This window comes from Eschrichtius robustus, chromosome 4 (genome assembly GCF_028021215.1).
Source record: "Eschrichtius robustus isolate mEscRob2 chromosome 4, mEscRob2.pri, whole genome shotgun sequence".
Lineage (NCBI taxonomy): Eukaryota > Metazoa > Chordata > Mammalia > Artiodactyla > Eschrichtiidae > Eschrichtius > Eschrichtius robustus.
Window position 1 is genome coordinate 88,139,548 of NC_090827.1, and position 60,289 is coordinate 88,199,836.

Genomic DNA, 60,289 nt, shown 5'->3' on the forward strand with positions numbered 1-60,289 from the left:
TGTGCATTTAAATACGCTTCTTTTTTTATTTTTTATTTTTTTTATTTTTTTTTTTAATTGAAACACCTGATCCTTGGGTCATTTGCATTCTTAATTAATTTATTTATTTATTTTTTGGCTGTGTAGGGTCTTCGTTTCTGTGCGAGGGCTTTCTCTAGTTGCGGCGAGCGGGGGCCACTCTTCATCGCGGTGCGCGGGCCTCTCACTATCGCGGCCTCTCTTGTTGCGGAGCACAGGCTCCAGACGCGCAGGCTCAGTAGTTGTGGCTCACGGGCCCAGTTGCTCCGCGGCATGTGGGATTTTCCCAGACCAGGGCTCGAACCCGTGTCCCCTGCATTGGCAGGCGGATTCTCAACCACTGCGCCACCAGGGAAGCCCTAAATACGCTTCTTTTTAATGCATCATTGTTTAGGAAGGTCAAAGCTCTGCCCTGGCCTTTTAAAATTCAAGCCTGTCTGTTCTTGTACATTTATGCAAGGGACTACACCTCTACAGCACCCACTCTCTACACTCAAATGTCCAGCAAGATCCAGGCATTTGGTCACATATTCTAATGAGTGAATGAATAACCAATTCATAAGATACTATTTGTGATTCCACTTTGAAACAAACATTTCCTGCTAATCATCTTTCAGGTTTTTGGATTAAATTTAAATGGAGAGTATGCTGAGATTGCAAGATGTTTTAAATTTTTAAAATAATTTATCATTATTTAGCTGTATCAGTCAGGATTTTCCTCAATACTATGTAACCAAAATAAAACAAAGGAGTAAGTAGACTGTTGAGGTCTGACAAAGACTGCAAATGTCATCCATGACTCCCAATTTCACATATGTATCAAAACAGCTTCATCTTATCATTCACTATTTTTATGTGTAGTTGTTACAAATCTAAAACCTTAACATACATTTGTGCTAATAAAATGCCATTTTAATTATTTTACATTGGGATACTAAAAATTTCATTTGACAAAATGACTCTTCTGCTAAAATGTTTCATTACCAACTGCCTACACTGTGCAAAATTAGGAAACATCAGATTATGTTACAAAATCAGAGTCTGAAAAGTAAGCCATTTTTCCGGTGAAGTAATAGATTTTTAAGGAGGGTAGTTGCCAGAGATGTTAAAATGGAAAGTTGATGGGGTTAACTTTACACAGAAAAATTTGTTAGGATCTATAAGGAAAGTGAGTCAAAGTATATGTGGCTCCCTGAGTTAAATTAAAATGTAACTAATTTTCAAAGTTATGCATTTTATAAAAAAATATTAGTTCACATATTTAAAACTTCAAAACAGAATTGGCTATCCAAATTACATATTTTACAATATTGCCATCTAAGTACTTCCTTTGTGAGATGTAGTAGAAAAACAGGATTCAGAGTCAAAAGATGAATTTGAGTTCTAGTACTTAGGAAAGAAATTCCCCTTCAGGTCATTACTATGACAGAACACAACCACCTCACCAGAGTGGTGTGAGGAATGAAAGGAACAAATGGATAGTGCATGTGATGTAGCAAACTATTATAAAATGAGAGTTAATATTTTATTTTTAGGTTATATTTCCCCATCTTGGACAACATCATGGTCTTGGTTTAATAGAGGTCCTAAATAAGCAATCAACATAAAACTCTTCTGTAGGTCTAAAGTAGTCATATCAACGTGAAGAGTCAACACTGAAACTCTTAAGCCTTTCTACATTATTCCAACGATGTTATGCAAAGGACATATGCTACTTATAAGTAAACAGATACAATCTCAATCTATTTTGACTGTTTCATCACAGTATGTCATTTTTCAGAAATGAAACGTGACAATGATGTATAGAGGCTTAAAAGATTTTCTAGAAGTTTTTAATGTATTGTTTAAACTACACTATTAACAGTAAACTCTTACAAAGATGTTTTATGATTACATCATAACAAGCAATTGTTTACTGGGACAAAGAAGATATGCTAAAAGACAAATGAATTATTATAATTAAATATGCACAGCTTACTGATATTTTTCGTAAAACAAAAAGACTGGGATATATCCACTGAAGTCTAGGCATTCTGCCACCACTTCTGTTACCAACTGGAGTCAAAGTTTTAAAATTCCTGTGATCTTGAATGTCTTGTTAAGTGTTAGAGGGCTTTTGTTTTTCTTTTAGCCACTAGATTTTTCAGGAAAAATTCACCTATTTAGGAAAAATGAAAATACATTAATAGCAATTTAAAGTAAATTTCAGAATAATTATACTTCAGTGTTTCCCTTTAAAGATGACTTTTGTATTTATTGGTGTTTTTCTCTTCTCAAATCTCAATGGCAATAATTTTCTAACCTCACATATCCCCCGTATCTTTGGTCCTTTCCTCAACCATAATGCTTAGTCATTACTCTTTTTCTTTTAAAAGAGCTTTTTTTTCATAAATTTATTTATTGTTCGTTTTTGGCTGCATTGGGTCTTTGTTGCTGTGTGCGGGCTTTCTCTAGTTGTGGCGAGCGGGGGCTACTCTTCGTTGTGGTGCTCAGGCTTCTCATTGCGGTGGCTTCTCTTGTTGCGAAGCACAGGCTCTAAGTGCATGGGCTTCAGTAGTTGCAGCATGTGGGCTCAGTAGTTGTGGTGCACGGGCTTAGTTGCTCCGCGGCATGTGGGATCTTCCCAGACCAGGGCTCAAACCTGCGTCCCCTGCATTGGCAGGTGGATTCTTAACCACTGCGCCATCAGGGAAGTCCCTAGTCGTTATTCTTAAAAAACTTTTTCTGTCACTACAATTTTTACCATTACTCTTTCTAGTAAAGAAATATTATAAAGGGTGACCCTATTGTATCTGTGGGCTGCTTCTGTGCATTTATTCCACTTCATGTGCACCATCTACTCCTCATCACCGACAAAGTACTGCTGTTGGCACAATTCATTTCAGAGAGCAATTCTGCTACATTATTAGCCTGGATCTGATGTTTATAAAACAGACCTTGCTGCAGTTGAGCAGATTGATTTGATGGCATCTCTTTAGCTTATTCCCCTCTAGGGAAGCAAGAGCTCTTCATCTATAATGGGCTTGCTTTCTCTCCACCCCCTAAGATGTGCCTGTGCACTAAGTTAGCTGCTTATAGGGGGCACTTTCACTTTTCAGGTCATTAGGGTTCCATTTAGTCTATCACTGTTATAGCACGGCTCAAAGCTTATTGGCAGAGTTCAGCACTGCAGGCCTGACTTTATGAGGAGTCTGATGAACTTCTCTGTCATCTTAATACATAAGTAGAATTGTGATGATTGTATCTGTACACAATCACCAAGAATCCTAAGACTCATAACCTTGCCAAGTAATGGAGAGAATAATCCGTGCTGCCCCATGCCTCATCTAAATCTGGTAAGAGTAGAACCATATTATCAGATCCTAATCCATCATCTGAATCTAAGACTTTGACCTTTTACTGGTAATTTTAAAGGAATTAAAAAGTTTGTAATTCACTTCCTCATAATTGTTAGAAATTTTCCTTACCAAAAACAAAAACAAACAAAACAAAACAAAAAACAAACAAAAAAACCCAAACCAACAAAATAAAAAGTCCTTTCAAATGACATTATTCTACTTTGACTGCCCTGAAAGCTGATGTTGGTCCTTTATATATATTTTTAGCTTGCCAGTAGTGCTCCTTGAAGAATAAATCACTTATCATTATTGGTTTCCAAAATTCCCACATCCTGTCAGTCAGTGTTGAATCAAATTCTTGGGTTTTATAACTAAGATAAGCTGTTGTTAGTTCATTAAAATGTCTTCAGTTTCTTTACAGGAACACACTGATTATTACTAACACCTGAACATTAATTTTTACAAATAGAATTTATGCCTAATTTTAACATATCTAGGATTTAGACTCCACTAGGTAACAGTCATTTAAAAGATCATTAATAGTATAACATGGTTTGGACATACCCAAAAAATAACTAGCTGTTTATTCTTGTAATGGCCATTACCACGACTTTATCTCTTGAAAAAGGCTTTTAGGACTTCCCTGGTGGTGCGGCGGTTAAGAATCCTCCTGCCAATGCAGGGGACACGGGTTTGATCCCTGGTCCAGGGAGATCCCACATGCTGCGGAGCAACTAAGCCCATGCTCCACAGCTACTGAGCCTGCGCTCTAGAGCCCATGAGCCACAACTGCTGAGCCTGTGCTCTAGAGCCCGTGAGCCACAACTGCTGAGCCCACGTGCCACAACTACTGAAGCCTGTGTGCCTAGAGCCTGTGCTCCACTACAAGAGAAGCCACAGTAATGAGAAGGCCGTGCACCGCAATGAAGAGTAGCCCCCAGTCGCCGCAACTAGAGAAAGCCTGTGTGCAGCGATGAAGACCCAATGCAGCCAAAAATAAATAAATTAATTAATAAGTTAAAATAAAAAATTGCACTGTAGATAGTAAAATTATACTAAACATTTCCATAGGGGAAATAACCTTATGGATTTTTTTTCCTGTTGCTTCTGGGAGGAAAAACACAAAGATATTAATGCAAGCAGCAATGTTGTCAAATAGATACTTACCCTTATGGAGCAAAGTTCCTAAAGATACTTCAGAAAAAAAAAAATTTTTTTTTCTTCCCCACAAAAGACAACCACAGCTATTATCCTTTTAATGTGGAAAATTACGGACTAAATAGAACCATGCTCTGCAGTCTAACTTACCTGCTTTATATGAAGAACGCACCAGAGGGCCACTTGCAGTATAATGAAATCCAAGTTCATTTCCTACTTTTTCCCAGTATTTGAACTTTTCAGGAGTAATGTATTCTTCAACCTAGATTTAAAGAATTAATTCTAGATTCTAGAATTTTCCTAAATCATTTCGGTTCTATACAAAAATCTACTTGTTGGCTACTCGGTCAGAACGTAATTATAGTGAAATTAGAGAGGAGGGGAAACATATCAATTTGGAATTATATTAGCTATTCCAAAAGGGAAAGAAAATGAGATTATTTGTAGAGATTATATACCTGTATCATTCCTTTACTGACCAACAAGTACAATCAAAAATTAATCACACCTATTTCTATAAGATTCCTGACAGAAAAAAAAAAAAAGATTCCTGAGGACAAGACTGTGTTACTCATCCTGCATCTATCTTCTGCTTGGCACGGTGTCTGGCACATGGTCACTACTCAAGAAATGTTTTTTGAATGAATGAATAAATGTCCAATATAGAAATAGGGAGACCTACTTTTTTTTCTTACTTCACCTCTGGCTCTCGTATAATTCTAAAACAAATCACAAGATCACCAAGTGTGAATGAACACAACTTCCCAACTTAAAAATTTTTTTCCTGTAGGTCACTTAAGTTATACAATTTTGGGGGCAGCAAATGAGTGCCAGTGTAGCTGCTTTATGCAGATAATAAAATGGAAACTGGAACTTAGAAATATACATGGAACACTACACTAAAAAGCCAGTAGCTTCTTAATTTTACCTAAAGAAAATAAAGATTTAATTCAAATTACCATTAAACATTTGGCAATTTATGGTAGTTGTACCTTAAGGTGGCGCTTTGTTGGCTGCATATATTGTCCTAAAGTCAAACAGTCCACATCTGCTTCACGAAGTACTACAGGAAAAAAAGCACACGTTACATTAGCAGATGTTTTTACAATGCTAACTGTATGCATTGTTGTAAAGAGCAGCTTTTAATTATTATTTGAACTTATTACTCTTTGAACCAATAAATAACTGTAAGTTGGCCAAGGATCATCAGGTAAAATAAAAGCTTTTATATTTTAAAATTTAAGAAGCGCAAGAATCACAAAGCAAATGGATTTAATGGACTAAGGTTCAGTGAAGTCCAAAGCACACCATGTTATGTAACAATTCTATAAGTAAGCACTTCCTCAAAGGCCTGAATTCATCCTAGTCATCTTTGGATTGTCAGTGCTTGACAGAGCTCCTGGTACCTGGCTGGACTCAAAAACTGTCTAATGAGTGAATAAGGAAAGTGGACAAAATCATGTTTTTAGTTGATGAAAGGGTAAGAAATAAAATGGGATGCAAATTTCATATCCTGAGCATCCTGTACATCATTCCATAAAGTTTTAAGAAAACATACTTCCTTTCCTTTCTATGCTGCTGTTTACAACATATACTATATGTTTGTTTCTCACTGGCACTTTCACTGAGACTATGGAGAAAGCATAACAGGTCCTTCAAAGTGGGATTCCTGCTATTACTCAAATTAAACGGAAAAGAGTTTTCATTTTCAATTTCTTTACCTTTCATCATTGCATATACTTGCTCGTCATTCTCACCTAAACCCAACATTACAGATGTTTTAGAAATAACATCAGGTCGAACTTCCTTGGCATGTTTCAGTATGCGTAGAGACTGGTCAAAATTGGCCCGGGGATCACGAACTTTCCTTGAAAACAGCAAAGCTGTTGTCAGCAAGAATAACCACAAGCTCAACTAAGTACATAATTATGCAAGCAACCTGAAAGACCAGAAAAGTACATTCTGGACATCATGCTACATCATATGGTTCAATGGTAGCATTTTTGGACAAATGTCTAAGTGCTACTTTAGAAAGAAAATCAAGCTTCACTAGGCCCCCAACTCTGTTGACTTTTCAGGCCTTTCAAGCCTGGGGCAGAGAAAATGAGAATGGAAGTAATGAATGAAGTAATTCATTTTATGAATTACTCATTGAGAAACCAGGATTCTGAAGCTGAGAATAAGTGATTAGAAGAGTAGTCAAGAGAGAAGGGGAAAAAAGTGGAAGAAAATCTCGATACTGAACAAAGAAAAAACTATTTAACCTGAACCATTTCAGAGGAATGAAACTTTTATGTTCATTTCTAAAGACTAAGCTGCCCTCTGCTGTTAAGTATATAGTTTGACATCTCTTAGGTAAAAAAATACATGATTCTGGAATTTTCACTGCAAAGGATGTTTTTTATTTATTTATTTTTAAAATTAATTAATTAATTTAATCTTTGGCTGTGTTGGGTCTTCGTTGCTGTGCGTGGGCTTTCTCTAGTTGTGGTGAGCGGGGGCTACTCTTCGTTGTAGTGCACGGGCTTCTCATTGCAGTGGCTTCTCTTGTTGCGGAGCACGGGCTCTAGAGCACAGGCTCAGTAGTTGTGGGGCACGGGCTTAGTTGCTCCGCAGCCATGTCATATCTTCTGGGACCAGGGCTTGAACATGTGTCCCCTGCATTGGTAGCTGGATTCTTAACCACTGTACCACCAGTAAGTCCCGGATAATGTTTTTTAAATGAAAACAGAGAAACTGGCACCCACTGGTGGTGGTATCATGAGATATGACAGGGTTGGAACAGGCTGTGTGCTAGACTTCAACAGGGGCCAAACCACCATGGCTTAAATGGATAAGGCCCAAAGGACACGAAGCTGGTGATGTTAAATCAGCCTTCACTTGAATTCTAATGTACCTTTATTTTGTGTAACTGATTTGTTGTTATGGTTGTTATTTTTAATCAGAGACCAGTTCACAGGGAAGAGAGGAAACAAATTAATGAATTTAAAAATAATCACAGTGACTTCTCCGGTGGTCCAGTGGGTAGGATTCCATGCTCCCAATGCAGGGGGCCCAAGTTTGATCCCTGGTCGGGGAACTAGATCCCACACGCATGCCGCAATGAAGATCCCTCATGCAGCAACTAAGACCAGGCACAGCCAAGATAAATAAATAAATAAATATTAAAACTCACACACACACACACACACACACACACAATTGATAATAAGGAAATTACTTTTTGGAAGTTATTTCTCCACTGAATTCAAGTCATGCTCCCTAATATATTTATGATTTAGTGGAAATCCTGGTTATTGTTTATCCTACTTCTTTCTTTAACACAGAATAATGTGTAGAACCTAATAAAATCACTATCAAATGCTTTACTAAAGTAATGAAAATGAATTATTAATCTTGCCCAAAATTTTTCATTTTTCTGAAATATGAATGTACTTATTGATGTAGAATAACAATCTGTAATTATTTCTAACTACTAAAATTATTAGGAAGAGTAAGACAGCATAGTATCTACTTTTTAAAAGAGATCTGAAATACATCTGAGTGTACTAGGTTTTTCTTCAGCATCATTTACTGTATATATTATTGCCAAGTGGATGGTTAAAAGTCTTTTTTTAGAACTACAATCAAAGCAATTGCTCTTGAGTAAGTTTTTCTTTTTGAAAACTGTTCTTTGAAAAAAACAGCTCGATGGCACCTGCAATGATACTTTACAAAAAAGAAAAAGAAAAAAAAGATGCTCATTATGTGTGTGTGTACCAAAACATATATACACATGTATAAATATATAAGTATATATTACACTTAGATGTTTGTAATTGATACTACTAGGTGGAAATATTATGAGTGATGTTTACACTCTTTTTGTTGGCTACATTTTTAAATTTTTCTGCAATAGACATATGTTGTTTTTGTTTAAAAACAGAGTTCACTTTATAAAAGCGAATTACAAAGTTCTCCCCTGAAACAAGTGAGAAAATATAGCAGATTCTGACCCTCCAAACTTCCCAACATTACTCTGTATATGAAATCACCTCTGTAATTCTGGAACTGTTTCTACATTATGTGCATACACATCTAATCCTGACAGAGCAACTTTTTCTATTGCTTTAAGATCTCCTCGGAAATCAGGGGTGAGACATTCCACAAGGATTTTCGGATTCCTAGGGTGAAAAAGAGATAAGTATCAAACTGAGGAAAAGAGTTGACATAACCGTTGCTCAAAATAGAAGTCACCAGTACTCATTCAGTATCAGTTTCAATACGGCAAGCTTTAGAACCTTGCCAAGAATAGCATGAACACACAAATGTTTATATATGAACTGTTAAATGAAAAACAAACAAAAAAACCCCCCAAAAAACCAAACAAACCTATAACATCAAATAATATGCACACTGTGGTTAAAACACATCTGCATGTAAACAATGATCAGAATAAATTTTGGGATTATATAGAATTTTAAACTTTATTAAGTAGGTATTAAAAAATTGTTTAAAGGAATTAACATACAAATATGAAACATTAAATATAAAATAACCTTTGTATTTTTTAAGAAAATAAATTGGGATATCTCTTATGTGAATGCAAATATTAATTCCTTTAATTTTGCATTCTTTTAAAATTCATGAATAGTGCCCTCCTCCCTTCCTCTAGACAAATATTTCACAAGTGCTCTGAGCTTTAAAAACTATCTTCTGGGGCTTCCCTGGGCGCAGTGGTTGAGAATCTGCCTGCCAATGCAGGAGACACAGGTTTGAGCCCTGGTCTGGGAGGATCCCACATGCCGCGGAGCAACTAGGCCCGTGAGCCACAATTGCTGAGCCTGCGCGTCTGGAGCCTGTGCTCTGTAACAAGAGAGGCCGCGATAGTGAGAGGCCCGCGCACCGCGATGAAGAGTGGCCCCCACTTGCCGCAACTAGAGAAAGCCCTCGCACAGAAACGAAGACCCAACACAGCCATAAATAAATAAATAAATAAATAAAATATATCATAAAAAAAGAGTAAAATAATATTTAAAAAAAAAACTATCTTCTGAGTTGCTGAGTCATGAGCTTTGCTTAGATGAAATACAAGCTAAACATTAATCTTCCTATTTATATTCTGGCTATATTTATGCATTCAAGCATTAAAATATGAACTAGGTCATAAAGCTGTTCCCTTTGACAAGTAGTAGAAGTGACTGGGAAACTAAAACTTTTTCACAAACCCAACTGCAAAGTTTTTTTTGGAGCTGTTTCATGCGAGAACAGATGTAGAAAGGACCACATACACACCCTCCCATGGATACAAGAGATGTTGAAAGAACACATAACTCACTGTTTTTTTAACTGCAAGTTGAGACTCATTAGTAGTTTGTGAGATCTATTTTGTGGGTGGCAAACAAAACTTTTTTTAAATGAATTATAAAAAAATAAAATAGAAAATATTGGGGGAATCACTGAAAAAACATTTACTGAGGGTGTTAGACTAGTACTGAGCTGTAGAAAATAAGCATAGGGCTTCCCTGGTGGCGCAGTGGTTAAGAATCCGCCTGCCAATGCAGGGGACATGGGTTCGAGCCCTGGTCCAGGAAGATTCCACATGCTGTGGAGCAACTAAGCCCGTGCACCACAACTACTGAGCCTGCGCTCTAGAGCCCGCAAGACACAACTACTGAAGCCCGCGCACCTAGAGCCCGCGCACCTAGAGCCCGTGCTCCGCAACAAGAGGAGCCACCGCAATGAGAAGTCTGCACACCGCAATGAAGAGTAGCCCCCGCTCGCCGCAACTAGAGAAAGCCCGCGCAGCAATGAAGACCCAATGCAGCCAAAAATAAATAAATTAAAAAAAAAAAACTCCTTTTTAAATGCTTTTTAAATACATAGAATTTACATGTTGATAAATTGTTAGTTATGGGTAAAATTCCCAGGGCATATCAATAGTGATAAAATTTATATCAAGATTACATATTTTAACAATGTGGGAGTTTATCTCATCCTAACTTCTTCTAGATGATGGTTTATTTAAATCAGTGCTAGGAAGACTAGTTTTATACTTCTCATAAAATTACTCAAAGTTTAGACTGATACTCAAATATGAAGGAGGGGTTCTACCGACTAAAGGTCCATGAATAAGTTTGTGTCCCTACATCCCTAAAATTTCTGCGAATATGTATCTGTATGTTTGAATACGACTTTTCTGGAGAAAAGACCACATAATTTCCAGCAGATTATGAGACAGGTTTATAATCCCCACAAAAGGTTAATAACCACTACTTTAAGGTAAAGACCTAAAATAAACTGAATTTACATGGATCAACAAAAGTCCTTAAATTATACAAGCAAATGCAAAAACAAGTAAGTACCTTTCCTTTAAGAAAGACACAGTCTTTGCAAAGTGCTCAGCTCCTCCATCAGGCATATCTAGAAACAAAAGAGTCCACTGCTTAAGATGATGTCATAACTTAATAAGAGCCAATTTCTGGAAGAGGTAATGATGATGCACTAACCATCTCGATCCACAGACGTCAGGACTACATAATCCAGATCCCACTCTGCAATTGCCTTTGCAGTATTGTAGGGCTCATTGGCATCCAGTGGAGGTGGATTTCTCGCAGTCTTAACAGAACAAAATCTACAACCTCTTGTACATGTGTCACCCATCAACTAGAATAGAAATGTTACAATTTAAATCAAATAAACAGATGACTTAGAGAATGTAATGTTAAGGGAATAAAACTGCAATGAATGTATACACTTTGATTCTGTTTTTAAGAAATTTAAAACATTCAAAGCTAAACAATACAGTTAAGGAATACAAACATATATGGTAAAACTAAAGAAAAGGAAAGGCAGGGATAAAACCAGAGATTTCCATCATGGAGTATTCAGAATCACTCCTTCCTTCAAGAATTGACATTGCATAACTTAGATAAGCTCTCTGGTTGGCTCTGTATTATTCCAGAAGGAGCTCTATCTCATAAGAATCCCCAGTTCCTCATCTAAATAGTCTCTTGCTGATATAACTCAACAGTTTATCAGACATTCCCCAGACAAGTATGAACTTTCAGTTGCACATAATTTATATTTAACCCAATACTTCAATCTGCAAACTCCTCTGTATAAATAATATGGTAGATTGCATTGTTAATCCCATTTCTTACTCCATCATATTAAGATTATACATGCCACCCACTGCCATGCAACTTACAGGGCCCGCCTACTTGGGGAGGAAATTATGTCTCTACTCCCACTCATGCTTGGCTTGGCCATGTGGCTTATTTTGGCCAACAGAATGATAGCAGCCATGACGAAGCAGAAGCCTCAAATGTGCATGGATGGTTGGCTTGCCCTCTTGTGCTCCTTCCAACCTCCATGAAAAGAATATGCCTTGGAGAGACACCGGTCCACGAATAAAGCTCTCTAGAGCAGACCTGAACCCAACCTACTTCCTGGAGTCCAGCTTAGCCCAGTTAGGAACAGATGAACGTGGGCCAACTGAAAGTCCCATGAGGGAGAAAAATATATGCTTATTATTTAAGGGGCAAAGTGAATAACAAGTTAAGTGAACATGAAGAACATTTCCAAAAATTAATAGAAGAGATATCTCAAGGCAGTGCATGATTAACCACCAGGTAGATGGAAGAATCAATAATAGACTTATTCAGAGAAGGGTGAGATCATAACAGGCTGGATTATTCTGTTGGGTTTTTTCCCACATTTCTCATAAACTCATATGTAACAAGAAATCTGATCAGAGATTCATAATGTACATTTGTAGGAGAAAGACACAAAACATTTCCTTTCAGTCTCTAGACTTTAGAATTTGAGGCTGGCCTTACCATGATTGTGGCAGTGGCAGTGGCATGTTCTCCGCCTCCCCAACACTCTCCAATATTGGGACATCGAGCTTCCTCACACACCTGTGGGTAAAAGGGAACTGAATACAGTGAGGTTGAAAATACTTACCAATTGAGCAAATTAGTCATCAGGCATGTTTACACTATCCATTCTTCACAGCATATTTATGAAGAAATTCACTATTCAAAAATGCTGTTAAAACTGTCGAAGTATATAGATATTAGGATTCCATTTTTAAATTAAAAACTATATGAAGGGACTTCCCTGGTGGCGCAGTGGTTAAGAATCCGCCTGCCAGTGCGGGGGACACGGGTTTGAGCCCTGGTCCGGGAAGATCCCACATGCCGCGGAGCAACTAAGCCCGTGCGCCACAACTACTGAGCCCAGGCGCCTAGAGCCCCGAACCCCGCCACTGCAATGAGAAGCCCGTGCACCGCAACGAAGAGTAGCCCCTGCTCGCCACAAGTAGAGAAAGCCCACACGTAGAAATGGAGACCCAATGCAGCCAAAAATAAATAAATAAATAAATAAATTTTAAAAAAACAAAACAAAAAAAACCCCTATACGAATGTATATATTTTACATGTGCAAATAAAAAGGTCTGCAAGGGTATATGTTGAACAGTTAAAGTGGTGTAACAGTTAAACATTTGAGATTGCATATAGGATGCTTCACATTTAATATACCCTTTCCAACAAGCATGTACTTAATTTGTAATATAAAACACACAAAAACCCTCATTCCCAAAATTGCAGAAAAAAATTTTTTTTGTTTGTACTATTAAATGAGAGGTTAAAGAATACAATTACTTTTTGTTTCTTTTGCAGGGAAAATAATCTTTAAATGTATTTCCATTACTGAGAGTAATGTATCACTAAACATCTTTATTTACTTTCCTTGCTACTTTTTTTTTTTCCTTGCTATTTTTGATACGTATTTTATTAATTTTTAAGTTACAGATATATGGAAAAATTACGGCTTCTGGTAAAGAGGGATATTTAACCCTCTGATAACTTACTGTATGAAGATTTAAATTCCGCAAAGTATTTTTCAGTTTATTGTAATTTTTCCCCATGGGAATCTCTGTCTTTAGCCATGGAGGTAGTCTTAACCTGAGGAAAGCCAAATATAACTATACATTAACAAGTATGTTCCCAAATAATCACACAGCTTTGAAGTTACTCTGCACTATTACAATTCCTAGTTAGGAATTTTCCCCCCATAATCCTGGATTAACTCTTTTAATTTCTGCCATAGGAGTAATAACAGAGAATGAAATTTAGATTTGCTCAAACCACTTTAGAAAACACCTATAACTGTGTCTAGCAGGGCACTGTGCTCATGTCTACTTTTGCAAAGGCACAGAGTAACACCAACACCATCCCAATAAAAAAATGAAGAAGCTTTTGAACATCTCATTCCCTAAAAAATAATACTGACAAAAAGTTCTATATTTGTTCAGATTAAGGAGAGATCCCACAAGTGAACTTTCTGCTCTACATTCTAGATTTTGATAGTTATTAAGTGGAAAAAAATCTAAAATTTGGAGTGAAGACTACATTTCCTCAGGTTCCCTTTGACTTCCACCCACTTGTGATCTAGAAGTTGCTAGGTAAAGTATCTCCCAATACAATTTGCTCTCTGCACTAAATTCCCTTACAATTCTTTTAAACTAAGATCATATGTACATTGACTAGGCAAAGCAACAAGTTAGATCACTGACACCCAGTAATAATGAAAAACTTATTAAAGTGTAATAGACTAGTAACAAGGTGATAATCTTTGCTCTCTGAAGAAATTTGTTGCTGGATGGAAAATGGGAGATGGTGGTGTAAGATGGCTAAGTCCTAGGAAGGGTGAAGAAAAACTGTCAGAGGGCAGAGAGAAAAGAAACAGATTTCAACAATCTCACCTAGTCACCTATTCTATCTATGTTTGTTATCACTTCTTTCCAATGATTTTTAGCTAAATTTAACAAGCTGATTAAAAATATACCCTAGGGCTTGGTTATATCTGAAAATGATGCACTATGAAGAAATGGGACATTAAAATTACCTCAAAATTTCAATTACCTTTCTCCTTTCTGGCGTTTTAAGTCTCCTTTATATTCGTCCCAGGTGCTCTTGTCTGCTAGATCACCAGATACAAAATCTTGAAGGTCTGGTCCATTCTGTAAAAATTTCTTTTTTTTATCTGGCAAGGAACTTACTTCTCTGACTGGACTGCATAAATATCTTCCAAATACCTAAACAAAGGGTTCATTATGACATTTATTTAGTGGGGTTTGGAATAACTAAGTTTTAACCTATTTTAATACCTAAAAGGAAGGGTAAAGCCCAGAGAACTGATTCAGAAATTATGTCAAACTATTTACAAGCTCTGTGTAGGAGCTGAGAATCTAAGATTAAGGAGGACCCAAGGGGAACAAACCAAACCTAAAGGAGAACGGGAGCTGACCATTTCCTGCTGGATTTAGAATAGATTTGGAAACCACTGGAACTGGCTAACATGCCACACTTTTCATGTAACCCATTTAGGTACTAAAAGTCTGTTTTTCAAGTTTAAATTGCAATAAGGGAGAAGACACTACAGCTTTGAATTTTCTATTCCTGACTTGAGTCAAGGACGTTTAAATGAAATTTGAAGTAAATCTCTCTGCTTTGGACTTTGGATAAGCATACGTGTTAAAACGTAGAGGTAGTGCTCAACTAGTTTCACAGAACTTGAAGAAGGGAAACCAAACCTAATGTTTTAATTTTCTAGGTTACATTCTGTGTTTAAAGAAGGAAGTCACTCAATATGTATTTGTTGACCATAAGAAGCCATTGGCTTCTAGATCTGAACACACACGGACAAGACAGCCAAAACACTATAAAATTCAAGAGCCAGTACTTATAAAGCAAAAGAACCTTCAAGAATTTAAAAAAAAAAAAAATACAGTGCCTATTAATGCTGCACGATTGCTATTGTACTTGCCCAGGTCTCCCGCTCGAGTCTAGAGCATAGATTTGGGTTCTAATTGCCCAAACCGGTGTCTAGTACACAAGAAGAGCTCAACACACAGTAGGAATCCGGAGTGCTCACCGCAGTGCTCCTATAACGCTCCAATAAATACAGAGTACAAATCACTGATACGCAGAAAAAAAGCTCTCAGCGCCAGCCAGAGAGACCTACAAACAAACCAGTACCAGAGACTTAACCTCGTGGGGGTGTCGGAAGAATTAAATGAGATACCACAAGAAAAATGTTTAGAACAGTACCTGGCTCGAAGTAAACACTCAGTAAGTGCTGGCATTATTGGGCGCTCTAAAGGGATGGGAGCCCCCCCCACCCCACGCCCGCACCCTGCTCGCCCCGCAGCTCACCCGGGGGCCCACGGTGCGGACCGCGCCCCCGCAGCGTAGAGACATCCCTCTCTTTTTTTTTCTAGCAGGGCCGAGCGATCACTAATTCCCGGGAAAACAAAGATGGAAAAACCGTCACTCGATTTATGACCAACAACCTGAGCCACACCTGACCCTGTGGAACCTGCCCTGCTCCGCGATTGGCTGCCTTAGCCTAGTCGCGTCGCGCGCTTATGGCGCCATACGCAGGACTCTTACGGACTATAAGAACGTGATGACGAAAGACGCCCTCTCTTTGCCGCATCTACTGCGAGGTGAGGTTGGTTAGTGTAGTCGGTGGGCCTTGGGAATCTGAAGCCATCGGGTCAGGGAAAGCCAGCGGCGCGAGTCTGGCCCTCAGAAACCCTATCTTGGTTGTCTCCCCACGCAGCGAACGCCGTATGAATTTGGTGGCGATGGGATTCGAGCCTTGTGCTGGGCTTTTAGGCCTACCCCCCACTCCTCAGCCTTGCCGGGATGGCGCCGGCTTGATGGGAGTCCCAGGGTTGCGCTGAGCGGGATTTGGCCCGTTGGGCTTATAACACCCGCCGAGGAGCTGCTCCTTCCAGGCCAGGGCGTAGTGGGGGCCGCTCTCCGTGCTGGTCCTCCCGTATCCTTCCCGGGATTTTTGCCTGCGGTCTCCGGTAGGAGTGGAGCTCCGTGCATCGTAGTTTGGTCGAAAACAGGTCCTCTGCGGCCTTCTTACCCCAAGCGTTTGTGTTTCAGAATGAAGACCATTCTCAGCAATCAGACTGTCGACATTCCAGAAAATGGTACGAGACCTGGTGTTTGCATTTTTCTTACATCTTTACTACATGCCCTATACCTTGTTGCGAGGCCTCACGAATACGTTCTCTCCTAGTCGACATTACTCTGAAGGGACGCACAGTTATTGTGAAGGGCCCCAGAGGTACCCTGCGGAGGGACTTCAATCATATCAATGTAGAACTCAGTCTCCTTGGGAAGAAAAAGAAGAGGGTGAGTTTTTGTTTCTGTTTTTTTTGACACTTCAGTTGCTTGTTTGGAAGGTTGTGATTTAAGAGCATCAGATTGGGTTGTTTTTAAAATTATGGAATTGAGGTTCAGTGTTTTAAGTTGAAGTTTGGTGTCCAGAAGCATAACTAGTTTTGGTGTTGTTGCTTCAGTGAAATTGGAAAACCAGATTCTGAACAGAGTGGATTATAAAAGATCAGTACTAGTAGTTGTCATTCGTATCAGGTCTTAATGCTGTTACAAGCTAAGTTTATTTTTCTTCTGATTGTTTTGTAAGAATCTTAGGAACGCAGCAGTAGGTCTTTTAAACCTGGTATTTTAGTTTTCAAGGAGGGAAGTTTGATGCAGCTTGTACAAAACTTGTGTTCTGGGTTGTCATTCCTTTGTGAAGTAGTAGTGTACCTGTAATGTACAGTAACAAAAATGTTAACTGAGGGCTTTGCGGTTTAATTTTTCCTTGAAAAACGTGTGTTTTAATTTGGGCAAATACTAGACTCTAGAGTACTTACTGTGAATAAATGGACTTTTTTCCAAGCCTACTTACTACTGGAAAGAATTTTCTAAAGTTTTTGTTCTGTTACAGCTCCGGGTTGACAAATGGTGGGGGAATAGGAAGGAACTGGCCACTGTTCGCACTATCTGTAGTCATGTACAGAACATGATCAAGGGCGTTACACTGGTAAGCAGGTTAACCAGACTACTTTGTTTTGGAAGGGGAGGTTTCTCAGCTGTGATTTATGTATGCAACATAAATGTCTGCTGCAGAGAATAGATTATGCATGTAATTTAGTGAGTTATGTGTACTTATTAAGTACTTGGGAAAAAGTGATCTTGGCAAATGTGTTTAATAGACATTCCTAGGTCTTAGGATTAAGTGATGTGAGTAAAGATTGAGTGATAAATAAGAGTAAAGACCAAATGGTCTTAATAGTATGCTGATGGTGTTTTTTCCACACAAAATAGGACTCACCTTCAGCGTGCTTTTTTTTTTTTATATTAAAAAAATGTAACATACAGGGTAGGCTTTGGTTTCTTGTTTTATGCCTGTCACCACCAGGACCTCTTGTAGGGATAGAAAAAGGTGGACCTAATTTCTGAGCTCCCTGTCCATTTCCTTAAAAACATACCAGGTTAGGTTCCTTGAGGGCGGGGGGCCTGTCTTGGTGTCATCAGTTCTTGTGACCTGGCGTACCTTAGTAACTCAGTATGTTAGCTTGATGTCCAAGATGAAGGGCTTTGGGGTTCTTCTTTAATGGGAAACTAGCATTGTTTACCGTGGGCATAGCAGGTGGTAAAATACATGCTTCCTTAAGGAGCTTCACAGTCCAGTGAGGAGATACAGAAACACATGTTTGTGTGTAAGATTGTTGTAAGGCTTGGTATAGGTGATAACATTTTACAAAACCTTGACAATGAGTGGTGTGTGAGAACTGTTTCAGTTTCCTTTGTCAGGAAGGAGGAAATTTTCCTCTAAAGTCTCCATTGGTAATTTCTAGAGATTTGGTCATCCTTTTCTAGGTGCAGGGAGGGAGACAGCCCTGACAGATGTGTAAATGTTCCTTATAAAAGGGCAACTCATACTTGGTTTTCAGAGAAAAACTGGAAATCCTTTCAAATTTCTCAGCATTGCTAATAGTTTGTTTATTTAACCTAGGGCTTCCGTTACAAGATGAGGTCTGTGTATGCTCACTTCCCCATCAACGTTGTTATTCAGGAGACTGGTTCTCTTGTTGAAATCCGAAATTTTTTGGGTGAAAAGTACATCCGCAGGGTTCGGATGAGGCCAGGTATGGTTTAGAAATTTTCTTTCTACTTGTGAAGGCTGGTATTTTGGGGTAGATAAGACCAGATTTATTTCAGAATTATCCAGTTTGGTTATGGCTTTGTATCATATTTATACCAGTTGTGGTTCCTGAAGGCTTACATTTGGGGTAGTTTGCAGGCCATGGGAGCTGTGATTGGTTTTGCAAACTGAAATCCAAAAAAAGACCATTTGAATAGAGGTTAATACCTAGATTTCCTAGTTTCAAGTCTCAGCTCTCACTGTCAACCTTGGGCAGGTTACCTCTATTAGCTCATTTTACTCATCTGTAAAATTGGGAACATCTCATGATTAAATGACTTGAATTTGAAATGCATTTTAAAAATAGTTCTTGTCTGATGCATAGTTAACACTGAAACATTAGAAAGTTTTAAAACTTAGTGCTCTCGATGCTGTTTGATTCTGTTGAATTGGGTGGGGGTGGGAAGAAGGGATTGTACCTATTAGTGGCTCTACAAAAATATATGATAGTTGCTATGGTCAGCAATACTTAATGAGAACCCTTAGGTGAAAAATGAGCTTTGAGGAATACCAAATATACAGTAAAAGTAAGATTGGATACAAATCTTTGTACAGCTAAATCCTACTAGCTGAATACCTTTTTCTCATACTCCTTAATTGAATCATAGTCTGTAATCAGTCTGGGACAGATTCATTCAAGCAGGAATACAAGATTGGCCCAGATAATACAGATTCTGTTACAAAACAATTTCTTTTGGTGTGTGGAATTTTAAATGGAATAAATTGCTACTTAATTTAAATATTTTAAATATGCTACAGATTTTATGTTGACACTATGCACATGCTCTCTTACCTTTTTAGGTGTTGCTTGTTCAGTATCTCAAGCCCAGAAAGATGAGTTGATTCTTGAAGGAAATGACATTGAACTTGTGTCAAATTCAGGTTTGTATGTTTACTGTGCTTGATTATGCCCATAAAATCTTACCTAGATCTTGTAGTTGAATACCTGGTATATGTTCTTTTAGTGAGCTTTTTTCTTTTTTTTTTCATCCGTTTATTTTACTTACAGTGTTCTATGGGGAGTTTGTAAAGACACTGGTCAGTCAATTAAAAACACACCTAGGAACTCTGTGTACAGAAAAACAATTAGACATGTGAAGGCACAAAAGAAACAGAAGACTCAAGTACATTGGATATTAATAGGGACAAAAGGACTCAAGTGTAATTTGTTATACCTCTAATAGAGCAATCAAACATAAGTAACTGTAAATAAATTACGGGGAAGGAGAGAGAAAGCAGAACAATGAGATAGACAAAAAGATTGGTGAGTTTTTTTAAATGGTGGGACTCTAATAAACTATCCCAAAGATACTTGGGTTTTAAGTATATAGCACGTAATAAAATACTTGCTTATGATGGGTTTGACTGATAAAATAATTGCCTTATCTTTTTCACTCTTACAGCTGCTTTGATTCAGCAAGCCACAACAGTTAAAAACAAGGATATCAGAAAATTTTTGGATGGTATCTATGTTTCTGAAAAAGGAACAGTTCAGCAGGCTGATGAATAAGATCTGAGGTAGGTTCTTGTAATGTCCATATAAATTTTATTAACTGCTTTAGTTGGGGGTCTTAATTGATTAAGAGACTTAAACTGGAGGTGTAGCAAAGGTAGAAAATGGAGAGCTGCATTCTGGAACACAGTAAATTTGGCAGAATAAGAGAGTTGACACGTTTTTACTATGAACCAGTAAGTCATAGTCTTAAAGTATGTTTTAGATGATTCAGAGTAGAACTTTTCTGGGCAAGGATATTGATGGAGATTTACTGACATTTTCATTTCTTTTTACAGTGATCCAGTTACAGAAACTGCAAGAGGCCAGACTCATATGTGATATTTTAAAAACGAATAAAAGCTCTTTTGACTTGGGACTTTTTCTTAAATTGATTATCCTTTCCAACTATTTGGCCAGTAAGCAGCTAAGTAAATTCTAGTGTGCTAAGAACAATAACAGAAGGAATAGGAGGGTTTTTTAAAGTAAGACTTAATGGGAGAAGTGGTTTGAAGGAATAGCAAGGGTATTTCAGGCAAGAGGAATATGGGTACCAGTGACAGGCGACACTGTGGTTGTTCATTATTGGATGAAGAACTTTGGGAGATGTCCTGAAGGTATGTGTAATTTCGCAGAGGCACGAATTTGAATATTTGTGAGGGCAAGTGCCTGAGTCACAGTAACTTTGTGTGAAAAAGCAGCTGAGAAGTGATATTAGAAGATGGAGTTAATTTATATTCATGATAAACATGGTTGCTGTGGCCCAAGGTTCTTTGTTTTAGCGTAATTTCAGCCATTTACTCCTGTGTCCTAGTCCTTGATATCTAAAAAAAACTTATAACCCTTCCATAGTCTCTTCATTCCATGTGTCATGCTTTAGATACACTACCATACTAGACTATCTTAACTCAATAGGATTGCCTCTAAATCTCTTCCTTGATAGAAACTCCAACTTTATGATTTCTCAGGCAAAACTTAACATTCAAGTTTGATTTCTCTTACATCCTGTGTGTCTAGTCTGTTAGAAAAATCTGTGGACTGTGCCTTCAAAGTAAGGTATGTTCAGGAACTAAGCAAGAAAAAATAAAACCCATTTGGAACATAAGGATTTTAAAAGATCTTCATTTAGATAAATGAAATTAATTTTTATATTGAGTTAATAATCTTTGGTTTGATAATGGTTAAGTATTTAAGAAATGGATGAAATTGTAAATGTAAGTTTTGCTTTGAAATATTTTAGATGAGGTTTGAGGTAGGCATTGGATGGGGTTCTAGGTCTAGGGTTTCAATACATTGATATTTGTTGAAGCTGAATGATGGGGATTCACTATACTATTCCTATTTGCATAAAGTTTTGAAATTTTTCACAATTAGAAGATGAAGCCAAAACCCTTTAAACTGATCCACCCTTGCTTCTCCCTCCCCCATCTGTTCTCAGCAGTAGCCAGAATGCATTTTTCAAACTCCCTTGTAACCTTTCTGACTACACTGACTGAGTTGACCTTCCTGCTCCTCAATACCACTGCCTTAAAGCCTTCAAGTTGTCTTTCCCTTTGGAGTGACAGGTTATCTTCAAGTCTATAGTCCAGTGTTTTCAGTGAAGCTTACGTTGACCATCCTATTAATTGTGCTCATTCCTCATGCCCATCCTAGCATACCCTTACCCTGCTTCACTTGTTTTTGTCCATAGTATTTATAATGTAATATTAATAGTTTACTTTGTTGTGTATTGATTGTATGCTTTTTTCCTGCTAGAGTCTAACCTTCATGAGGATGTGGTCTTTTCTACACTGGGATATTCCAAGTAAAGAACCTGGAAAAATGTCTGGCACTTAGCTGTTTGCTGAGTGAATGGTTCCCAGATTGCCAGGGAGATTCAAGTTATGCAGATTCAGTAATAGTAATGGGACTAGAAAGATGTTTTGGAAGGTGTTGACAGAATTTGAGGGTTGAGGAAGTAATTTCCAAGTGGCAATATTGCAGAGGGATAGAGGTGTTACTGTTGAAGAGTGTCAGCATATAGGCGGTAGTAGCAGCTGTGGGAGTAAGTGTGATGCTCTCCAAGAGTGAAGTGGGTGGTATGAGACCTTCACAGCGTAACTATTGCAGTCTGGTTGAAGCTAAGGAGTTATTTCCATTCAGTAACTTGGATGTGGTAAATGAAAGTCTAGTTCTCCCCAGGGAAGACCTCCACATTTTTCTGTGTTTACTATGGATAAGCACGTGTGTGTTTTTTCAGTTTTGAGGTGTAGGAGTCCACGTTGTATAATCAGAAAACATACTCAGGAGTAAGTTACCCAGTTGGCACACAGTTTGGGAGGATGGGGGAGGCAGTGTTGGGGCAGAACCCAGTTACAACACCAAACCCATTCACATTCCACAGTTCTTAAAACTGACCAGATTGTTAGTTGAATATAAATAATCAGCATAAACCGGTTTATTTGGAATAAATTACATCGAGAATTAAACACCTAGTCACAATGTACTGGCCTCATTTTCCAGAGGCTCTTTAAACACCATAGTTGTGATATTTCCATATATATTAGACTTTTTAGTGAAAGGTTTGTTACATTGAATACAACAGTAATGTTACAATATACAAAATAACACAAGCTACATTTTAAGATGATTTTCTTCCAAGTCTCAGAAAAGCTTAAATTTAAAGATCTTACCCTGTCAAAAGCTATCAACAGTTCCTAATCGACCCTTTATGATTTTAAAATGAGTTTAAGAAAAACTTGAATAGTAAATATAATTGATCATGAGCCAGATTTAAATGTTTACCTAGGGACTCTTGTATGATGATGGCTTAAACCAGTGGTTAAGACTGTGCTTCCACTTCAGGGGGCGGTGGGTTTGATCCCTGGTTGGGGAACTAAGATTCCCATATGGTGTGGCCAAAAAATAAGTTTAAAAAGAAAAAAAAAAAAAAAAAAATTCCCAAGTGGCAAAAAAAAAAAAGGTAAGCATTGGGTTAGGGACTTTACTATTTGCAAGAATTTATGGCAAGGCAACAAGTTTAAAAAAGGGGGTCATAAGTCTTAAGCACTAAATGTAAAGACATAAAATAATGCTGTTTAGTGGACTAAACAAACCATGAGTACAAGATACTTTAATCAAAACACAAAGTAGAGACCATAAAAGCAAAATCTTAATTCTAAAGCTTTGTTATTCCTATGACTGAATATGCATTTCTTTTTCAAAACCTTGGACGTTAGAGGTTAAAGAGTTGATGAGTTGCTCAACTGATAATCCGTAAAATTAAAATAATTGCTAGTTATTGTAATTGTGTATAGCCTCAAGCCCAATAACTAAGTGGTTCTCAAAAAAAATACAAAAAATTCCTTGGAAAACATAACCTAAAATCTGCTAAGTTTGAAGGAGGGGTGCAGTTGGAACAAGGAGAATAGAAGAACACATTTGCCAAATTTTACTATTTGAATTTGGCCAGCCAGATAGCAAATTGATGTCTCATCACTTTTGCATTTGTTTGAATTGACCAATTGTGTAATCTGTATCTTTGAAACTTAATGCTATTATCAGTTAGTATCTCAGTTGTGTAGGAAATAAGAGCTTTCCTTTATCTTTTTTTCAGATTTATTATATTATTTTGGGCTGCGTTTGGTCTTCGTTGTTTTTTTTTTTTTTAATTTTTATTTATTTATTTTTGGCTGTGTTGGGTCTTCGTTTCTGTGTGAGGGCTTTCTCTAGTTGCGGCAAGCGGGGGCCACTCTTCATCGCGGTGCGTGGGTCTCCCACTGTCGCGGCCTCTCGTGTCGCGGAGCACAAGCTCCAGACGCGCAGGCTCAGTAGTTGTGGCTCACGGGCCTAGTTGTTCCGCGGCATGTGGGATCTTCCCAGACCAGGGCTCAAACCCGTGTCCCCTGCATTGGCAGGCAGATCCTCAATCGCTGCGCCACCAGGGAAGCCCGGTTGTTTTGTTTTGTTTTAATGAGTGTTTGCTCCTTTTTTTAAAATTATTTATTTTTTTGGCTGCGTTGGGTCTTTGTTGTGCGTGAACTTTCTCTAGTTGGTGGTGAGCGGGGGCTACTCTTCGTTGTGGTGCTCGGGCTTCTCATTGCAGTGGCTTCTCTTGTTGCGGAGCACAGGCTCTAGGTGCGTGGGCTTTAGAAGGCAGGCTCAGTAGTTGTGGCACACGGGCTTAGTTGCTCTGCAGCATGTGGGATCTTCCCAGACCAGGGCTTGAGCCTGTGTCCCCTGCATTGGCAGGTGGATTCTTCACCACTGCACCACCAGGGAGGTCCCTCCTTTGACTCTTAAAGTCAAAATTCCAGGAGAGTAGACAATGGTTAGTTATTTAAATACTGACTCGCCTAAAGAAAGAATGGGTATAAATGGGTTTAGATTCAGTTTATCTTCCAACATTGAGAATACAGTGAATGAATATTAAGCATAGAGTTCAAGAAAGTCAAACTGCAAATTCAGGTTTAAGAATTTACTTAATCCTAGTTTCAAAAGTTGCAATGTAAGAATAGTTTCAACTCATGCAGACCACCAACGTTCTGAATTGTGTCCAAAGAGACACAGTTGAGAGGTCCAGATATGGCTGCAGTCTACACCTTGAGAGGTCTCTATATGCATGTGTCATAACAGTGAAGCACTTCAGGGGAGAGAGCAAGTCTTATGGGATAAATGGTCCTTTGGTAACTTGATAATTAAAAACTTTCCGTCTTTTTAGAACGTTTTAATTTTCCTAAGTATGCTACATCTTGTCACCTTAGAAAATTCAAGTGAGGAATAATGTCAATTTGTCTAAAGAAGTTGCTGTGCGTGTACGGTGAGGTTGAGTGACTTCCCTGTCATCACAGGCAGTTGGGTCTAGCTCTCTTTAATCTTAGTCATCTGATCTTTAACATGAGAGAGTTTTGGAAATTAAATGTTATTTTTAAAAAATCATCTGGAAAAAGAGACCTCACAAAATTAGATGTTTTGTGAGTGCTTAATAATTTTAACTTTTATTGAGAAAAACTAAGGGATTGATGTGCTACAGTCTATACTGTAACTGGCTATAGACAAGCACTACTTACCCTATTTTTTCTTTCCATTTGAGAAACATCCTGACCAAAGGGGAAAGCACCTTGTTAGAAGTGACAGAATTTATCACTGACTATCCCATGTTACGAGTTAAATCTCTGCTATGGAGTCTTAACAAAGTTGCACTTTTTTCAAAACAATTTCTTTTATCATAAGTAGCTATTGGTATTCATAGAAAAAAACTGCAGAATAATGATAGGAAACAGCTCATCAAACTCCATGAAACAATGTATCAGATAATCCTCATACCTTACCGTCTAGGGAAGCCTTTACCTTAGATCCAAGAACTGAATTCACTGATATTAACACCTAAGGGAAAATTTGAACCACACAGTGGAGACATCTATTGTCATTACCTTGGCTATCACTAATATCTCAAAACTGTCGTTTTTCTACAATATAGGTGTATCTTCTGTAAGTTACCAGTATATGGAACTGGAGTGAATTTTTAAACTTTTCCATCATGCAGATAAATATTGTAGGATCAGCTTAGCTAAGAACTCTCGTGGCCTTTTTTTAATGGTATGTGTTGTAAGTTCTTTGCTTTCCAAAATTTTCTTCTCTTTAGCTTATGAAAAACGGTAATTGATAAAAGTAGAACCAGGGTAGAGAAGAAACAACATCCAAAGAATATCAGCGGTTTCTTCTGCACAAGAAGTAAGCAGACAATACACTCTGTGTTTCTTTGAGTCTGACTGCATCTAGGACTACTGTTCTCAGAAAGGAAGCCATTGTTGCTGATGAGTTCGTTGTAAAACTGGATTGAGGATTTAGCTTTGAAATCAGATGTGAAGAATCCAAATCTGGGTCTAGATTTTTCTTCAGTCAGTTTGAATACATAATAGCCTTTGATTTTGATTTTATCAATCAAGTATGCTGAAAAATATCAGAAATGAACATTATTAATCACAAGTGGACTATAAAATATCTTTGAATAAGAATTTAGTTTTCATTGAAACAATCTGAAACTTGTGCCCATAAAATGTGATTTTCATTAAAGGTTTTTTTGACATTCTTTTGATTGATCTTAAGATGAAAATATGTGTAATGCTATAACTTTAAAAAGAAATTTGAAGTAAAACTTTGATCTATAATAATACAAAAACACCTGGAGGAAAAGCAGATTTAAGAATTGGAGCCATGAAGCTCAAAGGACTTACTGTCACTTTTGTTCCTAGGGTCAAAAGCAGAAAAACCATGCCTATTTGGCCTGATTTTAAATCTCAGATGTGCCCTTTGTGCTGCCCAATAACTACACTTGGTTTCCCCAGCCACTCACTCTAGCTCTCCTCAACTTTTTTTTTTTTAAATAAATTTATTTATTTGTTTTTATTTTTGGCTGTGTTGGGTCTTTGCTGCGCGTGGGCTTTCTCTAGTTGCGGCGAGTGGGGGCTACTCTTCGTTGTGGTGCCTGTGCTCATCGCAGAGGCTTCTCTTGTTGTGGAGCACGAGCTCTAGGCACGCGGGCTTCAGTAGTTGTGGCTCGCGGGCTCTAGAGCACAGGCTCAGTAGTTGCGGCACACGGGCTTTGTTGGTCCGCAGCATGTGGGATCTTCCCGGACCAGGGCTTGTACCCGTCTCTCCTGCATTGGAAGTCGGCTTCTTAACCACTGCGCCACTAGGGAAGCCCTTTCCTCAACTTTTTCACACCTTCTTCCTGTCCTCAAACTGATAGCCCCTACTCTGTCATCCTTGCTTTGAAGTGATGACCTTCCTCCCTACTTCCGCTGAACTAAAGCTCTCAGAGGAGAACTTCAGTCTCCTATAATCACATCTACCCACCTACTGGCGTTTGCACTGGTATTCTGCTTTCTCTCCTGTTACTGTGGATGACCTATTCATGCTCCTGCAGGAAGCTGACTTCTCCACTTAATACATTCACTAAGTTTATTCTCTCTTGTCTACTCAAGGACATCGCTCCATTGTTCTTTCTCTTTTCTCATGTATTTTCCCTCACTACTGGACCATTTCCATATAAATATGCTATAACTTCTGGTATCTTAATAAGCAAAAACAACAACCTCCCTTGATTGCACATCCTCCTCTAGTTATCTTTTACAGCATTGGCTCCTGTTCAGTCTTTTTTTTTTTTTTTTTTTTACTGGTTTCTCAGGGCTCAGCCCTCTTCTCTATGCTTGCTTTCTTAGTGATCTCCTTCAGCTTTATTGTTTTAAATACATCAATTTGCTCTTGATTCCCAAATTTGTGTCTCAGACCCAGACCTCTCCTCTGAACCTGAGGTTCATATCTGTTAGCCTACTTGACATCTCTACTTGGACGTCTAAAGACATCTCAAACTTAACCTGTGCACAACAAACAACTCATCTCCAAAAACCTGTTCCCCAACCTGATAAATGGCCACTCATCCTTTTAGTTAACTCAAGCCAAAATGTTGGAATCATCTTTCTTCTCTCATACCCACATCCAATCCTGTTTGACTACCTTCAAAATACATCCAGAACCCGGCCACTTCTCACCATGTCCACGCTTAATAGCCTGATCCAATCCACTGTTATCCTTACACAGACCAGTGCAATTCTCCCTGTTTCAATTCTTGCTCCTTTACAGTGTATTCACAAAGAGTAACCAGAGTAATTCTTTTAAAGTGTGAGTTGGAGCATGTCACCCTTCTGTTTAAAACCTCCTAGAACCTTCCTATCTCACTCAAAGAGCCACAGTTCTTACAATGGTCTACTAAGCCCTACCTGATTTGCCTCTTCCCTTACCTCGAACTCATCTTCAATTACTTTCCCCCTTGCTCATTCTTTCTAACTATTCTGACCTCTTTCCTGATCCTCAAATAGGCCAGGCATGCTCCAACATCAGGGCTTTTGCATTTGCTCTTCTCTTACCTGGAACACCTCTTTAAGTAACTATCGGTTTGCTGCCTCACTTCTCTGAGGATCTTTGAGGTTCCCTAGCCACTCTATTTAGAATTGTAACCACTCCTGTCTCCCGCCCTGAGGCACCCTCTTCTCTGCTGTTTTTTCTCCACAGACCTTTTCACCCCTGACATGCTATATCTTATACTTGTTTGTTGACTCTTATTCCAGAAAAATACAGGCTCCATAAAGGACAGTAATCTTTATTTTTGTTCAGTGGTGGCATAGTGCCCAGAACAGTTTTTGCCCATACTAGGTGCTCAATAAATATTTGTCAAATAAATGAATAAATTTCTAGGAAATTTTTGCAGCTTCAACAAATTGATCATGAACATTTAAAAATAATATTTTTTAAAAATGCGATATTAACCAATGCTGGGAAGAGTATGTGAGATAAGCACTCTCAAACACTGCTGTTTATAATATATGACCCGATAATTCCATGTTGGAGAATCCATCCCAAGGAGATCATTAGAAATGAAGACAAAAATTTGTATACGAAGATGCCTATTTTTTAGTAGTTAAAAAAACACCTAAGTATCAAACATTAGAGGGGTGGCTAAGTACACTGAGATATGTCCCTATAATGAGATATTAAGCAACCATTAAAATAATGTTAACAAGGAACTTCTAATGACAGAGAACACATTTATAATATGATATTAAGAAAAAAGTTGGCTACAAGACTATATTATAGTATGAGCTCAATTGTATTAATGATATCTAGTCAGCACGAGTCTAGGCACTTTTTTCGGGGGAGTAAGATTTCAGGTTTTTAAAAGTATTTTTCTATACTTGCCAAATTTCCCATAGTGAGCTGACACTGTCATTAATGAACCTGTTCCCCTCATTCTTCTGTGCATATTATCTGGGAATGTCATACTTCACTGAATCTGAAATAGCCCCCGAACCTCACCTTTCAAAGCCTCCTGAATGTATTTCTCTAAGTAGTGTTTCCGGAGTTCATCATTTTCCAGAGACTGGTCGTCGATGCCACTGGCCGTGATGTAAACATCCACGTCTCCATAGTTCCTCCGGATCCACTTCAGCACCTTGCGCTCTCCCCAGGGTATCACGGCCAGGCGGGTGGGGGAGCTCAGACAGGTGATGTCCTGCAGAAACTGGATGTCCCTGTCCGCGTCGTAGTTGCTGCCGTTCTGCCGCTCGTGCATCACGAACCTGGTGGTGAAGTGGTTCAGGGCGTAGAAGTCTGCAGTGCCCTTGACCAGCCTCCTTTCCTCCTCGGTGAACTGAGGCAGTGCGGAGCGCGTGAGCCCTTGCCTATTCTTGGAGGTGATGTACTCCCTCATGGCCAATGGGTAGTCCCCAGTCTTGAAGAGGGGCTCTGCGAACCAGGCGATTTCGAACTGGAGGAAGCGCTCGGCCGCCTTCCAGTGCGAGTCCGCATAGGGATTGGCGGGTTCGGCCCAGTCCGAGTGCAGAGACAGCGACACAACCCCGCGCTGCGCAGGCCTGTACTGCTGGTCGTAGAGGTGCCAGGCCAGGGCGTGGGCGATCATCAGGTGGTGGGCTGCCCAGTAGGTGTCGTTACTAGAGCGGTCGTAGATGTCACTCAGCCGGTTAGGCTCGTTGATGGTGATCCAGAGCTTCACGAGGTCCCCCAGCTCCTGGAAGCACAGGTCGGCATAGTCCTGGAAGGCCTTGGTCGTCGACCGGTTCAGCCACCCTCCACTGTACAGCAGAGGCGTGGGGAGGCCTAGGTGGGCGTGGGTTGGATAGTACAACGTGACCATTGAGGAGATGTTGAGCTTCAGTCCCTCACTGACCACACACCTGTAGTACCTCAGAGCCTGTCGGTTAACCGTGGACAGGTTGCCAGTGGGAAGGATTGAGGGCCAGTCCAGAGCAAACCTGTAGTGGGTGACTTTCATTCTTGCCAACATCTCAAGCTGTCTTTTGACACTGACAAAATCCGTGCATTGAGCTGGTCGTGTTTTCAGCCTCACTCCTTCCACTCGGTGCAACAGTCTGTTGCCCGTCACATTCCACACATACAGGTGAGGATCGCTGAACTGTGGGGAGGAAGCCACCGACTCTGGCTGTAAAAAGCAAGCACATTCAGGTAAAGCACACCCTGGCAGACAGACTCGGCATACATCCTCTGAGAAGAAGAGCCTGACCTTACTTTGCCTCTCACTGACAATAGAGAAAATAAATGATGCACATGTCCTTCATAACAACATATGTCTTCCTGCTATTCTGGCGATGTCAGAAAAAAGGCCTGATGGGTTATCCTCCCTCTCAGCCCTTGAAATTTACTGGGGAGACCAGAAAATATAGAGAAGGAACTACACCCAGGGCTTGCCTTGGAAAACAAGTTGTCTTTCAGAAAACACTGAGCATGGACTTCGCTGGTGGGACAGAGGTTAAGAATCTGCCTGCCAAGGCGGGGGACATGGGTTCGAGCCCTGGTCCGGGAAGATCCCACATGCCGCGGAGCAACTTAGCCCGTGCGCCACAACTACTGAGCCTCCACTCTAGAGCCTGTGTGCCACAACTACTGAGCCTGCTCACCTACAGCCCGTGCTCTGCAACAAGAGAAGCCACCGCAGTGAGAAGCCCGTGCACCGCAACGAAGAGTAGCCCCCGCTCACTGCAACTAGAGAAAGCCTGTGCGCAGCAACAAAGACCCAACACAGCCAAAAATAAATAATAAATAAATTAATTAATTAAAAAAAAAAAGAAAGAAAACACTGAGAAGCTGTTTTCCAGTTCGTCGGTCCTAAAACCCCAGTAATGTAGTGGGGGTCTCATGTGATTCTGTTCAAATGCATCAGGAAATTGGCTTAGTCCTCTCAGTTAAAAGGAATCACAAAAGATGGACCTTCCAAACCCTGCCATAAATTGAAGGCAAAGTTAACATTCCAGTTGTTGAGGATTTCACTGAGATCAGCACTTGGGGTTAGAGGGGGCTGGTTGACCCCAGCCACAGTTGCTAAAAGAGGACAGTGGGACAGGTCGGGGAATGACCCCTTGCACTTGCTGAAGGCATCTCTCTAACGCCTCTTATTTGAAAAGTCCAAGTGGTATCACATGTGCATCATTCTGTTTCTCCCCCACCCATGTGCCTGTGAGAACAAAGCATTTATTCATCTAAAGGAGAATACTCAACACCCTCCTTACATAAGGGACTTGAACTATGAAAAGAGAGGACCCTGAAATAACCGCCAGAAACTCCCAAGTTGACTCTTGGATCTGATGACGTCCCATTCCCTGCCCCACTACCAGAGAGAGAGCCCTGGACTCCTGTTCTAATTCTGTCCCTTTAAAACTCAAGGCTTGGCAGCTCTGTATAGTGACAGAGCAATCTCACGCACCTCACAGGTGTGCTGTGAGAAGTCTGTGATCTGGGCAACTGCTCTGTCAACTCTAAAGCACTCTACAAACATAAGGTACTTATAACTTGGGTTTAGTTTTCCTTGCAATAATTGCCTGCTAGGCCCTTGAGTCTAAATTAAAACAGAAAAGGGCTTAAGAAAAACATATCCAAATTCAAGCTTAATTAAAAAAAAGTAAAAGTTCTGAACTTGTTTTAAAGTGTTTTTTCTTCCCATGACTGAATTTAAATACACCTGGAATAAATGGGTAATTAACCTTTGGTAAATATTTTCCCTCTAATTGTTTTCTCGTGTGTCATCCTTCATAGTCTAATTACAAAATCATATCATTCCCACTTGCCATCTGCCAGCCAGTTATCTAGAACATTAAACTGAGAGAACATTGATCATGTGAGCATGAAGGTAAATCTGTATATAATTATTAGAGTAAAACCCTGGTAGCCTAGATGGTCAGTTTCAGTGTTTTGAAATCTCAGAGCATCATGATATTGAAAGTGTATTTACAAAGGGAAATCTTACCATAAGGTAAGGCAAGATCAAATGAAAAATCTCTTACTTTTTTTTTTTTTTTGGCCGAGGCGCGGTTTGCAGGATCTTAGTTCCCTGACGTGGGATTGAACTGGGCCACGGCAGTGAAAGCGCCGACTCCTAACCACTGGACTGCCAGGGAATTCCCCGTCTTACTTTAAAAAATCTCCAGAAAGCATTAGTCTTAGCCAGTGTGTGATTAATCTGCCGATAGAAATAGTTAAAGTATTGCACCCTGATCTCAACCCTGGCTCCCAGAGTTTGGTTCTAAAGTTCTATTTTCCACTAAAAGGATCCTGGGGTTTTTGGAGTAATGGCTTTTTCCAGGTCTGGGGCAGGAAAAGAATGAAGTGATGCTGGTACATCTTGTGCCAGAAAAATAAGGAAGTGCTTAAAAACTGAAAGGGAAATGTCAAAAAGACACAGGAGCAGCTTGAAAGAGTCCCATTGGCCAAATTTGAGAAAATTTGAGTATCAAAAGGCCCAATGAAACAATGACAACAATGAATTATAACACATTGAATTTAAAAGAATTCACCAAATAAATATAGAAGGAATAATCTAATTAGAAATTCACCATTTTGCAATCTACAAAGTAATCATTAATTCAGGCAAGGTTATTGTATCAATGTTAAGACCACTGGTTAAATGTTGTTGGGGAACAGGATATTTATACAGTCTCAAAGTATCACCATCAGATTAATTCTTAATTACAAATGGAAAAGGTACTTTTCAGTTAAGAGATCTGGCAAATGTCACCTTAACCAAGAAATCTGGTGACTATTCCTTCAACTAATGTCTTCAGTAATGAAACAAACTGATTTTATGTGCCTCCTAATTTGATGTATGGGAAATACACAACATCATCTATGTAGTATTATTTCCAGAAATGGTTAAATAATCTAATAAAGAAACAGAGAAATCCATGAAACACTCTACAAGCATCTGGCCTGAACTCTTCAAAAATGTCAATACCAAGAGATTAGGGGGATTGCTCTGAATTAAAAGGCTAAAGATACACAACAACAAATATGTGTTCCTTGTTCATGATAAAAAAAAAGGTTTTTTTGATCTATAAAGGACATTTTTGGGACATTTAGGAAGATTTGAATATGGATTGTATGTTGGATGATATTGAATAAATATTAAATATCCTGAGTATGATAATAGTATGAGATAGGAGAATGTCACTGTTCTTAGAAGACACATGCTGAAATATTTTGGGGTAAAGTATAATGATGTCTGCAACTTTTTAATGGTTCTAAAAGAGAGAGAGATAAACCAAACATGGCAACATGTTAACAATCAGCCAATCTTGATGAAGGGAATATGGGTGTTTATTGTACTAGTTTGAAATTTTTCAAAACAAAATGTTGGAGAAGAATATTGAAGGAAAAAAAGGTTGGAGGAAAATAAGATGTGTGTGGGTAGGCATAGCAATATTTTTAAAATGTTACTTTCACTTTATTAGTCTTCCTATAGAAAACATCTACTCTTTTGCCTACCCATCATCTATTCATACATCATCTGGCTGAGTTTTCAAAATGCACCCTAATTTTTCTTGGCAAACAACTCATCCTCACTCCTGGTTTAAGTTCAAGGGACACTGACTCCTTGACGGGCTCCAGGTGTGAGCAAGAAACCCAGGCCTGGTTGATCACAGAATTACTTTCCCCTGACCCAAGTGATCAGCTCTTGCTCTGAGTAATAGGAGCAGGGTCCACAGAGGGGGCAGACATTCACACTGTCAAACACTGGGGAACAGATGGGTCTTCAGAGGAAGCAGGAACTTACAGGTTGGGTCATGTACAGGCTGGAACTCTTGTCTCCCCTGGGGCCTCTCTTTGCTGGGTCTGGAATTTTGGAAAATATAAACCTACTTGAAGTGGTATGGAAAAGATGGCCTGCCTGTGCCATGTGGAGGAGGAGATAGACACTGGGTAAGTAGGTGGCTCTCCAGGGGACACAAACTGAAGGTGAGTCACTGTGTTTATATTACTCTCTATATCTTTCCCCCTTTTATCACCTCTGAGCCTTTACTAAAGTCTTATTTAAATATCGATAGGGGTTGAGATTTGTAACTTTGCCCACTCATGGTTTGGGCCATTTTGTCTGGTCCTTGCACATTTTGTTTTTCCATATGCTTCTAGAATACAAGTAATAGTGTGGTATTGTGGGGTCTTATAGCATAATGGTCAGGAGACAGACAAATCCGGGTAACCCGGACAAGTTATGTAACCTCCCTAAACTTCAGGTTCTTTGCCTATAAAATGAGGTGGTTTTTTTAAAATTTAATTTTATTTATTTTTTATACAGCAGGTTCTTATTAGTTATCTATTTTATACATATTAGTGTATACATGTCAATCCCAATCTCCCAATTCATCCCATCACCACCAACCCCCCTGCCACTTTCCTCCGTTGGTGTCCATACAGTTGTTCTCTACATCTGTGTCTCTTAAAATGAGGGTTTTAAGATTAAGTAGACAGGGACTTCCCTGGTGGTGCAGTGGTTAAGAATCTGCCTGCCAATGCAAGGGACATGGGTTCAAGCCCTGGTCCAGGGTTCGAGCCCAGGTCCAGGAAGATCCCACATGCCTAGGAGCAACTAAGCCCCTGCGCCACAACTACTGAGCCTGTGCTCTAGAACCCGAGAGCCACAACTACTGAGCCTGCACGCCTAGAGCCTGTGCTTTGCAACAAAGAGAAGCCACTGCAGTGAGAAGCCTGCACACCACAACGAAGAGTACCCCCTGCTCACCGCAACTAGAGAAAGCCTGCATGCAGCAAGGAAGACACAACACAGCCAAAAATAAATAAATAAAATTAAAAAACAAAGATTAAGTAGACAGAATGCACATACATACAGCGGTTAAGTGCTTGGTACATAGTAGGAGCTTCAAAAAGTAGTTATTATTATTTTGGAAAGAGCATTGTGCATCTGGGGGCTTGAAGTTTGCCTGCTACAGTTCTGCCACTATTTGTGTTACCTTGGGCAAGTCACTTAGGTCTCAATTATTAATTGATGGGTCTTACTTTCCTCAGCTATAAAATGAAGGATTTGGAGTAAGAGGTTTCGAAGGGCTCACCTGGCTCTGAAAGTTGACCTTATTCATGCACTATGCATTGAGCACCTGCCATGTGCCTGACATTGCTCTAGTAAGGCATACAGCAGGCAGCAAAGCCTCAAACGTCTCCACCTCTTGCGGAGAAAGTTTGCATTCTAGTAGGGCAAGACAGGTGATCAGTAAGAAAAATGTGTAAAGTGGTTATCAGGGGCTGGGGGTGGGGGAAATGGGGAGATGCCGGTTGAAGGGCACAAACTTCCAGTTATAATATTAACATGTTCTGGGGGTCTGTTGTACAGCATGGTGACTATAGTTAATAATATTGTATTATATACTTGAAAGTTGCTAAGAGAGTAGATCTTAAATTTTCTCACCACAAAAAAAGAAATGGGAATTGCGTGTGATGGTATGGAAGTGATAGCTAATGCCATAGTGGTAATGATTTTGTAATATATAACCGTATCAAATCAACACATTGTACTCCTCAAATTTACACAATATTGTATGTCAATTGCATCTCAGTAAAGCTGGAGAAAAAAGGGAAATGTGTAATGTACATAGTATGCTAGAGAATGATGAATGCTATGTAGGAAAATAGAGCAGGAAGGGGGAATGTGCACTGATAGTGTTGGAGTTATGCTTTTTGGAGTGGAGGGAAGCCTTATTGAGAAGGTGACATCTGAGTAAACATCTGAAGAAGGTGAGGAATGAGACAAGTCAGGAGGCCCCACTGGGGTATAAAGACCTCATAAGGCAAATAACCCAAATTTATCGAATAAGAGGAATCACTTAAATAAAAGGTCACTAACAATTTGCTTTTGACGAAACAAAAATCTAGGGAATTCCTGGCATTCCAGTGGTTAGGACTCGGTGCTTTCACTGCTGAGGGCGTGGGTTCAATCCCTGGACTAAAATCCTGCAAGCCGTGCAGCCCAGCCAAAAAATTAAAAAAAAAAATCTATAAAATTATTTTCCCTTAATTTTGACACTACTAACAAATGCCTCTCACAAAAATGACTGTTAAGTTCCCTCTAGACTGTACACAACTTGAGGGCAGTATGAAAAGCTCTCAGTAAGCATGAATTCTTCTCTTCCTCTTCCTTCCTCTTTCCCCACCTTCCCCTCATAACCTCCAAGTGATCATGGTATTTGATATTGTCTGACAGCTATCTCCTAGATGTCACTGAGTAAAGTGAAAGAAAATATTGTGTACTACTTGCACCACTTTATAGTTAATTTGTAAGTAGCCACTTACCTTAAGGACAGATTCAGTGACGCCCCAGGAGAAATCACAGGGAAACTGACCCTGCACATCTGGTGTGGACTCTTTCAAAGTGAAACCATTTTCTTGTATGATCTGTTTATAGTAACGTGCTGAAGACTTAGGCTTTCTTTCTTTTTGTTTACTATTAAAATCCACATAAAATAATCCTCGGCGAGTGGTGTAAGCATCCTGCCATTCAAAGCCATCCAGGAGGGACCAGGCAGTGTAACCAAACACTCGTATTTCATCAAACTTGATTGCTGCACAGAAGGAAAAAAGCAGAGATGTTCAGAGGACTACACACTCTGGTTCACGTTTACGACCTCACTAATGACATGCCGGAGGCGGCATATTGTGAAAGCAACCTTTTTCCTAATTTGCAGGCCCAATATATCAAATAGAAAATTTATTTTTATATTTGAAAAGGGGCAGTTATTTTCATCTAGAGTGGTCTTCCCAAGTGAATGACACAGTTAAAGGATAAAATTTAAAATATTCCTGAGACTTAGCGTGCAAATCTGTGTCAGAGGACTTCCCTGGTGGCACAGTGGTTAAGAATCCGCCTGCCAATGCAGGGGACGTGGGTTCGATCCCTGGTCTGGGAAGATCCCACATGCTGCGGAGCAACTAAGCCTGTGTGCCACAACTACTGAGCCTGCGTTCTAGAGCCCGCATGCCACAACTACTGAAGCCCGTGTGCCTAGAGCCCGTGCTCCACAACAAGAGAGGCCACCGCAGTGAGAAGCCCGTGCACCACAAAGAAGAGTAGCCCCCGCTCGTAGCAACTAGAGAAAGCCTGCACACAGCAACGAAGACCCAACGCAGCCAAAAATAAATAAATAAATAAACAAACAAATAAGTAAATAGCAGTTGAGGATTTATAAGAAGAAAAAAAAAATAAGTAAAATACTGAATTGAAATAGTTAAAAAAAAAAGATCTGTGTCAGAGGGCATGGTAATTTCCAGAACCCTTTGGGACCAATGTAGATGTCTGCTCATGACCAAGAGTTTCTCATTTCAACCTTGGGTTGGTTCCCATTTGTGGACAAACTATCTTCTGTGAAACAATCCTCAGGGACTGAAATATCAGCTTTGAGAATGAGCATATGTGAATGTAGATTTAAGGAGGAGAAGGAAGCACAGTGATGTAAGAGAACAAGAACTGACTGGGCCGAGGGGCAGGAGAGGAGAGGACTTGCTCTACTGTGCTCCTGGGACGGGGCTATTGGGCAAGTTTCTCAATCTCTGTTTCCTCATTTGTAAATAGAGAAGTTTGGAAAAGATGATCTCTCAGGAACTTTCTAGCTTTAAATTCAATAACTTTTAGGAACTAGATAAAAATGAAATATGCAATAAAAACAACAAATACCCCAATCAATCATGAACCATTTTTCTTTTCTTAAAAGCTTTCATTTTCTCATGGTAATGTCTCATTTCTGCACTTTGGGGGTTTTATCACTGATATACTTTTCCTAAAAGGTGGAGTCAATGTCAAGGGAATCGATGTCAAGAGATTCTGATGTGGGACTTCCCTAGTGGTCCAGTGGTTGGGACTCTGTGCTTCCACTGCAGGGGGCGTGGGTTCCATCCCTGGTCGGGGAATTGGGGTCCTGTATGCCGCATGGCACGGCCATAAAAAAGGGGTTCCGATGAAATAAATATGTTTCAGCAGGCCCTGGTTCTAGTCTCTCTGGTGTCATAGGGTCCTGAGGAGAGGTGGAATGGTAACGCCTGGGGAATGACACCACTTTTGCCAAAGTGCTTGGCATTTGGCCCGGGCCCTGTGGGCAGAGTCCTCTGCTCTGGAGGCCCCCATGTGCATGTGCCCCGTGGCTGGGCAAGGCTCTGTTCCATGTGCTCCTCCTGCAAGTTGGGACAGCACGTCTTGCTCTCCCTGAGGACCCTCCCTGAACATTCTCTTCTGCAGAACCAGGGATTTTTCTCCAAGCTTGCGACATTTTTTTTTTCTCTTGGCCATGCTGTGCCACCTTCGGGACCTTAGTTCCCTGACCAGGGATTGAACCTGGGCCCTCAGCAGTGAAAGCCACGAGTCGTAACCACTGGACCTCCAGGGAATTCCCTCCAAGCTTGTGACTTCTAAAGAGAGCTACAGAGTTGTAGAAAGATCCACTGAGAATTCCTTTATATAGGAGAGAAATGGGGCCCAACTCTGTAGGGGACAGAACATCATAATTCGAGCTTGTCCTCTGCTCCATTATTTCAGTCAGCCACCTGCAGATGTCACTACCTGAGTAAAGGAAAAGGAATGAGGGGATGGGCAGGGATTAGAGAAATATCCAAGAACAATAGAAGTTGCTCAGTTTAGCCATTCATGGCTCATTCTTTGTCTTCAGACTTTTCGTCACTGAGTCATGTAGTAGAGTAAAAGGAGCACAATCAAAAAAAGCTTTCAGCATCTTAGACTAAAGTACTACTGTTAGAAAACTTTTGACATGTCTCCTTTAGCATTATGTCCTTTTAAAAGGAATGAAACAGCATCCTGTTGCCAATTAAGGATGTATCTACAGTGTAAAACTATTGTTTTCAAACCTTTATTTAAAAGGACACGAGAGTGGGACTTCTCTGGGGGCTCAGTGGTTAAGAATCCGCCTGCCAATGCAGGGGACGTGGGTTTGATCCCTGGTCTGGGAGGATCCCACATGTCACGGAGCAACTAAGCCCGGGCGCCACAACTACTGAGCCTGCGCTCTAGAGCCCGCGAGCCACAACTACTGAGCCCACGTGCCACAACTACTGAAGCCCACGCGCCTAGAGCCTGTGCTCCGCAACAGGAGAAGCCATGGCAATGAGAAGCCCGCACGCTGCAATGAAGAGTAGCCCCCGCTCGCCGCAACTAGGGAAAAGCCCATGCGCAGCAATGAAGATCCAACGCGGCCAAAAATAAATAAATAAATACATTTATAAAAAAAAAAGATGAGAGTAACGTTAAAAAATTCTGTCAACATTGGAAAATAGGAAAGTCCAACAATGACCATAACAACAATAATCATATATTCAAAGGTGACTTTAAATACCCTATAGCATAAGTATTCAAGACAGTTGTTTTGAGCTAATGTGCAACCAACCTTGGAGAACCTGGTTGAGGAAGTTCTTCATCATGTAGATGGCTGTGGTATCCTCTGTTTTCACATGACTGTCCGTGAACCAGCCATTCTCAGTGATCAGGATTCGGGGATTGCCATATTCCAGTTTAATCCAGTTCAGCACGTCTCTTAAATTGAGGGACACATTTTGTCCCATTTTAGCCATGGTGTTGTAGGGCTTGAAATTGTTGGGTCCAAAGGAAAAGGCAAAGAAGTCAGCTGTGCCCCTCACCTCATTCTTCTCCGCTTCAGAGAAGAGGGGTAGAATGGAGAACAACTTCTTTTTCATCACCTCTGGATAGTTACCATCCCCGTGGATAGGGTTGGCAAACCACCCGAGCACAGAAACCATGGATTGTTGGCACTTGAGTATATCCATTGTGTTTTCTGATCTGTTTGGTTCAATCCAGTGGGATCCCAACGTGATTGATAACCAACCCTTCTGATGTGGGCGGAAATTTCTATTGTAGTTATGCCAGACTTTCGAGTGAGCCTAAGAAAAAGAAAATATTGTTAATCTTTACTGTCCTTACTCACAGGGTTGTGAGTTGGCTGATAGAAGGTCTTCGTGGACAAATTAGTGAAGCGTCGGGTGCTGCAGGGGAAAGCTGCCAGGGAACCCTGATGACCGCAAAGTCTGCTCTCTGTTCACTTCCCCTGTGCTTCCAACCTAAAGCCTCCCCTATAGGATTACTGAGAGGCAGGCAGAGAGCTCTTGTCCTAGCTCCATATTACTTCTCCTCTCCCTGGCTCCCTTCCGGGCTCTCTCGGGGCTGGGTACAGGTGAGACACTATGTGGATTATAGGGTTTCTTCCTCTACATAGAAAGACTCAGAGCAGTGCTCTTTCATTGTTCTACAGAGTCTTCTTTTGGCCCTAACTTAGAAGTCCAGGATAATACAATTTCTAAATTCTGTAAATGGATAGTAATAGAGCTCACCTCCTAGGCTTGTTGTAAGGATTGAATGAATTAATGCACTCTAGAACAGTGGCTGGCACACAGTATAGCTCTATATAAGCCTTAGCTATTATTACTATTATTATAAAAGGGTGGCAGGCATGGCACAGTGCAGAAAACCAGTGGAAATAGTGTAGGATTTGGGATCAGCTCACTTGGGCTTGAAGTTCAGGTACTAACTATAGTAGCCTTAGATAAGGCACTTAACCTGTCTGAAATCTGTTCATATTCTCAGCTGTAAAATGAAGTTAAAAATAATAATACCCTTTGTAAAGTTGTTGTTAGATGTAGAGCTAACGTATATATTAAATATGTAGCATAGAATAGAGCACCTAGGAGCTACTGCCTAAAGATGGATATTATTATTATTGGCCCCCCTGGAATTTACATTTCCTGTTGCGTTCATTTAAAACAGAGCCTCACGATCAGTTTCCAGTCTATTTAATAGGTACTTACTGAGCGCTGACTCAATGCCTGTCTTGCCCTGCCCTGAGAGGCTGAAATAAATGGTGCAGGGATTTGCTCTCAGGAGCCAGTAATCTTAATGGGAAAATAAGACTAAAATGTATGAAAGAGAAACATATAAAACTGAATAAAATAAGACACTAAATTAAGGCAGAGGCATGATTCAGTAAAGAACCATGAGCTGTATGGTTCTTAACTTGAGGACTCTAGTTAAGGATTCAAGGCCAGTTAAATGTGCAAAGTCTCCTTCCTGCCTGGCCAGCCAGAGCTTGCTCCTTTATGTATCCGCCTCTCCTCCTCTCAGCACCTGACTTGCTTGTCTCTTGATGGCTCTTCCCAGGTCTGACAATTTCTCCTCTAATTGGGTGTTTCTAAAACAAGGGCACAAACCCTTACTATTTGTAACCCACAAAGTCTGCTTTCAGTCTTGTTCTTTAGCTTTCCTTTTGCTCATTGGAGATGTTTTATATTGGGCTGAATTATCCAAAAGTGCCTTTTTGTAGGTCAAAAACAAAAAAAAACGAGCAATGGCTCAAACCTGATAGATCCTGTGGACATTAAAAATGTTCCATAAACTCTGTTAGGTGGGGAAAGATAGACATTAATGTAAGGGCTGAGGATTCCAAAACTGGTGTCTCCTTGCTTTATGCAAGAATAGTTAATTTAAATAATTCCATGAAAGATTTTCTGAAGAAGTAGATGCCTCAAGGTATTACCTCTATCTACCTGTTCTTACTCCGTTTTCATTGGAAGATCCTGGAACCACTTAGCACCCAAATGTTCCTAAAGATCCTTAAGAATGTCCTTCTCAGAAAAGTGTTCAGGCTGTAGCCTCCTCCCCTGCCTCCACCCCTAGGTTCCAGCTTCTGAAAGGAATCTCAGGGCAGCCCAGGTCAGATTCCACCTTAAGTGGTCTCAGCAGCTCTTTCTCGACTTTTCTGGGGCTGGAATCACAGCAGAAAGTCTTTTTTTTTTTTTTTTAAACACATTTATTAGAGTATAATTGCTTTACAATGGTGTCTTAGTTTCTGCTGTATAACAAAGTGAATCAGCTATACAGATACATATATCCCCATATCCCCTCCCTCTTGTGTCTCCCTCCCACCCTCCTTATCCCACCCCTCTAGGTGGTCACAAAGCACTGAGCTGATCTCCCTGTGCTATGCGGCTGCTTCCCACTAGCTATCTATTTTACATTTGGAAGTGTATACACAGCAGAAAGTCTTAACTGCATTTTTCCTGATTTGAAACAAAAGCAATCATGCATTACTAGAATTCACAGGGAGGCATTCTTTGCTTTATTCTAAGCGGTCACTTAATCTCTTGGTAGCCTCAGTGCTTTCATCCATAAAAGCCACAGTGAGTGATCAGTACGCCTCTTTAGGGTGGGTGTGCACCTCTGATGTGTAAACTGTGAAGCACTAAACACACGTTAAGTTTCTGAGCCATAAACTAGCTGCCTTGCGAATATGATGCCATCAGACGTTAAAGGGAGAGTGAGATGAAATTAATATAAATGTATTAAACCAGTCCTAATAGCAGTTAACCGGTTCTAATAGGGAAAAAAAGGAGGGGGGCTTTTCTTTGAAATAGATATTCTATTGCTTATTTCTGTAACTATATGAAAGATGACTTAAGCTGTGATAACAGACATGTACCTTTGCAATAGCTTTCCAAGCGAGTTTTCTGGAGATATATATCTCTCCATGTATCTATATATACATGTGTTGTTATGCCCCAAGTTGACCTTGGTGTTTCACAGTGTCTCTTTCACCTTTGCTGCTATTTGCATAGGCTATCAAGGTATCTAGGGTTATCTTTGCTCTGGGCTGAAGACAGCCTCTCCATCCTCATGTGGAGAATGTGGGGGAGGTTCTTTGTGCAGCACTTGTAGTTATAACCTGATCCTGTTCGCCAGGTAACAAGGTAAAAACTATTGCTCTGAGGCAGTGAGTTTGACATAACTCCTGATGAAACTGGGGTATCTATGCGTGTGCTTTGGTCCAATGCTCATAAAGGAGGTCTGCTGGGGAAACTGAACTGGTGTTGGCGGGGGAGTGCAACCTGGGCCCTGCAACCTTGCACAATAGTCATTTTGTGATTTTCCAAGGTTACCCTCTATCTTGTACAAGGCCGTCTACCTTTGGAATGATTGATTTAAGGGAGCTTCAACCTTTGTTCTTTAGATTCAGTAGCTTAAAGGGGAAGTCAGCTTTTTCTTTTTGAGGCAGATAGCAGGGCCTAATGTCATTGAGAGACAGCCAGGGACCTAATATCTCATTCTGTCCCCTCCTCTAATCTAACGTAGCAGCTCTTTGATGCCCCTGGAAGTCCAGACTCAGATAAGTTCTGTGGATGATAGGAGGCAAATAAGATAGCTGGACAACTTTAGAAACAAAGATGAAGAAGGGGTCAGAGGTCAGGGAGACATGGTGGAAGGGACACGGGTGGAAGGCAGTGCTTTGGAAGGCTTGCGTTGAAGAAACCTAGTGCATCACACGTGTCTGTATTTAAGGAACACCCAATCATTTGTCAAAAATTAAATTTTTGTTAAATTTTCAAATCTGTGCATGAATTTAGCCACATTTTGGCTGAAATATTTTCATGTGAATTATAAACTTGTTTATTGTTAAAACTATTTAATAAAGTATTAAATGAAAATCATTAAAGAAAATATACTTTAAAACTCCACAGAGCAAACTGTTTTCATATTTCTGTGTTCCCCCCAACTTTTCCAAATATATTTCCCAGCTAAAGTCACTCTAACATTTTCCATGTTATTTTTAGTTTTCATAATAATCTTAGTATAACAATTCATCAATCTAATGAAATATGATTTACTTAGTCATCTCCCTCTTTTGATAAAAATTAGCTTGTTTTTCTTTTCCTGCCTTCTTTCCTTCCTTCTTCCCTCCCTTTACTTACCCTCCCTCCCTCCCTCCTTCCTCTCTCTCTCTTTCTCTCTCTTCATGCCTTCCTTCCTTCCTGTCATAAATAATGTAGTAACTAACTTTGGTCATATAACTTTTAATTTGTTTGAATTCTTTCCTTTTTTTAATCCCAGGAATGAGCTACCTATTTTTTGAATTGTTTTGCATGTTTCCAAATTGATTTCCATACATTTTGTCCTTCACTGTGAGTGTTTTCTGACCACCTGCTTGGAATCATTGATTGCTCTTTTGGGGGATAACTGGCCATCAGGAATGATATAAAAGTGCTACTCACCTACTTGATACCACAGGGGACAGGACCCGGGTCTTGAAAGCAGAACACCCAGGCTCTAGCACTGGCCCTGCTACTAATTAGCTTTACGGTCTTGGATCAGTCAATTCCCTCTTAGCAGCCTCAGTTCCCTCCTTCATTATACTGAGCTAAAAATAAACACTCTAGAGAATCATTGTGAAGATGGAATGAGGTAATACATGTAAAGACCCTATGAAAACCACACGAACTTAAATTTGACGGACTTTGAAAGAGCGAGCTGAAAATTATTTAACCTGCTGTGCAGAACTGTGGGAAGTTGTGTAGGCGTGAGGGTTGTTCGCAGATGGCTCTCCCTGACCTCTCAAGGCTCGCAGCTGACCGTTTTGTCCTCATTTATTTTTTTGCTGCTGATCAAAATTATTCATTGTTCATTTGGGCTAGAATTAATTTCAGTTTGATTTATTATTTAATTTACTCAGCACTTCTTTATATTAAGTATCAAGTTTTCTACTAGTTACAATTGCTGCTCTTCCAGATTATTTAACATTCATTCATTCCACAAATATTTATTGGGTGCTTAAGATATGTGAACTTTATTGTTCATTGCTAAAAAAAAATTATGTGATTGTTATTTTCTTATTAATTTTTTGACAATCTTGAAACTCTCTTGGAAACAATATCTTACCCTCATTATTCTTAGGAGAGAATTTAAATATTAACAAAAGTTACCACCTTTCATAAAGAAAATATTTACCCATTCTATTTTTAATGGTTCGAATTCATATTTTCTATGGTTGGACTAACTCAGTAATGATCATATTAAAATTCATTTTCCTCCTATTTTCTTTTCAATCATTGTATTTTCAACTTATTCTAACAAATCATTGATTGTTATCAATTTGCCTAGTGTCAGGATTTCCGCATAGAAATCATGTAAAAACTAAACTCTAATATACTTGTTCCTTAAAAAAAGTCCTATTATTGTTATAGAATTCTAATTTCAATTATAATATTACTAAACTAAACCAGTGCCTGAGCCAGAATCTAAACCTGGCAACGCAAAGGGAAAAAGGTCTAGAATAAAGTTCATAATTTATTAAATGAAGCATCTGTGGGTTTCCCCAGATATTAGAAGGGCACTTAGAAGAAATCAATATCAGTAAATTGGTACCTTACTGAAGTTCAGTTTCCTTGCCCAAGGAGAACATTTGCATGCCAACTTTGCAGAAGGTGAAATGACATTTTAAGCTTTCTGTTAGTACTAAATTAACAATAGTGATCCTATTAGTAATTTTTTAATGCAAAAAGACTATATCTCCAAGTATAATTGAAGCTAAAATGGCCTGGGTTGGAGACTTAAAGCCTTTCTTCAGGATTTAGGAATAAAAAGTTAAAGATAGTCAACATAGAAACCACTCTGAGAATTACAAATAATATAATTTGTACAAAAACAAAAATAAGACCTACCATTTTGGGGCCTGCAACAAAGGCAGACTGACCATGAACCTAAGGAAGCTGAAACTTCAGTACTCCTCACTCCCCTGAGTCCCCATGAAATGTGCTGGGAGGGTGGGGAGCCAGGTAGTGATTGGAAACATTTCTAAGTAAGTATCGATATTTCTGATAAATTCCTTGAAGAGACCTCAGAAAATAAGGAATCTGAATCTCCAAGACCACAGTAATTTGTTGTAATATTTTTCTCATTCTAAATAGATGTTTACCTTTGCACCAGCTTTTGTGTCCATAATTTTGAATTTTTTCCTTATGTAAGTCTCAGGCCCATGCAACATAGATCCACTCCTGGCCTACGAGCTTCCTGAGTGCAGGGGCTGTATCTCTTTTGTTCACAGTTATACATACAGATGTCCAGGGAAGAGCCTGGCATAGAATACTTGTTGAATAAATGCCCACTATGGATCAGCTAGTTTGTTGGTGACCTGACATACATTGTTGATAATACAGCCTCTGCAAAGCAGGTTTTATTTTTCCCATTTTAGAGAAGAAACTGAAGTTCACAGAGGCTAGGTAGTCGTGGAGACAGGATGTGAATCCAGGCCTCTCTGATCACTATACTAAACCATCGTGCTTTCTGTATGTCCCACCAGTTCTAAATTTTGAATGTTGGGGAAAGGCCATTTGATGTGAACCACAGCATACTGTTCTAAAATTATATTTTCTTTCGGCTGTACTTGGTTATTAAAAGAACTAAACAGTCCTAGAATGAGGGTCCCACTCTCACCTGTTGAGAATAAAGTATCTATACGTGTCTGGAATTTAGGATCACCTAGAAAGTTCATGGAGGACCTGCCAGCAAATTTGGGGTATTCAGAAAACCATGTAGTTTTCCAAGTGTCTAGTACAGCATGTAATATTTATGTGTAATTCCCTGTACCTCTTTCCTAGAACCAGCGATGTTGACACTGGATATTGTCCTTACTGGTGTCAGAGACTAAATGAGTCCCTTAGGAACCATTTCTACACTTGACTGTCTTGACCAAGGATGGTGATCATTACACCATTGTCGATGTTAGACCGAAAGGGCAGGGACGCTGTGGTTGCATAGCAGTTAGCCCAGCATCACCTTTGAACAAATCATAATTAAATGGTCCTTAAAGATGAGTGACTTTCATGATCAAATATAACAGAATAGTGGTTAAATTACAGAACCATAGAAAATTTACAATATAAACAGTAATAAGAATGAACATATATTTAGTGCTAAATGTGCTGAGCACTATTCTAAGCACTTTCCATGTACTATCTCATTTAATCCTCATTTAAATCTTGAGAAGTAGGTACTATTATTATTCCCGTTTTATAGGAGAGGGAAGAGAGGTTAGGTAGCTTGTTCATAAGCTAAGTCAAGCCCAGGCTGTATTGCTCCAAGTTCTGTGTTCTTGCCTGCTAATTAGAGGTAGAAGACGGACTTTAGAGATCATTTGGTCCAACTCTTAAAAACTCTCTATTATAGATAAGATGCTGAAGCAAAAGAAATAAGTGACTTGGGAATTCCCTGGTGGTCCAGTGGTTGGGACTCTGCGCTTCCACTGCAGGGGCCCAGGGTTCGATCCGTGGTCAGGGAACTAAGATCCCACAAGCCGCATGGCGCGGCCAAAAAAAAAGAAAAAAAGAAAAAAGTGACTTGCCCAAGGTCTCAGTTAGTGCAAAGCCAGAATTAGAACTAAATCCTTCAGCCTCTAGATCACTGTGATTTCTGGTCATGATGCACATTAAATTATGAGCTTTTGAAACACACTTTTACATCTCAGACTCAAAGGTGATTGAACAGGCTGTGCAAATGCAAGTGTATGTAACAGACATGGCACAAAAACAAGGGCCAGTACATTGAGAAAGCCATCTGACAGTGTTTGGGTGCCAGGAACACTCTAAGAGACAATCTGAGAGTCATGGTTTTGATTACGCCTTCATCCAACCCCCTCAGTCCCCAGTCAAACCGAGAGTTCATCAGCATTACCTTCTGTTCTGCTTAATTATTTTTTCCCCTTCAAGAAATTATACACATCAGCAAAATCAAGTTTAGAGAAATCATTTTTACTTATCTCTTTCCTTCAACCCATGGCTATTTTTAAAAAAAATAAATTTATTTATTTATTTTTGTCTGCGTTGGGTCTTCTTTGCTGCACGCGGGCTTTCTCTAGTTGCGGTGCGCGGGCTTCTCGTCGCGGTGACTTCTCTTGCTGCAGAGGACAGGCTCTAGGTGCGCAGGCTTCAGTAGTTGTGGCACGCGGGCTCAGTAGTTGGGGCTCACGGGCTCTAGAGCTCAGGCTCAGTAGCTGTGGCGCACGGGCTTAGTTGCTTTGCCGTATGTGGGATCTTCCCGGACCAGGGCTCGAACCCATGTCCCTTGCATTGGCAGGCGGATTCTTAACCACTGTGCCACCAGGGAAGGCCTCAACCCATAGCTATTATTTTATCCTTTTCTTCACTCTTCATTCATTTATGTTGATTGATTGCTTAAATTCAAGTCTATAAACACTTATTTAACAAATACAAGGCAGCTTTGCGCAGTGGCAGTATCATAGCCAATGAGGTTTATCCGAGGCATGATTATTGCTAGTTGAAAACTTTCCCAATACCCCGCCATGAAGACTTGAAATATAGTTGACATTGGCAATTTTTGAGAGTCTCTACGGAGACTGCTTAAAAAAAAAAAAGCAAGTCACCTTAGTAGGCATTTAGAAAAAATATTAACAAGATAGCTCCTGCCTTCAGATGACCTCTGACCTCTAGTAGGAGAGAGAAGTATAGAAATAAGTAGAAGAAAAACAGTATACTTCTACATTTCAATTAATTAGAAATGATAACAAAAGCTTAATGTAGTAATATGATTCAAATTTGTAAAAAAATGACTATATGTATATGCTTATATATACATAGAAAAATATTTGGACATTGAACAAGCCGCTAGCAGTTGTTACTTCTAGAGTATGGGATTAGGGAGTAAGAAAAGAGGAGAGCTTTCCTTTTTTAACTTTATGTCTTTCTGTATTGTTTGAATGTTTTGCAGTAAAAATGCATTATTTTTGAAATTTAAAAAAGTCACGAGAATTGGTTGAAACAGATGGTTTCTGTCAGTGAATTTAATTGCTCTATGCTATCACTCTTTACTTTCTCTGAAGTTCCAAAAATCTCAAAGGAAAAAAAAGAAACAAATTAAAAGTTATTTTATTCTGGATGTCATTATATATTTTTACTCTGGAATAATACGTTGATATTCAAAGGTAAAAGGAGGAGGCGTACAATACACACGTGATTAACATGGAAGAAGAACTGATAACAATAAACCCAGCTCTTCATTTAAGATTCAGTCACATAATCTCTGGTCAAGATATGATGCCATAAAGAACCAATGAATGGAATCCTCCAAATACTAAAAGATCCTGGTTTTCACCAGCCTCAAGGCTCCCCCAAACAAGTAGCACTGTTAGATCACCCAGGAAATCATTTGAATTTCTTCTGTGATTCACTGTTTATTGGTTAGTAAGTTAGAAGGTTCTGATCTATTCTCAGCATCCCTCTACTTTTCAGCAGGAGAATTGCTGTTAATGTTCAATAATTTTAATTACTCCTTTTTTTTTTCACTTTAAAGAAAAATTTATTTATTTATTTATTGGCTGTGTTGGGTCTTCGTTTCTGTGCGAGGGCTTTCTCTAGTTGCGGCGAGCGGGGGCCACTCTTCATCGTGGTGCGTGGGCCTCTCACTATTGTGGCCTCTCTTGTTGCGGAGCACAGGCTCCAGACGCGCAGACTCAGTAGTTGTGGCTCACGGACTTAGTTGCTCCGCGGCATGTGGGATCCTCCCAGACCAGGGCTCGAACCCGTGTCCCCTGCATTGACAGGCAGATTCTCAACCACTGTGCCACCAGGGAAGCCCAATTACTCCTTTTTAACATAGACTATTTTCTAATATTGAGTTTTCTCAGTAAGATTTTTTACATGCAAATAAATGACACATGTATTATATTATAAACTAGTGTGAAGTTTCCCTCAGTTCATAATTTCGTCATATCTAGCACTGTTTCCACTACTTACAATATTTTCTGTTCTCCAGTTGGGCCTAATTTTCCACGTATGAGGGTGTTCATGTCAAATTAAGCTGTTTAAATATGATCACAATGTTATTCTCTGAACATTTATAATTACATTTATTTAAATCTGTTAATCATTCACTGAAGTATAACTTTTTCTACTTAATGATTAGAAAAGGTAAATACTGCTCTCTTGAAGGTTATAAAATACCAATTGTCGTCTACAAATAGTTTTTTTTTACATGACTCTTCTCTCTAACATTGGTATTCTGGTTATTGAAACTTTTTAGCAATTCTTATCCGAGAGTTGTTTTTACCTTTTATTCAAATTTGATTGGGAACATCTATAAGAATACTAGTTTTAACTTGTTTGATCGTTATTTCCTATATTTTGTTAGAGGTGTCTTAGGTCCTAATGAAGATGAGTTGGGATAATAATATAGGTACTATGGAGAGTTCCCTGGTTGCCTGGTGGTTAGGATTCTGGGCTTTCACTGCTGTGGCCCGGGTTCAATCCCTGGTCAGGGAACTGAGATCCCATAAGCCGCGTGGCATTTTGAAAAAAAAAAAAATATATATATATATATATATATATACATATATACATATATGTATTTTTATATAAAATGTACTATGCATTAGCTAATTAAATGAATGATTGTGTTAACATTTTTAAACTTTAGATGGTATTGCCGAGGGCACACGTATGTGATTTAACAGCACTTTAATGGGACACTAAAGTTTTGAGCAAATAAAAAGTAAAATCATGGGGACAAAGGAAAAAACTCATGGTTAATGTATGGATCAGTGATAAACTGTTCATAGATTTTGTGGACAAATAAAACATGTAGGTAGATTTTTAAAAATAGATCTTTATTGGAGTATAATTGCTTCACAGTACTGTGTTAGTTTCTGCTGTATAACAGAGCAAATCAGCTATGTGCATACGTATGTCTCCATATCCCCTCCCTCTTGCGTCTCCCTCCCACCCACCTTATCCCACCCCTCTAGGTCATCGCAAGGCACCGAGATGATCTCCCTGTGCTATGCAGCTGCTTCCCACTAGCTATCTATTTGACATTTGGTAGTGTATATATGTCGATGCTACTCTCGCTTCACCCCAGCTTCCCCCTCCCTCCCCGTGTCCTCAAGTCCATTCTCTATGTCTATGTCTTTATTCCTGCCCTGCCACTAGGTTCATCAGTACCATTTTTTTTTTTTAGATCCCATATATACGCATTAGCATACGGTATTTGTTTTTCTCTTTCTGACTTACCTCACTCTGTATGACAGACTCCAGGTCCATCCACCTTGCTACAAATAACTCAATTTTGTTTCTTTTTATGGCTGAGTAATATTCCATCATATATATGTGCCACAACTACCATATGATGCAGCAATCCCACTACTGGGCATATACCCTGAGAAAACCATAATTCAAAAAGAGACATGTACCACAATGTTCATTGCAGCACTATTTACAATAGCCAGGACATGGAAGCAACCTAAATGTCCATTGACAGATGAATGGATATACATAGATTGTTTTGGTCTTTAAATAGGTAATATGAGTCAACTATCTATTGAGTCTGCATCAACACAAGTGGCTGCAATGGAGTTGTAGGCTGTAAATCGTTTTTCACTGAGGCTAGGTAGCTGATTCATGTCATTAAAACTTGCTAGCTTGGATTCGGACAGATGAAATTTTAATTTTGGATCTGACACTTATTATGAGTAAAAAAACCACACTTGTACAGCTTTGTAACCTCAGGCAAATTTCTGTGGGCTTCAGTTTCATCAACTATAAAATGCCTATAAGAATATCTACCTGGCAGGGTTGATGTGAGAATTGAATGAGCTAACATGTGAAAAGTACCTAGTACAGTTTCTGACAGTACATTAGGTGTGTGAAAAAATATTCTGCTTATAATAATAGTTATTAAGAATAGTATGGGGGCTTCCCTGGTGGCGCAGTGGTTGAGAATCTGCCTGCCAATGCAGGGAACACGGGTTCAAGCCCTGGTCTGGGAAGATCCCACATGCCGCGGAGCAACGAAGCCCGTGCACCGCAGCTACTGAGCCTGCGCGTCTGGAGCCTGTGCTCCGCATCAAGAGAGGCCGCGATAGCGAGAGGCCCGCGCACCGCGATGAAGAGTGGCCCCCGCTTCCCGCAACTAGAGAAAGCCCTCGCACAGAAACGAAGACCCAACACAGCCATAAATAAATAAATAAATAACTATTAAAAAAAAAAAGAATAGTATGACAAAATGTCAAAAAGTTATCTGTAATAATTGTCTCAAGTCTCCATTTTAAGACTTAAGACCAATCTCTGTCCTTTATTCTCCCCATTTCTGTGTTCTTTTTTGTCTGTTTGCTTGTTTTTGGTGTTGGCGGGGACATGGTGGAAGGTAGCAAGTAAGTTTTTTTTAACCTTCTCACTGACAGAAAAGCTTGGGCTAGTTTTTTAGCTACAAGATTTAGCAAAAATTAATTTTAATATGTTATTGTCTTGCAACCCAACTTTAACAAGGGAGTTTTTAAAAATTCCTTTCTTTTTTCATGGAAAAAAATCGTTTCAGACGATCCTTGAAGATTTTGCTTCTGTCTAACCAAGGCAAGCTAAAAATGCTCCAGCTAGAAACTGCATTTCAAAATATTACACTTAGTCTTCAAGATATTGGTGGGGGTGTTGGGCCAAAGAGGTTTAAAAATGACATTTAATCTATTTAAATGTGCCTGTGAAACACTGCAGCCTTCTTGTTCAAGAAAGCAGGGACTTTCCTGGTGGCGCAGTGGCTAAGAATCTGCCTGCCAATGCAGGGGACACGGGTTCGATCCCTGGTCCAGGAAGATCCCACATGCCGCAGAGCAACTAAGCCCGCGAGCCACAACTACTGAGCCCACGTGCCACAACTACTGAAGCCCGCGTGCCTAGAGCCCCTGCTCCGCAACAAGAGAAGCCACCGCAATGAGAAGCCCCTGCACCTCAATGAAGAGTAACCCTCCCTGGCCGCAGCTAGAGAAAGCCCACGTGCAGCAATGAAGACCCAACACGGCCAAAAGATAAGTAAATAGAAAATAAATAAATTTATAAAAAAGAAAGCAGTTGCAGCTGTCTGTTGCCAACGAAGGCTTAGCTATAAATCATGTGAATGGTGGCTTTTTCACAGCTGTTTTTGCTGTTTTAGCACTAAATTTTGGTTAAGAATTTCGACAAGTCCTTAAGAAGTGTACTATATAAAGATGATTGTTTTCTTTCCTTTTCTTTTAAAAATACAAAATATTCTCTTTACTTTCTCATCTTATGTAATTTTTGCTTTTGTCACAACACATAAAAATAGAAAGAATAGTATAACGACCCCTCAAAACACATCTCTCAGCTTTAAGGATCATCAACATTCTGCACCTTGTTTCGAGATGGGCTTTCAATGTAAACTTTTTAATAGAAGCTGGTATACACAGAAATTGATTTGCACGTTCTGAAAAGACTATATGTTTATGCCAGTATCTGGGTTGGTGTGCGTGTGTGTGGGTGTGCATGTGTGTTTGTGTCTGTAGTCCACTTTTATTCAATAACAATTTTAAATACTTTCTGGGGCCAGGCAGATCTCCCTTAAATAGAAAATAATTAATATTATTTATTGAATACCTAATACATATGCAGCCTCGTGTGACCTTCTCTGAGGGAATGACGCCAATAAATGCTAAGACAGAGTTCCTCAAAGAGGTGGAAAAATAGGGAATAAATCAAGTCTTATTCTAGGCTCAGGAACAAATGGGTGAGGCCTTGACCTAGAGTAGAGTTTCAAAACATTTCTTGTCCTGAAACCCTCTTTCACAGTATTAAGCAATCTCTTGAGCCCCTGAGGAATTTAAAAAATCATTTCATTATTTGTGTGTGGTATACAAACAAGAGTTGACATATATTTTATTTTATATAAGTCTATTTCTTTAAAGATTGTACTGAAAAGTTTATTTCAAAGAAGTTTAAAATATTCAGAAAATAAAATACTCATATATAAAATACTCATATACATAAACATAAGTATTGGCATTTTCCCATCTAATAAATATTTTTACATTTTAAAAATTATTTTATTTACATAAGAAAAAGCATTTTATGACACATTTTTAAATGACACAATGTGTTTGGTTTCACGACTGAATATATACTAAAATGCAGAATAAAATTTACATATTCAAAGGTCTTTTCCAAGGCTGGTACACCTACCTCTTTTTGTATGGGATATGACATTGGGCATAACAAAGATGAACATTTTTTAATTTTAAATGTTACATATTTATTTTAAGGATATTAGAAAATACTGGTATTTTGTGTATAATAGGATATAAAATTTCCTTTCAAAATAAACATTTTTTTTTTTTTTTGGCCACACGGTTTGTGGGATCTCGGTTCCCTGACCAGGGATTGAACCCCGGACCACAGAAGTGAAAGCACTGAATCCTAACTACTAGACCACCAGGGAACTCCCCTCAAAATAAACATTTTTAAAGAAAAATGTTTTAATAAATAATAGTGCATGTGGTACTTAGATATACAAACAAACAAAAAAGCCAGCAAAAAAGCCAGCATGAAGTGATGCACAAAATACCCAAACTTTGTGAAACACAGTGTCATGGCATCAAAAATGGATAAATATTTATATATTTATAATATTGCTTCTATAACATTCTGTTTGAATTCTTGAATTTTACTCTTAAAAAAGTACAAGCTTTCAAAAAGTAAGTTTACTGTTTTGTTCATAAATAACTATATAAGAGAAATAGTCTGGGGCAACTCTTTCAAGTATTTTACAAATAACACAAAGTTAGTAGGAACAGTCTTTATTCCCAAAGTGTGAAAAGCCAAATTAGATACAATCATCTACATTATTTCCTCATTTAACATTTTTTAAAGAATCGTTTGTTCTCTAAAAACATCCTGATATGGCATAAATTAGAGTCTATGTATGCGACTTACAGGTCTGGTGAAAATCTCCTTGAGGCAATTTTGTAAAACTGAGACAATTTTACGTCCCTCATACTGATTCTATTTCAAACTTCTTGTTTTTTATGCTTCATGTCTTTAACCAGTTGCCAATTTATAGGTTTAAGTCAGTGGTTTTCATGGAAGGGAAGGGGGAGAAATTTTGTCCCGCCCCCCCGCCCCCAACTCCAGGGGACATTTGGCAACGTCTGGAGGCAATTTTGGTTGTTGTAACCCTGTGGAGGAGGGTGCCACTGTCATCTAGGGGGTAGAGGCCAGGGATGCTGTTAAACGTCCTGTAATGCACAGGACAGCTCACGACAAGAAAGAATTATTTGGCCCAATATGTCAATAGTGCCCAGGTTGAGAAATCCTGGTACTATGTAAACAGTTCACATCTATGAAAGATAATAATTTAAAGCCATGAAGTGGTCAGAACTATCATGGAAGCTGGCAGTATTTAGTGGAGTAATAAACTGAATGAGTTACCATCTTATGAGCCATCTCATATCCCCCAACCTCCCTGCATGTTTACTCAGAGGCTCTCAGATATTTCATTTTAAGGAGGAGGGGATGGAATCTATAAATTTCAGTTATTATGCATATTTACTGCTTTAAAAATAGAATGAAAACAGACACCATTACTGCCTTTACTAATGTGAAAACTTGCAGCTCTGCTGCTCTGAGGCATGAGTGCATAGGCCAAACAGGCTAGGATCTGTCTCTGGGGTTTTAAAAACTGAACTTGGGAGTGAGAACTCTCCTCTACAAAGGAGAGAATGAGGAGAACCCACAAGAAGAAATAAACATGAGAGACTGAGATAAAGGGCTTCTGAGAGTGTCCTGGTTACTGGGTCCATTCATCCCTGTGATCTGGTTATAGGAAAATGCTCATTTTTGCTTAAGCCAACTTGAATTAGGTTTCTGTAAGAGTCCTAACTTATAAACACACCACTGGATTAGTATAAGCAATATTTCAAGAATTAGCAAGAATGCAATGAAATATGAATTTTGAACTTGAGATTGGTTCTTTGATGACAAGGTTTAAGATGGAAATCCTAAACCACTCATTCCACAAACCTTAATACCTATCATGTACCTAATATTCTGTGCTAGGTGCTGGAAACATAAAACACGTGAAAAATAGTCTCTCCTTGCAAAGAACTCTCAGGCTAGTTGGGGGAGATGGAAAAGTAGCATATGAAAAGACTGCTATGATAAAAGCAAGCACCTTTTATGATGGGAGCCCTCAGGAGGGACACTGATCCTAACGAGTCAAGGAGAACTTAGAGCTGGTGACTGCCTAAATTGAGTATTGAAGGACATTAGATGGATAAAGCAGGGAGTAAGGAGGGTGTCCTAGCTGGATAGAGAGCTAGTAGAGGCTGAGTGGACAGGAATAGTAAGGTAAAATTAAGGCACTCCTAGTAGTGCATTGTTGTGGAGTGTAGGGTACAAGGGGTCGGCATTAGTGATGCGGACGGGAGAGAGATGGGGATGGCCAGGAAGGAGGGAATGGAGGCCGGGGTTGTGTCTTGAAGATCTTGATGAAAACTTGGGACTTTATCTGTAAAACTTTGGGAAGCCACTAATGGATTTTATGCAAGGGAGTGACATGATGCTTGGTAGAAATGTCACTCTGTCAATGGAGATAATAATAGGTACCTGGCAAGGTTGTTGTAAAGATTATAGATAATATATAAAGCTATGATTACAGTGCTTAGAGATGGTTAAGGCCAAAAAAGTCACCCACTTTCTATTCCAAATATTGTAAAAATCTCAGAGTGCAGCATCTATTAGTAGGGGTGATTATAGTAAATTTCTACCTGAGAGACCTGCTCTAGGTGCCACCAAGTCCGCATAAAGTGGAGTCTAGATTCCAGGTCAGTCTCAGGACTGCCTAGACCATTTAGGTTTCCTGCAAACCAGGACATTTCAGACTGAGATGGCATTTTCAGCATCATCCTGGAACTAGAAACATTGCAATAGCCGCTGTGAAATCTTTTCAATATCTGAGGATTGGGGAATAAAGTGGTCTATAAACCACCCATGAATTTAGTTTTATATTAGTTTTTTTAACTCAATAAATATTCTTGGACAAAAAACTAGTCCTAAAGAATGCTTCTTCTGGGTCACAAGGTGGCATAATAAGGAAGAAATACTTCATTGCAACATAAAATATCAAATGAATCTTTTCTATGTTAAAAGGAGGACAGAGAGGGAGCAAGTGAGAAAATCTAGTTCACCTCAGGACGCCAGACTATTGCAAGATTTCTCTCTGGTGCTATAAGCCACTGGGTTATGGGGCAGAGTTCACTTTCTGACTAATTACAAGGGACCCCTCATGCTCCTTATGTAGGTTCGTGATTTAGAAACTTTAAAGGGATGAAAGAAATTATTTGGAAAACATAATAATTTAAAAATGTAATCCATCAATTTAACACTATAAAATTTATGTTACTATCAGAGAGTGTTAATTTTGTGTTAGAGGCAGAGCTTATCTTAAATTAGAGGAAAATGAAAAACATCTGAAAATATAGCTTTGATAGGTTAGGTTTGGAAGCAGCATCTATTTGTTAGTTATAACTTTTTCTTGTGTATTTTTATCAGTCAGTTTTTAAGGCTTTAAATGAACCACTGAAACATATTCTTCATGATAATTCTAATTGTTAACATTTTTCCAGGTAACCAAAAACTTTTTAACACTTTAGAATATTTTTCTTTACACAAAAGTTGAATAAGCATATATGTGCATGTATTTGCATAGACAACTTTAAAAAGACTATATAAAATACTACTAATACTAGTTTTCTTGAGGTTGGGATTATCAGGTGGAGAGGGAGGGAGAAATTTAACCTTTTCATTGTGTACCCTTTGGTACAATCTGATGTTTCTCAGTTTACACAAGCATGTATTGTCTTAACAATTGAAAGAACTAAATAAAAGGAATATTTTTTCTAAAATATATATGCATAATCTTCATAGTTAATAGCTATAATTTTTCCCCCCTTGAGGCCTATTTGCTAAATCACAGTATACCCACATATTAATAATATGTTCTATATACAACTATATTCAAAGCTATGTAAATGACCTTGAGATTGTAATGCAATCTGTTAACTGCAAGGGCAGATGTGACTGAACCATAGTGCAATGCACACGTATAATCCAGAAAGTTCAAAAAGAAAAGAAGGATTAACAGATATTTTGTATGTGCAAATTTAGACATGGAGTAATTTTATGTTCCTATACATTTTTCTGTTTCTATATATTTAACATTTGATTATTAAAAAATCAAATTACGTCTCGTAGCACATTATGAAACCCTACTAGTAAAGCATTTTTCATTTTCAAAACGTAGCAGGTGTCCAGGGTAATTTATTTTTCCCAAGCAAGCTATTTAGCTCAAAAAGTGAAGTCTGATTCTAGATATTAGCCTCAATATGAGATGAAATCTCTTGAAAATTCCTGAAAGATTGCTCTTTTAAAAATATTCTTAATAGAGGCATTCAATGTTTACTAATGTTGTTGTAATTTATAAATTCCATGTTGACAACAGCTCATTTTACTCTGTAAACTTGGGCAAGTTATTTAATCTCACTAAGCTTCAGTTTGCTCATCTTTAAAATGGGGATAATAATAGGACCCAGTTCATAAGGTTATCATGAGGATTAAACGTGATAATGCATGTAATATGCTTAATGTCGTCTGTGGTAAATAGTAAGCACTCAATAAATATTAGCTATTATTTTGCTTACATTTTCACCATTGTTTTAATCATTTTAGCATTTCCCAGCATAAACTCTAGCTTTTGAAATATGCTCCTTTAAAACCCTTAAAGCATATTCTTCCCAGTTTTTATGCTACTAGTTGAATTTTAGCTCCTAGAACAAATAATGTCATCTTTCCTGCCATGTAATACAAATAAAACCAACTGTGAAATACATTTATTTCAATTCCTGCATTTAATACGTATCATCAGTTAGCTAACATTTATTGAGCTCACTATTTCTAAATATCACTAAGCATAGCAAGACTAACAACAAATACATATTTGAAATGGTCATGCCTTAACATAAAATTATGAAATTGTTGCATGTGGTCAGAAAAGGGTTTCAACGATGAAATTTATAAAGGACTGGTTTTCCACAGAATGAAAGTAAACCCACATTCTCCTGCTCTGATGTATAACAGTAGACTTAAAAATAGTTAATTTCAAAAGTGCAATATTTAAGGAAAATAATTGGATTAATACATTAATAATAGCTTAGATAAATAAAACATACACTAAGAATGAAATTTGAGGATAGAACTTGTGAATTAGACTAAAATTAGTTGAGTTGATTTCAATAAAAAGAGTTATTTAAATGGAAGATACATTTCTTAGAGTTTCTTTTAAACTACTGCTCTTTATACTGTGAAGCTATAAGAAGAAGTCAGCTGTACAGTACCTTGATCAGGTTGTGTCCCACGGTGTAGACAGCTGCTAAATTTCCCTTCTCTCCAGGGGCATGGATACCTGTCCCATACCCATGCCAAGAGACTAGATATGGGTTGTGAATTGTAATCCAATATTTGACACGGTCCCCAAACGTCTGGAAGCAGTATGTGGCATAGTCATTGAAGATATCTATTATGGTTTCATTTTTCCACCCCCCATATTTTTCTTGCAGCGCCAAAGGCAAATCCCAATGGTATAAAGTAACTATAGGTTCAACGTTTCTAAGTACCAGAGCGTTGAGAAGAGTATTATAGTACTGGAGACCTTTCGCGTTAGCAGCTGATACTATTCCATCGGGGAAGAGCCTTGGCCAGGAAATTGAAAATTGATAAAAAGAAACACCTAAAAAATCCAGGGCTGATAAGTCTTTTTCCAGAAAAATGTAACTGTCACTGGAACCATTTGTGCTGTTGACATTTTTAAGGTGTGTATGGATGAAATGATCCCATATAGAGGGTCCTTTTCCGTCTGTCTTCCAATTCCCTTCCACTTGAAATGCTCCAGTCCCAACGCCCCAGAAAAAGTTTTTAGGAAAAGTGTCATAGAGAAACAGCTGACTTTCATTTACCGGACTAAAATTAGGATTTTTAGACCATATAGCTCTTCCGTCTCCAGAGAATCCAGTAACAGCTCGGAGGAGAATAAATCCTGACAGGATGACACATCTTTGCAGTCCCCCGCTGGACATTGTTTTCCTGTAGCGTATGTTTCTTTCATCGGTGCTGAAGAAAATCCATTCATTCCCTGGAGATCATGCCGCACAGCCTGGCTTCATTTGCCACTAGCTGCTTGACTGTCTTATCAACGCTTCAGTAAAAAAGCTTGTGATTGTAAAGCTCTGTCAATGATTAGCTTGAACTGTGAGACTTAGGGTGGGTCATGGAGAGCAACGTAATTTGAGGGAGGGGGCTCTATTACCCTCACCAACACGTCACCTTCTCTCTTATTATTGGAAAAATTAGATGGAAATACATGCGACAATAGTTCCAATGTGTAACAAACACACATCAACAATGAATAAAATGCCATAGTTTCTTTGTAGCCTTTCTTATGGATCCAAATCTTTTCTGAATGTTTTGGACATTACTGAGCAAAGTGTATACCTTTTCTATTTTTATAGTTTTTGAGTGGTAATTTTATTTTTCACATTTCAGGAAAAACAATCTTATGGACAAATAAATAGCATTCCTAGATGCCAAAAATAAAGAATTAAAAAACATAAGATATTACACTTCCACGAAAATTACAACACATCTAAGAATAAACTTATTAAATGCTATCTATTTTAAGAAAATTATAAAA

The 60,289-nt window shown here is 39.0% G+C and overlaps 3 protein-coding genes and 1 non-coding gene across 5 annotated transcripts; 2 read left to right on the plus strand and 2 right to left on the minus strand.

Annotated features, from left to right (window-relative positions):
- Nucleotides 1–1,894: 1,894 nt before the first annotated feature.
- On the minus strand, nucleotides 1,895–15,867 carry LIAS (lipoic acid synthetase). 2 transcript variants are annotated; one of them, XM_068543085.1, is made up of 11 exons: nucleotides 15,719–15,867; nucleotides 14,426–14,598; nucleotides 13,372–13,465; nucleotides 12,335–12,415; nucleotides 11,003–11,159; nucleotides 10,859–10,916; nucleotides 8,549–8,677; nucleotides 6,236–6,381; nucleotides 5,507–5,577; nucleotides 4,665–4,776; nucleotides 1,898–2,176 (listed from the first exon to the last, which is right to left on the minus strand). In XM_068543085.1, the coding sequence occupies exons 1-11, from the start codon at nucleotides 15,761–15,763 to the stop codon at nucleotides 2,124–2,126; spliced, it is 1,119 nt and encodes a 372-aa protein (XP_068399186.1). In that variant the 5' UTR covers nucleotides 15,764–15,867; the 3' UTR covers nucleotides 1,898–2,123. The 2 variants fall into 2 exon arrangements, with proteins under 2 accessions (XP_068399187.1, XP_068399186.1); XM_068543086.1 differs by lacking the exons at nucleotides 10,859–10,916; nucleotides 11,003–11,159; nucleotides 13,372–13,465 and having other exon boundaries at nucleotides 1,895–2,176.
- A 500-nt stretch (nucleotides 15,868–16,367) lies between these two features.
- Nucleotides 16,368–20,443, plus strand: RPL9 (ribosomal protein L9). The gene is made up of 7 exons (XM_068543087.1): nucleotides 16,368–16,509; nucleotides 16,599–16,714; nucleotides 17,313–17,408; nucleotides 18,384–18,516; nucleotides 19,374–19,454; nucleotides 19,976–20,090; nucleotides 20,364–20,443. Exons 1-6 carry the CDS (start codon nucleotides 16,464–16,466, stop codon nucleotides 20,080–20,082), a joined length of 579 nt encoding a protein of 192 aa, XP_068399188.1. The 5' UTR covers nucleotides 16,368–16,463; the 3' UTR covers nucleotides 20,083–20,090; nucleotides 20,364–20,443.
- A 5,122-nt stretch (nucleotides 20,444–25,565) lies between these two features.
- KLB (klotho beta) lies at nucleotides 25,566–59,762 on the minus strand. The gene is given in 5 exon segments (XM_068542256.1): nucleotides 25,566–25,995; nucleotides 28,918–30,061; nucleotides 36,211–36,479; nucleotides 39,306–39,816; nucleotides 58,938–59,762. Coding segments are annotated over 5 exon segments (3,132 nt in total). The 3' UTR covers nucleotides 25,566–25,612.
- On the plus strand, nucleotides 47,968–48,107 carry LOC137764470 (U4 spliceosomal RNA). Its single transcript, XR_011073977.1, has one exon. It is a non-coding gene; the product is annotated as a U4 spliceosomal RNA (small nuclear RNA).
- Nucleotides 59,763–60,289: the final 527 nt, after the last annotated feature.

Coding starts and splice junctions, on each gene's coding strand:
- LIAS (XM_068543085.1), bottom strand. CDS start 15,763: ATGTCTCTACGCTGCGGGGGCGCGGTCCGCACCGTGGGCCCCCGG. Junction 13,466..14,425: donor AAACGCCAGAAAGGAGAAAG/GTAATTGAAATT, acceptor GGCTTTCCTCAG/GTTAAGACTACCTCCATGGC. Junction 12,416..13,371: donor GGAATTTAAATCTTCATACA/GTAAGTTATCAG, acceptor TTTTACCCACAG/GTGTGTGAGGAAGCTCGATG.
- RPL9 (XM_068543087.1), top strand. CDS start 16,464: ATGAAGACCATTCTCAGCAATCAGACTGTCGACATTCCAGAAAATG. Junction 16,510..16,598: donor TGTCGACATTCCAGAAAATG/GTACGAGACCTG, acceptor GTTCTCTCCTAG/TCGACATTACTCTGAAGGGA. Junction 19,455..19,975: donor TGAACTTGTGTCAAATTCAG/GTTTGTATGTTT, acceptor TCACTCTTACAG/CTGCTTTGATTCAGCAAGCC.